At 41.5% G+C, this 72,089-nt stretch overlaps 3 protein-coding genes across 6 annotated transcripts in view; 1 reads left to right on the top strand and 2 right to left on the bottom strand.

Moving 5' to 3' along the window:
* The first annotated feature begins 11,040 nt into the window (after positions 1-11,040).
* On the top strand, positions 11,041-20,255 carry chrm1b (cholinergic receptor, muscarinic 1b). Of its 2 annotated transcripts, none has more exons than XM_017713913.2 (2): positions 11,041-11,190; positions 18,125-20,255. In XM_017713913.2, the coding sequence occupies exon 2, from the start codon at positions 18,248-18,250 to the stop codon at positions 19,742-19,744; it is 1,497 nt and encodes a 498-aa protein (XP_017569402.1). In that variant the 5' UTR covers positions 11,041-11,190; positions 18,125-18,247; the 3' UTR covers positions 19,745-20,255. The 2 variants fall into 2 exon arrangements, with proteins under 2 accessions (XP_017569402.1, XP_037389534.1); XM_037533637.1 differs by having other exon boundaries at positions 18,122-20,255.
* Positions 20,256-25,916: 5,661 nt separating this feature from the next.
* dpf2 (D4, zinc and double PHD fingers family 2) lies at positions 25,917-47,779 on the bottom strand. 3 transcript variants are annotated; one of them, XM_037533638.1, is made up of 12 exons: positions 47,704-47,779; positions 42,978-43,138; positions 41,841-41,948; positions 40,415-40,593; positions 39,784-39,876; positions 37,884-37,965; positions 36,162-36,203; positions 29,154-29,291; positions 28,422-28,553; positions 27,505-27,617; positions 27,091-27,172; positions 25,917-26,360 (listed from the first exon to the last, which is right to left on the bottom strand). In XM_037533638.1, the coding sequence occupies exons 1-12, from the start codon at positions 47,733-47,735 to the stop codon at positions 26,278-26,280; spliced, it is 1,245 nt and encodes a 414-aa protein (XP_037389535.1). In that variant the 5' UTR covers positions 47,736-47,779; the 3' UTR covers positions 25,917-26,277. The 3 variants fall into 3 exon arrangements, with proteins under 3 accessions (XP_037389535.1, XP_017569405.1, XP_017569404.1); XM_017713916.2 differs by lacking the exon at positions 36,162-36,203; XM_017713915.2 differs by lacking the exons at positions 36,162-36,203; positions 47,704-47,779 and adding an exon at positions 47,360-47,480.
* Positions 47,780-60,799: 13,020 nt separating this feature from the next.
* Positions 60,800-72,089, bottom strand: part of cdc42ep2 (CDC42 effector protein (Rho GTPase binding) 2) — a 13,990-nt gene continuing 2,700 nt past the window's right edge. The window contains exon 2 of the mRNA XM_017713917.2: positions 60,800-65,541. Coding sequence (XP_017569406.1) covers positions 64,420-65,136 — 717 coding nt within the window. The 5' untranslated portion in view covers positions 65,137-65,541 and the 3' untranslated portion in view covers positions 60,800-64,419. The remainder of the gene's footprint in view (positions 65,542-72,089) is intronic.

Here is a 72,089-nt window from a genome sequence, read left to right as displayed (position 1 = left end):
TATTCCAATTCTGATACCAGTGTAACATTAGTAACATTAGTGTAGAAGAAGAACACGCAGGAAATGTAGTGCTATGAACAAGTGCTCTTTTACTAACGCAACAGGAGTAGAGATCTGTCACTAACACTGCTCTGATTACCCTACAGCCCAGCACAGAATGACACATTCAACACTGCTGCACTTCTCCCTCTCACTGCTGAGACGGTGGTACCCGTGGTGCTCCGTGCTTGCCACTCTGCATGGCCATGACTCCAGCACGTCCATGGCCAAACTAGCTGGTAGCGGGACACTATGCTAATGTACTGGTTTTGCTGGTGACCACCCATGCTGGTCTAGGTTCTGTGTAGGGTATCAGTATATCTTACAATGCCAAGCCAAAGCAAGTTTTTGAGGTTACTTAACAATTCAAAACAGCAAGAGGGAAGTGTGTTGACTGAGGCCAGTATTTTGAATGATATCTGGGTGGAGCTATGCTTGCATTACTTGTTAGCTACATTAGCCTTATAGCTCCTATATAAAACTAAAGAAACAAACTTCAGACACCAAAGATATCTTAGTGTAGTCTGACTGACTACATTTGGGGTAATCTGGGGAGGGTTGCCAAAAAAAGGATGATAAAAAAAATAAATAAACCTTTCCCTTCCCTTTTTGAAATATAAGCTGAGGTAGGTACCATTTAGTCCATACAGACACCTTCTAAACCGCTTATCCCTCTGGGTCGCAGGAGCCAATTCCAGCAGCCATTGGGTGGAAGGCAGGATACACCCTGGACAGGTCAGCAGTGCATCGCACACTCACTGTCCAACTAGCCTGACTGCATGTCTTTGTGCTGTGCGAGGAAACTGGAGAACCCTGAGGAAACCCACACAGACACGGGAAGAACATGCAAACTCCACACAGAAAGGACCCTGGTCACCCGGCCGGGGAATCGAACCCAGGCCCTTCTTGCTGTGAGGCAACATTGCGCCACTGTGCCGCCCCTCCTTAGAGTCCATATATGGAAAAACTGATTTCAGCATAGTTGTGATGTTACAACAATGGAAATAAATGACTGACCATTCAGCTTAGCGTAGTCAACTCATTAAAATTTCTGTCTGCTTCATTATACCTGCTACAAAAACAGTAAGCAATAAAGGCTGGAAAACGTCAAGGAGAAATTTTGGCTACTTTTGGTACAAACCAAGATAACAAACACAGATTGAAACAATGTTTATTTGATCTTGGGGAAAAACAACGAATCAGTGTAGATCTCTCATGTTGAATTGATCTTGCAAATGATTTAGCCTTAAAAACTCAAGCCTGTTCAACACTGATATAATGTTGATTTAACAGCACTCGCTGAGGGTTGAATAGTTGTGATAACGTCTTAGTACTGGTCTTGATCTTAATATTGAAACAGTGGTCACTCAATAATTGTGCAAGAGCCAGTTCAATGTTTAGTTCAGTATTTGTAAAATTTAATAACAAGCTTACTTGTTTAGGCATTTAGCAGATACTCTAATCCCGCGGAATTCCCAGTGGTAGGTGAGCGTATTGTTGGAAACGTACCTGAGGAGTTTTATTCCCACGTGGCAGTGTTGCCTGGATGGGGGATTGAACCTCCAAATATTCTGTATATGTTTAACAATTTCTTGTGTTGAAAAACTAACCAAATACTTCTATTGGCTGATTTTTAACAGTGTCTGTAAATAAATGGTTCTGAATATATTTAAACATTTCAGGATGTCGCTCTTTGTAAGAACTAAAAACCAGGAGCCTCATTTTAAAGTGCTCTCTTCTTCTTCTTCTCAGTGCAGCTCCAGACTTGTTCTCTTTTCCTGTACCTTTCTGGAACCAGCTGAAAAAGTACTTGGCATTAGGACAGTAATTATTAGCCTTTTAGTTCCAAATTGATGTTTTTTTGCTGCCCCCACACTAAGTGTTGGTCAATACTGGCACACCTTAGTAGTGACAAAAAAAAATCTTTCAAAAGTGGAGCAAAGACTCAGGAACACATTTTCCCTTTTTCCATCTGACTTTTCCGGCTGTCTTGTAGTTTCCATATTCAAGGTTCCTCAACCACTGTGGCACAGTCAAGCACCTGCAAAGCACCCTCTGGCAGTCCTTGGGCCTTAGAGGGTCAGTGATGTCACATATGTCAAAATTGGTGAAAACCTGCGTTAAAAATAGAATCTACACCGTTTTCCAACTGTAAATAATAACACAAGACCTGCAGTAACAGCACACAAAGCGACTGGTATAAAAATGGGATGTGGAAGCTTAATTTGCCACCATTGTGCTTGATCTCTGGTATAAAACCAGCCTAATCTGCTGACAGTTTCTGTTCAGTCTTACATGCTGCTGAAACTTTCTGACTGCATCAGCATTAACATCAGCAATGCATTCAAACAGAAAAACAGAAGGCAGAACAAATGTTGGATATCAGGGAGAAATAGGCCACTGCTGTGCTCTCCTCACTGAGAATCCAATCAATGAAAACATATATTATGTAGCATGACGTTAAGATCAGGTTAAGATCCGATTTTTACCTTCATTTCAATTCCTTTTGAAACTTGGTTGGATTAAGATTGGTTGGTAGATCAGTATTGTTTTTATGAGCTACATATAAATTTCAACCCTATGTTTCCTTTGATTACATTCAGAAAAAAATCTTGATCTGGTCTCGGTCTTGACTGGGTCTCACCTCTTGGACACTATAGGCAACACCACAGATATTAGAGCTACAGCTTTAAACACTAAATAAACTGCTTAACACTTCTAATATATATATTTTGAGAAGAAAGTTTGTCCAGGTACTCCTATAGGGTCCAGGTAGTCCTATGAAACCCCTGAATGTCTCAAAATCAAAATTCAGGGGGTCCCTGAAAATAAACTCATTCTGATGTTATGCTGCCTGTTAGTCGGTTATATAGACACTCAAGTACAAATGAAGGGAAATATCATTGATTAGCTACTTCACCCCGGCGAGATTCAGTCTTTTACATTTTTAACTAACCAAATGTGTAGCACTCTTCTGCCTCAGGGGGGCGCTCTAGCACTTTGGTTCACCCAGTTGGTCCTTCATAGCCCAACAACTGTAACCAAGTCAGGCCTACCTCCAAAAAAAAAAAAAAAGTTACAATTTGACACAACGCATTTGTAAATTTGAAAACTTGCCTGATTTCCGAAGAGTTAACCAAATATGAGACCCCCGAATTTCTGGTGGGCATCTGTAATTTCTTGTGTTGAAAAGATGAGCTTGAGGTGGAAAAGGTTGAGAACTCTTGCCATAACCTACAAACTCAAACCTTTAGAAGATTTAAAACATTTGTCTCAACAAATCTTATGTATCATGTTTTTTTCAAGGGTTCTTTAGTAAAGAAAATGGTTCTATATAGCAAGCAGTTTATTTATACAGCACATTTTACAACAGGTGTTGTCGCAAAGCAGCTTTACAGAAAAATCCGGTTCCAAGCCCCCATGAGCGTCACCAGTGGCGACAGTGGCAAGGAAAAGCTCTAAGAGCAGGAGGGAGAAACCTTGAGAAGAACTAAGACTCAGAAGCGGAACCGACGCGTTGCATTGCGCATGGTGATGTAAGGCTTGGATGCAGCTGCTCGGCCATGGAAACCCATTCCATGAAGCTCTCTTGAGCTGATCTGAAGGCCACATGAAGTTTGGAGGTCTGTAGTGATTGACTCTGTAGAAAGTTGGTGACCTCTGCGCACTATGCCCCTCAGCATCTGCTGACCTCATTTTACGTGGCTAACCACTTCATGGCTGAGTTGCTGTCGCCCAATTGCTTCCACTTTGTTATAAATTTCCTTGTTGGTAAATTTCCTTTGGGATCAATAAAGTTTCCATCCATCCGTCCATCCATCCATCCATCCAATACCACTGACCGTTGACTGTGGAATATTTAGTAGTGAGGAAATTTCACGACTGGACTTGTTGCACAGGTGGCGTCCGATCATGTTACCACGCTGGAATTCACTGAGCTCCTGAGAGCGACCCATTCTTTCACTAATGTCTGTAGAAGCTGTCTGCAGGCCTAGGGGCTCGGCTTTATACACCTGGGGCCATGGAAGTGACTGGAACACCGGAATTCAATGGTTTGGATGGGGGAGTGAATACTTTTGGAAATATAATGTATATGGAACCCATAAAGGTTGAAGAGGTTCTACATAGAACCATCTACAGTGCAGAATCTGAAGAACCATTTCAAAATGCAACAAATCCTTTAATCATGCAAAGGGTTCTTCGATTGTTCAGAAAGTAGTTTTATATAGAACCATGGACACTCAAAAGAATGCACTGCGTGATTAAAGCATTACTTGCATGATGAAAAGGGTTCTATATGGCACCAGAAAGGTTACAAGTTGTTACAGGTTTGATGTCGTAACAATAGATGAACTCTTCTTGGTGCTATATGGAACCCATATAGGTTGAAAAGGTTCTATACAGAACCATCTACAGTGCAGAATCTGAAGAACCATTTCACCATGCAACAAATCCTTTAATCATGCAAAGGGTTCTTAGAGTGTTCAGAAAATGTTTCGAGACAGAACCATGAACACCCAAATATTCAATGCATCATGAAAGGGTTCTTCACCCTGATGGAAAATGTTCTGTAGATGGTTCTATATAGCACCAAAAATGGTTCTTCTTTCATTGCTCCAGTTTTGACATGGTAACAATAGCAGAACCCCTTTTGATGCTATATAGAACACTTTTCAAAAGCGTTCTGTACAGAACCATTACTGCAATCTGCAATATCTGAAGAACCATTTCCCATAGCAAAGAACCCTTTAATCGTGCGAAGGGCTCTTTGAGCATTCATGGGTCTATATAGAAGCAATTTCTGTACTAAAGAACCCTTGAAGAACCGTCTTTTTTAGTGTGTAGTTCACAAACATTAAGCGTAAATTCAAACATGCTGGACTTTAAGGGGAAAAGGGTGACTGTAGAAAAGGAATGTAGCACATTAAAATGCAGAATATGGGCCTTTTAGTGTTAGATGTGCTCATTGGTTCTCAGTGTCTGAGAGCGTAACAGACGCTGTACATGCTGTGCCAGCAGAGAAATCTGGGGGGAACAAACAGATCACAGACGTGACACTGAACAGAAACTCGCATGTGTTGATTGAGTTGATTCTGAGCAGAGTTTGCATGTGGAGAGTGACGGGGGGGCTGTGTGAGTGAAAGTGGGCAGCCGTGCCTCACTTTTGCTTGTATTAGCGTCTCATGGCTGCCAAGACGAAAGACAGGATCTGTGAACCCACAGGCATCTACGCAGCTGTAAAATCCTCCTTAATTCTCACACTAACCATCCCTCCATCTCCCGGCTCGGCCTCTTCCTCCTCCGCTCTCCATTACCAGAGAAAAGCCCACCATATTTCACCAACTCATAAACACTTCACTCAGGCCCCGCTGAGCCCTCCCGGCACTGTGTGGCCGTTTTTACGAGACGCGGCCCAGAAAACGGGTTTTATTGCTCAGCACTGTTCTTATTTGCTTCACTCCGGCACTCGGCATTAATACAAAGCAGTACTGAAGTCAGTAAGAATCTGAGATTATAACACGTTTTCCTTCTGTACTGTGACATATTACTGAGTGTGACAGCTGAGCATCTCTCGATGATAGGTGGGCGGAAAGGGTTTGAGATGATATTACTGGATATTTGCCCCACCCACTGGTGCACAGTGATGTTCTTGAAAACCTTGCTGTTCTTGAGCTGATCTGAAGGCCACATGAAGTTTGGAGGTCTGTAGTGATTGACTCTGCAGAAAGTTGGTGACTATGCCCCTCAGCATCCGCTGACCCCACTCTCATTTTACATGGCCTACAACTTCGTGGCCGAGTTTCTGTCGATCCCAATCGCTTCCACTTTGTTATATTACCTCTGACAGTTGACTGTGGAATATTTAGTAGTGAGGAAATTTCACGACTGGACTTGCTGCACAGGTGGCGTCACAGTATCACAGTACCATGCTGGAATTCACTGAGCTCCTGAGAGCGACCCACTCTTTCACTAATGTCTGTAGAAGCAGTCTGCAGGCCTAGGGGCTCGGCTTTATACACCTGTGGCCATGGAAGTGACTGAAACACCTGAATTCAATGATTTGGATGGGTGAGTGAATACTTTTGGCAAAATAGTGTATATACATACATATGTATATAAGCTCACGGGACAAAAAAAATTAGTCGCCTGTGACTGTAATACCTCCACGAACACAAATACCAGCTACTCTTCAATCTGGCCTGGACTGGATGGGTAAGATGGTGAGCAAAAGGCAAAACCTGGTTGTCTAGCACCCCAGAATATCACAGAGCTCCTCCAGCATGACCTTGCATACAGTCCTCATTGAAGGCTTCCTGAGGTCTACGATTAACATGACACCAAGCATCGTTCACATAAAACGATTCATCTGACCAGATAAAACATTTCCAGTCACAAACAGTCCAGTTTTTGTGCATCTTTGCCCACTGTAACCAGGCAACTCTAAGAGCAGAAGTGAGCATAGGCCTCTTGTGCCACTCTGCTTCATCTGCTCATGGTATGCAGCTCCCCGTGGAGCATTCTTTCAGAAGTTGTGCTGACCTCTAGAGGTAGTTCTTGCCTAAAAGTTAAGTGATTTTTATTTACAGGCCGCAAAAACACGCCGGCAGGCCCTGTCCATCAGTTTTGTCTTTTGGTCACAATTCTGATGAGAATTTCCTGTAGACTGGGTTTTTTGCCACGGCTGGTAGTCCATATGTCGTATGTCCATGCACTACTTCCTTCACTCTGTGGTCTCTGGCTCACCCAAATGCAATCACTCCTTTTTGCCAATGATTAATCTGCTTTGCAACCTATTTTCCATTTTCCACACATCGAAAGAGACATTCACTGCAATGTGCCACCTTTTCTCAATCTATGAATCACGCTGCAGGTATTTATAGCCCAATCATTCTTGGCAGGAGTCTGAAGATACTAGCACCTCAAACATGCAAGGTGACTAATTGTTTATACATAAAACGCTGCTGGTGGAACTATTTTGAACAAAATTTGAAAATACCAGCTAACCTCTACAATCTGTCAAAATGAAAAATTGAGTTCTATTAATTTTGATTCAAAGTTAAGAAAGTTTTTTTCCCTTTTTCCTATAGAGTTAACATTAGGGATTATATATCCATCCATCCATCCATCCATCCATTCTCTAAGCCGCTTCTCCGTCAGGGTGGCGGGGGGGTGCTGGAGCCCTGGACAGGTCGTCAGTCCATCGCAGGGCGGGATTATATATAATGTATGAAATTCCTCTTTAAAGTGAGCAAATAGTAGACTGTACTTACTTTCCTGAGAACTAGCAAATGTATGAGAGCATCTTCAATTTCAGGGTCTTCAGGATCTTATCTGATAAAAACACCACATGGTGAAACTGAACTCCGCTCTCCTGTGCTGTTTTCGTGTATTCCTCAAGCGCTGTAACACAGTAGTTAGCAAGCTGAGGAAATTAAAACAGACAGTGCAATAAAACTCTCCTCAATCACCCGTTTTAAGACTGTTACAGTGATATAAAAAGACAGGTGAGACTTTATAACACCTTTACGAGCCACAGCAGGTACATCCCAGGTGGCTAGCTATTGTTTGCCAAGCAAATACTCCAAAAGCTTTTATACTAATCATCAATACATAGGACAACACAGCACTAAAGGAAATTAGCTATGATTGGACGTCACTGGACGAAGACCAAACAAGATTCTAGATGATCCGAGATTAAAGAGCAGCGGGTAGAACAGCCATAAAACATCAACCACACAAAGATGTGAAAAACTTGTGGTAGTGCAGTTATAGAACTCCAGACGTCTGAATATCTGTCATTCCAGAAGGTTTTCAAATGGTTGGAAAACTCAAAGCACTAAGAGAAGAGTCTGATTCTTAGTTATGGATCTTTCCTAGAAGTGAGACTGAACAAACTGTCACTGTCTGAAGGCAGAGCTCTGAAGAAGAAATCCAGGCACTCTGAAGCTCCAGCAGTTTCAGCTTTCCTCTTGTTATACAGTACATAGCCACAGTGCACTCATCAAAATGAAGTCTTCACCCAATAAACATATTTTATACCACCGCGTAGTTTTGTTTTTAACATTAAGCACTTTTAACAAAAAAAATAGTGAAAGGCTTTTTATATATATTTTTATATTACGTCCACTTACATGTTCCTACATTTTTCTACACTTCACTGACCATTTTATCAGCTCTACTTACTGTATAGCTGCACTTTGTAGTTCTACAGTTACAGACTGTAGTCCATCTGTTTCTCTGATACTTTGTTAGCCCCTTTTTACCCTGTTCTTCAGTGGTCAGGACCCCCATGGACCCTCACAGAGCAGGTTCTGTTTGGGCGGTGGATCATTCTCAGCACTGCAGTAAGACTGACGTGCTGGTCTGAGTGGATCAGACACAGCAGTGCTGCTGAAGTTTTTAAACACCTCAGTGTCTCTGCTGGACTGAGAATAGTCCATCAACCAAAAATATCCAGCCAACAGCGTCCTGTGGGCAGCGTCATGCGGGCAGCGTCCTGTGGGCAGCGTCCTGTGACCACTGATAAAGGACTAGAGGATGACCAACACAAACTGTGCAGCAGCAGATGAGCTACCGTGTCTGACTTTACATTTACAAGGTGGACTGACAAGGTAGGAGTGTCTAATAGAGTGGACAGTGTTGTGTCTGATCCACTCGTACCAGCACAACATGCTAAGAATGATCCACCACCCAAATAGTATCTGCTCTGTGAGGGTCCATGGGGTCCTGACCACTGAAGAACAGGGTAAAAGGGGGCTAACAAAGTATCAGAGAAACAGATGGACTACTCTGTAACTGTAGAACTACAAAGTGCAGCTATACAGTAAGTGGAGCTGATAAAATGGACAATGTGGTCATGATGTTATGCCTGATTGTATATATATATATATATGTATGTATATGTATATGAATATATATATTGGATATATATACACGAAGTAATATATTGAATTGACCTAGGGGGGCCTCCTACATCACACCTGATGGCTGGGGGGAAAAATGGACACTCAGTAATCTACAACACATTTGCCTACTGTAGCCATATAAAAAGCTTTTAAAAAGCTTTTAGACCAGAGTTAGAGATGTTTGTTTAGTGCTAAATTATTTTAAAAGTTGTTGCTATGGCAATTCAATGTTAATATAGTGCCGATAATGACATGAAAGCACCCAATTAAAAAAAAAGATGACGTAACCACATAATTACCCAAGAAACCATCTGCATTCAACTATATCAAACATGAAGAGCACGTTTTACACAAACATCAGCGTAAAAGTCTGTTTACAACACATTGACACATTCTTGTTCAAGCCTTTAAAAATGATGGTTCCTCAAAGGTTCTTTAGCAAAGAAAATGGTTCTATATAGAAACATGAACACTCAAAGGACACTTTGCATGATTAAAGGGTTTTTCAGATTGCAGAGTGCTGTAGATGTTTCTGTATAGAACCTTTCTGAAAAGTGTACTATATAGCACCAAAAAGGGTTCTGCTATTGTTACAATGTCAAGACTTTACTAAAGAACCCTTGAATAACCATCTTTAAGTGTGTAGGTTGATGTCACATGACAGCAGCTCTGGGAAAACAGCACTTTGGAGAAACTTTGACTATTCCGAGATGGAATTACGAGTTGGACTGTGCGAGTGTTGACTGTTCAAATACAACTCCATTTCCAAAAAAGTTGGGTGGCTGTGCAGAATGTAAATAAAAGCAGGATGCAAATGACACACAAATCATGTAAAACATATTTTTAAAGGAAAAAAATAAAACTGTTTGCTGTAGTTTTGAAAGTGAAATGTTTCCCCATTATTGTTTGATATAAGATTTCAGCTACTCAACAGTTCCAGGGCTTATTTATTGTATTTTTCATTTCACAATGCGCCAAATGTTTTCAGTGGTAACAGGTCTGGACTGCAGGCAGAACATTTCAGCACCTGGACTCTTTCACAACAGAGCCATGCTGTTGTAATATGGGCAGAATGTGGTTTGACATGGTCTTGCTGAAATAATCAATTTCCCTGAAAAGGACATCGTCTGGAAGGCAGCATAGGTTGGCAAAACTTGTATATATCGTTCAGTGTTAATGGTGCCTTCACAGATGTGCACTGTGCATGTGCTCCATACCATGTGCACTAATGCACCCCTATACAATCATGATTACTGGATTTTGAACTGTGTACTGATAAAATGCTGAGTGGTCTTTAGCCCAGAGGATGCAATGTCCATGATTTCCAAAACAGATTTCAAATGTCGCTTCATCGGACCACAGGACACTTTTCTAATGAGCTCAGGCCCAGAGAAGGTGGCAGCATTTCTGGATCCTGTTTATATATGGTTTCCTGCAGCACTGCTGTGCCTGATCCACTCAGGCCAGCGCTACAACACTACACTAACACACATCCACGTCATTGTTACTGCAGTGCTGAGAATGATCTACCACCCAAATAGTACCTGCTCTTTGAGGGTCCTACCCACTGAAGAACAGGGTAAAAGGGGGCTAACAAAGTATCAGAGAAACAGATGGACTACAGTCTGTAATTGTAGAACTACAAAGCGCACCTATAGAGTAAGTGGAGCTGATGAAATGGACAATGAGCTTAGAAACGAGGAGTATGTGTCTATTGGTCAACTTCAGACTATCATTTTCATGTCTGGGCACAATTTGGTGTCTTTCCACCTTTGAGGGAGGAACCCGATCACTCACACTTTTCTGTTTGTGGCCATGCTCGAGTGCGCGGAGGGATACGCTGAGCGTCTGTACCTCATCACCAGCGCTCTGGGTTTAAACACTGTTATTTACCCGTCTTATGACAGGCACCTCTGTCCTCCGCTGTCTCAGTACAGAGCACTGCTGGTGTGAGAGGAGCAACATGTGTCGGCAAGTGACAGGTTTCATTTGATTTTTAATTCCTCCAGATAACAGGACCTACTGACGGCGTCATACTGAAACATTTCTGATGGTGGACATATGTGGCAACAACCGTTAACAGGTACAAGTTTTATAGAAAGCAGAAGATGCACAGTGGGGGCATTAATTCCATCAGGATTTCCATCAGCTAAATCCATTAGCTGAAATATATGGATACATGATGGACAAGGATATCTTACATATTCCCAAAAGGACTACAGCTTCATGATACGCTTCCAAAGAGGTACGTTTCTACAGCGAAGGTTTATTACTCCATTTTATTTTCCATTTTCATATAATGTGCAGAATTTGAATATGATCATTAAAACGCATCAAAAAGTAAACTGAAGTGGTAAACGAACCAGAATATATACGAACCTGAATATTCTACAAATATTCTATAGTATAAATATACTAGAAGAAACTAGACACTATAAAATACATACTGTGTACTAACAGTATAAAGACTCAAAGGCAGCTTGCTGGCACTAGTTTTATGTGTTTATAAGAAGTAGTTCTGAAGGACGGGAAAGTTGAGAGAAAAGTAAGTCAGTCATCAGTCATCATTATAAATAGTAGCACAGTCTTGGACAGAGTTTAGTTTGGTGTCATACCAAGTTTGGCTTCTCAAACTTTACAGCTGGGATGTTAATGATGTTTATAACTCAGTGACGTGACTCAACTTACTACTCACTCTTAAAAAGGGTCTTCAAGGGTTCTTTAATAAAGAAAATGGATCTACACAGAACCATGAACACTCAAAGAACCCTTTTTGAAAAAAAATATATACATATATATATATATATATATATATATATATATATATATATATATATATATATATATATATATATATATACATACACACACACACACACACACGTGTATGTGTACTAAATATACAGTACTGTACAAAACTCAGATCACACTTCAGTTACTTAAATTCCAAAATGGCCATTAAGTACAAGTAATTCATTTTTCAATGACTGGAAAAAGCAGAACACATCACAACACAACACATCAGTATTCTGTGTGTCCAACCTTACATTACAGCATCATTTCAAAGAACTCTGCAGGAATATTTGTTCCACACCTCTGAAGTTCAGTCTTAGAAGTTGACTGCATTTTCTGCTTCTCACAATTCAATAATCCCAAACACATTCAGTGGTGTTTATGTCTGGACTCTGGGGTGGTCAGGACAGCAGCTTCTGTTCTGTACATTTCCTTGTCTCAGTGCGGCTTCTCGACAGCTACACATGCTTTCACAGCGCCGAATTGTCACAGTGAAGGACGGCTGAGGATGTGTCCATATCTGAATCAAGAGTGGACCTTGATTTTCTCCTCTCTCTCCAAGATGAAAGCTCTAAGTGCTGCTTATCTGACGGGGACATTTTTGGTGGTCTACCAGGCTTTGCAGGTGGTTGATAGGAGTCCCATTTTTTGATCTCTCACTTTTCCAGTTCTTTTACTTTGACGTTCTCCTTCCTTATGCAAGTGTACTCATCTAATCTGCTCAGGAATGTTTTCTAAAGAAGAATAACTTGTACTTAATGACTGCTTTGAGTGGAAATTAAATAAATGAAGAGTGACTTTTGCACAAAACTGTATATTGGGTCTATGGGCAGAGTTTGGTGGTTCTAGATTGAGGTAGCTACATTCTCAAATATAAAGGTGCCAAATGGAACCAAAAAGGGTTCTTGGGAGCAACACCATAGAAGAACCACTTTTAAGCTACCCTTAACCTTTGATTGCTTGCCTTTTTAAGGAATGTGAGAATTGTAAAGAAGTATTAAGAACATTTTTTCATGTTAAAACTACACATTCAAGCCAAGAACCATTTAGTAAGCTTTACTTTTAAGAGTGTAGAAGGTGTGGAGTGTACACTAAAAGAGATGGTTCTTTAAGGATTCTTTAGAAAAGAACAGAACCATGTACAGTCAAAGAATCCTTCATGATTAAAGGGTTCTTTGCATCCTAAAAGGGTACGTCTTGATAGAGAATATGCTGTAGATGGTTTGTGTTTTTTAAAGGGTTCTATATAGCACCAAGAAAGGGTTCTGCAGAACAGAAGAACCGTTTTTGGTGCTATGTGGAACCTTTAGATAGAATGATCTATAGCACATTCTCCCATTCTCCATCAATTTGAAGAACCCTTTAATCAGGCAAAGTGTTCTTTGAGTGTATCTTTTTTTAAAGAGTGTAGTGGATTTGCAAATTCTGTAACATAGAAAAAGTTATAGAATAAAAATTAAAAGACCACCAAGTTGCCTGTCAAGACAATTTAATCTCAACTGTTTGGTTACAGTATCTAGAACAGAACTGCTTTGCTTAAAACAGAAAAAAACATGCTAATCCAAAAGCAAAAGCCTGTGTCCATTTGAAAATGTTTAGAATGGTACTAGCTCTACCACTGTTGTGACGAAAGAAGACAAATTACCATCATGGAATATCTCTCCAGACACTCCATTTCTGCTACATAAACTTAGGCTGGATTAACTCAACCAGTTCAGGTCACTTTGCACACCTCTGTACTGATCACAGAAGCAGAGGCCTGTTTCTTGTGGTCGGATTTGTCAGGTTCTACCCAGTTTCACACTGTAGAGCTGAGATTAATGCGTTTTTGTGAACTGAGCCAGTGCACTGATGTAATCTTTTTATTTTTTCCACCACACATGGATACACGAAAAAACACAGCTGTCTGTAATGTACCTCCACTGTACGTGGCCGAATAGACGTCACCGGCACCATGAAGCTGGTTTCCCACAAATGTGCACAGTTATTAAAAAGCAACTTATCTCAAAGCAAATGTCGTCAGGTAAATACACGTGTCTGGCTCTGTCTGAGTCAACAGGGATCCAGTACATCAAACAGAGAGGGTAAACGGGCGACGCTTCATATACTTAATGAGCTTCTCCAAACTCATTTGGGAGATGTTAAAAAACGGCAGGCAGAAAATAGTGGAAAGGGCACTCATCTGTACCTCTCGTTGAGAGAGTTAGGTAGTGAGCAACAGATAACACAGGTTGGCTTTATTGGGTGCCAAAGGCTTTACAGCGGGCAAGCGAACATGTCAATGTTAGTATCCATCGGAAAAACCTGTTACTACGTCAGACTTTTTCAAGCACCACAAGCTTCAGCTCATTTGTTTATGGACAAGTAAAACAAGAAGATTTGCTGCAGATTAACTGTGCCACAATTAAATCTGCTGCTAGTGTAGACTTTTTATGGGTTGACTGAATGAAGGTCTGGGATATGTTAGACAGCAAGCAAACAGTTGGTTCTCATCATGGACACGTTGGATGTGTAAGAAATGGGCAGGTGTGAAGACCTGAATGACTTTGACAAGGGTCAAATCATTATGGACAGACAACTGTCTCTGAAACATCAAAGCTTGTGGGGTGTTCCTGGTCTGCAGTGGTGGATAACCACCAACAGTGGTCCATGATGGTTAACGTGCATCACACCCAGCTGCATATGGGTTTGCATAGTCACAGACTGGTCAGAGTGCCCATGCTAATCCCTGTCCACTGCCAAATGTGCCTACAATGGGCACGCGAGCATTGGAAGAAGGCCACCTTCTGAATGGTTGCGTACATGTGCACTGATTACCCAGGGAGGTGATGGCACCAGGATGCAATTTAGGAAGAACAGAAGTGGAGGGAGTGTCTAGGTACTGTTTTGCTCAGAAGCCCTCTGCCCAGGCACCCATGTGGACATTATTTTATCATGTGCATATCAGGGAGTAGTGCACAGTGCATATCAAGAAATGGTAAAGGCAAAGGGATTCTCCAATGGCAGTGGCCTCCATCAGCAATATAATGCCTCATGCATGTTATGTTATATATATTATGTTATATGTTATATGTTATGATATAGGATCTGCCTCTTACGTCTTGGTGCCAGGCACCTTCTGATGTCTTATAGAGTCCATGCCTCAGCGAATCAGAGTTGGTTTAGTGGCAAGTGGAGGAACAACAGCACAATAGGCAGGTGGTCATAATGTTGGCTCATCGGTGTGTGTGTGGTGTATTAGGAGTTGCAAAGCTTTAGGCTTTTTAAAATCAACAGGTGATGAAAGTTGATTCAATGTCAATTAGTCCCTGATAACATCATGAATAAAGCAAGAGAAGCAAGTTTGCTTGTTGCAACTTTAAAAGGCCAACTTTTCATCTTTTGGCTGACGTAACAGATCTGGCGATTGAATGACATTGCTAGCTTTCAGGAAACCGGATATATTTTATATTTTTTGGCAGACGCTCTTATTCAGAGTGACTTACAACTTGATCATTTTACACAGGTAGGACAAGGTGGTGTTAGGAGTCTTGCCCAAGGACTTTTATTGGTATAGTGTAGGGTGCTTGCCCTGGTATGGGACTGAACCCCAATCTACAGTATAGAAGGCAAAGGTGTTAACCACTACACTATACCAACCACTATTGGAGATACAGACCCTGGAATCTTGCAAATTTGTATTTGATCCAAGGCACACTCTTGGTGGCCTTGCCATGATGCTGCAGAGCTCTGGAGAACCAGAGAAATTTAGAGTGCCTTAAATTTGCAAAAATAAGAAGAACCAACTTCAAAATTTACAGGATTAAAGGGTGTTATGCCCACTTTCCAATGAGACAAGACTTTTTACTTTGGGAAACCAGAGATAATGATAACTGATCTTTAAAGTACTGTAGATCAGCAGAGAAACAAACAAGCCAACAAAGCCAAGCCAGTAGAGAATGCCTTAGCCTTTCCAACAAGCCCTTGATCACATTGCTAGTATTCAGGGAACCAGACATAGAGACCCCAAAATCATCAGGCCCATCACCTGTCATCTTTCCCAAGGCGACCATGCTGTCACCTGATCAGCAACTAGTTGACATCAAGCTTAAAGCGTCAATGCCAAGCAGTTAAGTGGACTAGTGTGTATATTTGTGTGTATATATATCATTTAGCAAATGATAAAATTAACATAGTCATCCTTTGTATAATTGAACAGAACAGTAATGTAATTTTCTTATGTGGAAAGAGTAAGTACACCTACATACATACATATATACACAATACTGTGCGAAAGTTTTAGGCATCTAAGCAAATTTTTAAAGTTTACTTCAGCAGTGAGTTTATCACAATATACATTAGAATAAAGTCATATTCATAATTCAAATAAACATAAAATCAATAAAAAAGTAACAAGAATTTCTTGGGTCCATATTCTTCCTTGACACCTTCACAGCCACCGCAGAGACTTGTTAATATAATCAATTACATCTTGAGCTCAATTTACTGAAGCACTGATTGGTCAAACCAGGAGCTGCTTTTTAACTACATTAGTTAAATACTGGGCTTCCTCAGGGAGACGTTTGGAAATGGTTAAACAAACACACTAACATCAAGAAAATCACTATTTATTATTTATTAATTTAAATTTGAATTTATAGGGAGCAGTCGCAGGCTGAAGGTTAGGGAACCAGCCTTATGACCGGAATGTTCCGGTTTGAACCCCCTGGCTGACAGTCCATGACTGAAGTGCCCTTGAGCAAGGCACCTAACCCCTAATTTATATGATATATAATAAAAATAATCAGATATATACATAATCATTATTAATTAATATTCTACACATTTTGTTTATTCAAATATTAACACTTTTCTCAGCAAACAAACACAAACTACACAAATAAATAGATTTTGAAAATGTGTCTTGGGTGCCTCTACTTGAGTATGAGTACAGTAGAGAACAGTTTGGAGGAACTTGTCTTTGTTATTGGTGTGGTGCATCATCAAGCCTAGATCAAAAGAGCTCTCTGAGGTCTTTAGAAAAAGCTGAGAGACTATGAGTTTGGGAAGGGGGCTAAGAATATTTCCAAAATATTGGAAGTCAATCATTTCACTTCCTAGCAGATAGAAAACCTATGGGATCAGTGGAGTCGCCGTCTAGAGGCTCGTAACTCTGTACCCCAGAACCTCAGTGACCTGAGGGTCGCCCTTCAAGAAGAGCAGAATGCCATGCCTCAGCAGACAAGGAGTTGACTTGTGAACAGCATGAGACTTCGTTGTCAGGCTGTAATTTATGCTCAAGGGCACATGACAAGTTATTGAGACACTGACATTTTTTGTTGGGGTAACATTACCACTGTCACTGGCTTTTGTTTCAGTGAATTGTTTGAGATGAGGAAATCACTATTGGATGCTTCTACTTAAATGCCCTACTTTCATGATATAATATCACTGTAGCGTGAACTTATGTTTTCCATAAATTTCACCCGAAAGCCAAATATTCCTAACTTTTTGTCTCTGCGTGTGTGTGTATCTATCTATATCTATTGCATATATTCACACACACACACACACAGGGTGGGCCATTTATATGGATACACCCAAATAAAATGGGAATGGTTGGTGATATTAACTTCCTGTTTGTGGCACATTAGTTTATGGGAGGGGGGAAAACTTTTCAAGTTTTTTTCCATGGGAAGAGGGTCGTGTGACGCATCAAACTTACTGAGAGTTTCACAAGAAAAACAATGCTGTGCTTGGTTTTAACGTAACTGTATTCTTTCATTAGTTATTTACAAGTTTCTGACCACTTATAAAATGCGTTCAAAGGGGTCAGATCGGGAGACCTTGGGGGCCATTCAACTGGCCCATGACAACCAATCCACTTTCCAGGAAACTGCTCATATAGGAATGCTCGGACCTGACACCCATAATGTGGTGGTGCACCATCTTGCTGGAAAAACTCGGGTGAATGTGCCAGCTTCCAAAGTAGATTAGTCGTCGTGGGCCAGTTGAATGGCCCCCAAGGTCTCCCGATCTGACCCCCTTAGACTTTTATCTTTGGGGTCATCTGAAGGCAATTTTCTATGCTGTCTATTTTATTCCAACCTCACTGATTATATCATTTTTTCCCCACCACCCACTAGTCAAATGACATGTTTCTGGTTTGTTGATTTTAAATAAACAAGTTATCTAAATAAGTTATACTATCAGAGATCAAAATTAAATATTGCACTCTTCTGCAAATTTTTTTTATTTTTCAGTTTTTAATACAATCATATAAAGACCTCCACAGAAGTGTGTTCTCTATGTGGTCTTTACTTAGAAACAAAAAAAAAACCATTTAATATGGAGAAACACTGTTTCAGCCAAAACTTACCTGTCCCATTTGTTTCTTTTGTCAGAAGAATGGGAGAAGAATTCATACCAGGAAGGTGGTGATGCTAAGGACCTGCATCACTAAGCCCTTCAGTACTCCTGAATAATGAGCGTTCCCTTCAAGGACTTCATGTTGCGTCTTGGTTGGCAACATGAACACCACCTGCGAACCTCAGACATCCAACAAGACTGCGGATCCACTGGGCGGCCATCAGGTTTGGGAGGTGGTTTTGATTGTGCTCGTGACGGGTCCACTCTCCTTTATTACCATCGTAGGAAACCTCTTGGTGGTCATCTCCTTCCGGGTCAACAGCCAACTAAGAACCATCAGCAACTACTATCTGTTAAGTCTGGCAGTGGCTGACTTGATCTTAGGCACAGTGTCAATGAACCTCTACACAGCTTACATCATAAAGGGTCAGTGGATGTTGGGACCCAGAGCATGTGATCTGTGGCTAGCGCTCGACTACGTAGCTAGTAATGCATCCGTCATGAACCTTCTGGTCATTAGCTTTGACCGGTACTTTTCTGTAACACGGCCTTTGACATATCGAGTAAAACGAACACCTAAAAGAGCGGCAATGTTGATTACATTGGCATGGGCGGTGTCATTTGTACTGTGGGCACCTGCCATCTTGTCTTGGCCCCATGTACCCGAGAGACCACTGGACGAGCCCAAGGACTGCTCTATTCCCTTCCTGAAGCAGCCCCTCCCGACTTTTGGCACAGCCATCGCTGCTTTCTACCTTCCTGTTAGCATCATGATCATTCTATACTGGCGGATTTATTGGGAGATTGAGAATAGAGCAAAAGGACTTGCTAAGTTTGTGGGATCCGTTAGCAGTAGCGCGGGTAACTCCATTAAGGGAGACAAGCGGTCCACCTACCAGAACAGCACACAAAGCAGTCTCAACAGCTCCATGGAGAGAAATTCGGGAAAATGCCCAGGGGTCACCAGGAAACCATCGGTGGGGTGCTTTCCTGGGAGACAAAAGCAGCTTCCTCTGGTAACAGCAAATGCATCCATGTTGCCACCACCAGGAGAAAACAAGAATTATAAGGAGGCTTGCAGTAGCAGCAGTTGGAACATCGATGATGAGGACGACGCCCCAACCTCTTCATCAACTGAGGAAGAGCAGGAGCAAGATCTTAAAGGAACGGTGCCATCTGCATCAAACCCTGCAGTTATCAAGTTGAAGGACCTGCAAGGTAGATCAGAGTACCAGCAAGAAATTCCAGCCCTTGCCGTGCAACCCTTCAGTCAACCTCCTCTGAAGAAACCCAGAATGCTGGACCACAAGCAGCCCAAGACCAAAAGGCGAATAAACATGATCATTCGGGAAAAGAAAGCAGCACGGACGCTTAGCGCCATCCTGTTGGCTTTCATCTTGACATGGACGCCCTACAACATCATGGTCTTGGCTTCTCTTTCGCATTGCGTCCCTGCAAAGTTGTGGCAACTGGGATACTGGTTGTGCTACGTCAACAGCACAGTCAATCCCATGTGCTACGCTCTGTGCAACGACTCGTTCCGAGCTACCTTTAAAACACTGCTCCTTTGCCGCAGAAGGGATGCCAAAATGTGGGAAACAGGTAATCACAGCCGCCATGCCTCTACGAGGCAGAAAAAGACATGCAGCACCGTCTAACAAACTGTCGGTTATGCAATACTGGATATAAGAACTCCATGGAGAAGGTTCTGAAACCCAGTGGGGGTTCAAACAAGTTCATTCAAAAGAAAGGGCTAAAAACTGAGTGGATATTTTTTTCTTTCTGTATAAATTTGCTTAATCCATGCCTGTAAAATGATTCCCAACGGTTTGTATTACAATAATCTCCAGCCTGAACATAAGATGCCAGTGCACTGTGAAGAGCCTCTCTTGTTTTGACCTCTTGCCAGCTATAAATAACGTGGAACATTGGAATACTTTGGGTGTGTTTATTGAAGCGCTGCTATGTTCTGTTTTGGGGTCTTTAGCCAACTTGGGTCTTGCCTACAAGTTTGCTGTTTGAGTAAGTAGCAGTCGTGTGCCGTTTTAAACTTTGTCATCTACCGAGACAGAAAAAGATGATGACTATAATAACAGACGTTCTGCAGCCACTACACAGTTTCCTATACACGGCCCTTTGTCAGGACGTTATTCCACTGAGTAGATTCTTTCCATCAGTCGTATTACTTGGGCTGCTTTTCAGCTCCTTCCTTGGCATGAAGTCCACGGAGAATTACGATACTAAAATGTCTCTAAAACCATGTTTGCTTTCTAACAGCAGTGACCAAAATAGATTAACCAAATATTTTGTGAGCCTATGAGGTTCACGTCAATAACAAATTTAGGAGTTTTGATGTCTGTTTCACAACTCATGTTCAACTTAATTTTGGCTTCACAAAACTTAACGAATGCAACTGTGGTTAAGGTTTAGATGTGTGGGAAAGTGTGACGTTTGAAAAACGGCCAAAAATTTGAAACATGAGATGCTGAGCTTCCGAAGAAAATTATGCTATGCTTACATGTACAAAGCAAAGCCCTTATAACAGTAAAAAAGCAACAGTCACTACTGACACCGTGTTAGAGCTTACTTGAGTATTGACTGATTTATCTTCTTGAAATCTATGTAGTGTGAAGTGTACTTTTCTTGTCACTCGCACCACAAACAACACAAAGAAGAAAAAAAAAGTCATCACAACACTGTTCCTGATTGGTCAGAAGGTCAGCCACGGAACAGGTTAGGAGTGCAGCCTATGTTGCTATGGTGATGGGTGATGTAGCCCAGTAAGAAGTGATCCAACATCGTGAGACAGACCCCAATCAAGGATTTTCAGTGTTTGCTTTCCATGTTATTATGAACAAGAATTAGCAGAGATCTACAACCGCATGCGAATGCTTGGACACCTCAAATGATATGATTGATTTTTAATAAACCCTCTACAGAGAACATTTCTGCACATTTAAATACACAATTACTACTTATTTGCTTTATTATTTTGCTCTTTATTTGGGGGAAAAAATGTGGCCAATGCAAAAGTTATGGCGTATGTTTTTTTTTGTTGTTTTTTTTAACAGAAACCTCCTTCACCGAGTTTTGACTGAGTTCTGTTCAAATCCTCTTTCAACAAACATCAGACTCATCCGCTTGGGGAAGGGGTCCAAGACAACCCACGTTACAAACTGGTGTTTCACGCACTGCAATCGCACATTTGCAAATGGCAGGAGTGCAGCGATCCCCACCGGGGGGCCCCGAGGACCAGGTTGGGAACCGCTGCAGTAGACAGCGTGTTAATCCATTTTCATTTAGAAAACCTACAAAACATGTCGTTTGACTAGGGGTGCTCTAACTTTTGCACATGACTATGCTTCATATATGGAGAACCCAGATCTGCTTAAAGTGTTAAAGAAAATAACATCTGGCATTAACAGCTGTGTACTACCTTTGATAAAGAACCTAGAGACATATAAACATATAGCCTGTCTCAGCCTTAAAGGTATGCATGACAGAGACACAGTGAAATGCATACAGTATAAACATAAAATACTCCGTGCCAAATTGTTTTATTTTCCTGGGGAGGGGGGGGGGGGGGGGGGGGGATAAAAATAAAAAAAATAATCAGAACTTGTACCATAAAGCAAAACATTCCACCATGAATCAAAGTAAACCCCTAAAAATGTCTTAACAACAATCTAGCAAACATAATCGACAAAATATGCAAAAATGGAATATTTGAATGGCCACTTTTCTAGAAACAAAAGAAAACAAAAGAAAAAAGAAACCTTGAGTTACCTTTATTTACCTTGTTAATAATGGTTAGTTGGCTACTGATATTACAATCGCAGAGCTAAATTAAGCTACAAAACTTTTCCCAAAAGCGTGTCTGTGCCAGTATGTGAGTGCAACAAGAGGCGAGCATAAAAGCAGGTGTACAAGTGGTGATAGCAGGTAAACGTGCACACGGTTACGCAGTTATGATTGTAAAATGACACTAGGATACGGTCAAAGTGACGGGTGCTATAAGCAAGTACTCAAAGTACTGTCAGATTATGAAGTATCTGTCTAGTCAAAGAATACCAGAATCTAAGCACAGAGGATTTCAGATGCGCAGATCTGTTCGTTCTAAAGGCTGAGAAATTTTCAGTACATCAGCCCTGGACTGGAACAAACTTCTGACATACTACATACAACACGGCAAGGCTTTTCAACAGTCATCCAGGACTTCAGAATCAAAAGGTGAGCGACACCATTAATTCATTCAATTTTTCATACTGACTGATCAAATGTAGCCACAGTGTCACCTGAGCCACTGATTATTCCACATTACAATTAATTAGATTATTTGATCCTTGAGCAAAATTAATTTATAGTAAGCTAAAGCTAAATAAAAAAAAATTAATTATTGGAAACCACTAAAAAAAACTGAGGGAATTAAATAAAAAGTATATTTTACAGGCAATAATCTCTCAAAAGTCTTAAAGGATCACATTAATTTCTATTTTTATTTATTTATTTAATTTTTTTAAAAAGGAAAAAAAAAAAAACCTTAAAAGTAAGTTAGGTTTGTATATCGTCGCTGTCAGAACAAAACCACATATTTCCATTTCTGTTCTTTTTCCAGAATTTAAAATCATGCCAGATGGGGTTTACTTTGAGTAAATTTTATTAGGCCAATAGAAAAGCCCCAAAAACGAACTGGGGGGAAAAAGCCTTCTTACATTGACTTGCGTTAAAGGTGAGCAATGCTTTTACTTTGACCTGTAAAGTTATTGCTTCTGAGATATGAAGTTTTGTTCTGACAGTGAGGATACACACCGATCAGGCATAACATCATGACCACCTCCTTGTATCTACACTCCTTGTCTATTTTATCAGCTCCACTTACTGTATAGGTGCACTTTGTAGTTCTACAGTTACAGACTGTAGTCCATCTGTTTCTCTGATACTCTGTTACCCTGTTCTTCAGTGGTCAGGACCCCCATGGACCCTCACAGAGCAGGTACTATTTGGGTGGCGGATCATTCTCAACACTGCAGTAACATTGACGTGCTGGTCTGAGTGGATAAAACTGTGCAGCAGCAGATGAGCTCTCGTCTCTGACTTTACATCTACAAGGTGGACTGACCAGGAGTGTCTAATAGAGTGGACAGTGAGTGGACACAGTGTTTAAATACTCCAGTAACACTGCTGTGTCTGATCCACTTGTACCAGCACAACACACACTAACACACCACCACCACGTCAGTGTTACTGCAGTGCTGAGAATGATCCATCACCCAAATAGTACTTGCTCTGTGAGGGTCCATGGGGGTCCTGCCCACTGAAGAACAGGGTAACAGAGTATCAGAGAAACTGATGGACTACAGTCTGTAACTGTAGAACTACAAAGTGCAGCTATACAGTAAGTGGAGCTGATAAACTGGACAATGAGTGTAGAAACAAGGATCGGCATATGTATGGATTTTTACTATATGCTGACACTAGGGAAGGTTTTCGATTACTCAACAACCTCTAAAGCACTACGGATAATTGAGTCTAAATAGACAACCTGAGACTTAAATCCCACCTTGTTTGTTTTTTTTTTCCTTTAGGTGCAAGTTTGCAGCTACAGCCTGACTGAACTGCCTCAGAATCAATTTCCATCAACTGACCTGTCAATCAAATCATACAAAGTACATATAATATCTATCAAAGTCAGCAAATGGTTCAATTTAAAAAAACGAAGTTTATATAGGGTCTATATAACTCCCAGTGGGAAATGGATCGGCAGCTGTTTGACTTATCGTATGTAAATGGTCTACTCAAAACTCTTTATTAAAATGTACGACACCGAATGGGTCGTTTTACGGTTTTAAGCGGCAGGGGGTCATTAAAACACCTCTAAAATGGTGACAAAAGACAGTCAATTCATTCAATGATTGTTATCGAGTAATTATAACAACGTCTTCTTTATAAATTAGAACATCTTAATGCTGTTTCAAAATGTTAAAAACCCTGCACCTACAAAAAGAGACTCAACAAGTCTAGACACCTCTAATTTGGAACCTTTATAATGATTAGAACCCTTAAAGGAATACTTAAGCACTTTGATATTCATGAAACACAGAACCTGATCTACAGTACTGCATGAAAGACAGAGAGAGAATCCAGTCAAAACAGCCAAGTTAATCATCCGTATCAGAAAAAAGGCAGAAAACATTTAAGCCTCAAAAAATAAATACAGAACCTCGTCTTTCAGTATTTGGCGTGTCCAGTCTTCACCTTTTTCCCAGTTTCCATTCTTTTCGGAAGATTTCCTCTCAGCTCTTCAAAGAAATCTGCAGGGATATTTTTCCACACCCCCAAAGTTCAGTCTTATAAGTTGGTTGCATTTTCGGCTTCTCAAAATCCCAAATACATTCAGTGATGTTGAGGGCTGGACTCTGGGGTGTCCAGTCCATTGTTTTGAGAACACCAGAAGCTTCTTTGTTTGATGTGTCCATCTCCTTTTCTCAGTGAGGGATTCTTCACAGCTACACATCCTTTCAGCGCCAAGTCGTCTTCTCACAGCGGAAGGATGGACAGAAAAACCTGTGGATGTTTTCGGATCTGAAACAGCTTGATTTTTTCCCTCTTTCTCAAAGATAAAATCTTTTAGTGCTGTTTATCTGACAGGTCCAGTTATGGCATCTACCAGGTCCGTCAGGCGGCCGTTTAGGGTCCCATTTTCACTGTAGCTTTTAAGTTTTCTGAATTCCTGTTTTAAAGTGTTTTTTCACTTATTGTAACATTGGAACGTTCTCTTATTGTCTGAAAGAACTTCTACTTGCAGGTGTTTTGACTCTAAATTAAATTAAAGGGTCTCTGTCTTTCACACAGTAGTGTGTATCTGCTGCAGCTGAAGCATCTAACTAATTGCCATGGACAAAAGCTTCAGAGTAAAAAAATAAAAATAAAAGAATAAAAAAAAAAAAAACCAACTGAGTGTTTCAGCATCTGCTCACTGGCCTCTAATAAGTATGTTTCGAGTCAATGAGTTGGTTATTTTATTAAATACAGTGAAACATGATCGACGGTGATAACTGAAGGTTTGCTACAGATTCAGTAGACGGAGATTAGGTTGAGAATAAAAAAATGGCCAAAGTATTCCTTTAAGAAGCCCATACCTTTAGCTGAGGACTGTGGCAGGACTGGCTGTGTAACGAACCTTCCAGATAGAATCCGGTCAGTTAATTCAGAGATTTGATACAATGACCTCTTGACTTAGTTAAACAAAAAAAAAAAAAAAACGATGAAGGAGGCTCACTCCAAAAACGTTACCGTCCACATCCACTTCTCAATGAATCCTTCAACTATAAAGTACAGGTCACTTTTAAAACGACTGAATGCGGTGGAGCACACATGCGTTCATGGCATTTGCGAAAGATGCAAGACTTCGCATGAAGGAATAGCCTTAATACCGCTAAAATAATAACCAGCCACTTTTATCATTCCACGTTTTAAATACATCACACCTTTATACGCTATACAAATATATAAATATACAAAAAAAAAAAAAAAAAAAAAAAAAAAAAAAACCACGCTACCATTTCTCTTATTATGAACAAGCATTGGCATGCTGATTGGTTTCAACTATTACTGCCTGCTAGAAACACAACACTGTTATGAAGAATAGTCCGGATATGTTGTGTAAGCTGGCGTGGAGTTTGGCGAATACAAAGCTATTTCTTTGCTTATTGTTGACTGGCTGAGTGGTGGGAGGGTCTACTATGAGCGGGAACTCAAAAACAGAGTCATACATTCTCATAATCTTCAACCAAGGTGTGCTTAGACGACAGAGTAATTATGAAGAGTTGCTTGTTAGTCTGACAGCGCAAGTTGTGTGTTTATTAGTTATTAATAATCGTTTCGAGATTAATAGTTGAAAACAAAAAGCAGTGGGTAGTCTGAAACTTGGAACTGTGTAACAGTCATATTGGGATCAAACCTGCCAAGAGGTGAGAGGAAAGTACTGGAGAGAGGAAGGACCCTTTTCCTCGCTCCCTCTTTCTCTTTCCATTCATCCCTTCCTCTCTCCATAAGTACGGGGCTCGGTTAAGTATGCTTCCCTTTTTCGGGCCCCCAGCACCTCTAGTTCAACTCCCTTCCTTCACTCACTGAGTGGCCACTTTAATAGCTGGGAACCGAGAACAGAGGGTCAGTGCTTCCAGTGGGACCATCACGACGGGGGAGCATTCTGGTTCTGATATATGGACGCCTTCTCTTTCAGCAGGTCCAAACACAAATGACAGCTCCAACTTCCTGCAGAGCAAACAAAAGACATAGACTCGTTATCAGTGCATATGTATACGTATACACACTTTACATAACTGAATATCAGCGCTAAGCAAAGAGCTTGACATAATATACTTTTCCATAGCATTTAAATGAAATGCTAAAGTTTTAAGTCAGAACAGCATTTTGAAAACCTAAAGAAAACAAAAAGGTTTATGTTTGGAGTGGATATTAGCAAGACAGGACATGAAAAAGCAAATTTAACTAAAAAAATTTAGTTTTGAGCGCACTGCACTTTTTACCAGACATTTACATACAACACTTTACATACAACTCCTTTAAAACTTTAAACGGTCAATAAAAACAGGAATAAAAAGATTAAAAAGACTAAAGCTGCTTTAGAGAACACACCAAGTTTATAACAGCCCAAGCTTTTCACTGTTATCAAACAAAACTGCACTGCAATATGAATCAAGGTGATTATAGCAAGCGATGCTAAGGCTGCACAACCACACGGTTACTGCGACAGAAGCTTCGGAGATAAACAAAAAGTTAAGGAACACAATGACACGGGATCAAAATGCCTACTTTGGCACAACAGTGAAAAGTGGACAGCGAGGGAAGGAAAAAAGCTGAATTGCTTATTACCATCTTAATAATAATTGAATCATATGGTCATCATGATGTCCAAAACAGTGCATTTTATGCTCATATCTTGCAGCCCCATGTCTCACGACATAATTCTGCACATTATTACCTTCAGGGGGCTCAGACATGGGTGGGTTGAGGCAGTACATGTGATATCCTCTGTCGCAGTCATCACAGAACAGCAGCTGGTCCTGCGGAGAAGCCCATGTGATGAGTGTAAAATACTACATGATCCACAATACACCTGGATTAAGGCCAGAACTGATACGTGGTGTTATACGGTTTAATGAGCGAGTTTGCTGAAGACGTCTGCCCGTCATTTACACAGATATTTGACAGTTGTGAAAGTCTCTACTGTGTGGACGCAGAGTGGAATAGCTCAATGTGGTGGTGCACACTGGACTTACAATACAGCATTTAGTGCACCACTTTACCATTAAAGTCAAAGATGAAAGTCACAAGCAGAGAAATATGTTACATCAATGGCATGTGAGGTGTGCATGTACGAGTGCACCAAACGTACATCGTTCTCTGATGTGCCGCACATGTTGCAGCACTTGCACTCGATGCACTGCCAGCGGTACGTTTTCACTGCCGCCATCATCACTGGGGTGAACTGCAGACAAGAAGGATGACCTGCAGAATGGGAACGAAGGGTAAAGAAGAAAGAGAGGGGAACAAAGTGAGAGAGCAACAGTGAGCAAGTCAAAAATAAGGAACATTGTAGACAATGACTACGACGCCGCCGCACAACAGGAACAAAACAGTGTCAGTGTCAATCAGTAACACAGCATGGCTAAAGATTCATTCTAATTCATTTTGACCAAAACAATTTGCTTTTGTTGCACCACCTTCATTCATCTAAACAGATACAGAAATACTCATATGGAGCTGTGATTGGTCAATATGCACATAATACACGGTTATTTAAAAATTAAAAAAAAAATAGAAAAAATAAAATAAAATAAAAAGTGATGGGCTGGAAGGTTTGCATACTACAAACTTCTGCAATAAGAACTAACAATGTGTAGCCCTAATGGAAGTTTTGGGGTGAAACATTTCGATGTGAACAGTCATGTGCAAAAGTTTAGGTGTATCTGGTCAAAATACAAGTTTAGTTGATTTTCTAAGTAGTAAGTGAACACCCTTCTGCACAATTTAATGCACAATTACCATTTATTTGCTGATTAAATATACTGTGGGGGAAGAAAAGGAATAAATCACAAAATATAATCTGTGTAAAAGTTATGCCACATTTTGTATTCTGTTTATTTTGTCCCCCAATATGTGAAACTAAGCAATTAAATAGAAATTGAGACAAAAATTTACAGAAAATGCCATATTTAAGTTTGTTCCCTGTAGAGTGAAAATCTTGAAGCGAAGTGAAACTTGACTGGGGTTGCTCAAACTTTTGCATGAAACTACATGTGTATTTCATACCGGAGCGACCGCAATCGGAGCAGGACACCAGTTCTTCCGATTGGCCGGTTTTCTGGTTCATGTTGGAATCTCCCAAACAGAAATCACAGTAGTTGTTGGGCAGGGCCAAACCGTCTGGACCCTTTTTCGGGGCTGATGAACAAACAAAGAATATTCAATGTCTCATGTTAAACCAACACAACAATGCAAATCAGAGCAGTAACAACGGCTTTATTGGCATTTGAATTACTTTTCAACGTAACTCACAAAACCAACAACACAGTGGTTATTGTGAGACAGTGATAGTGCGATGCAGAGATGTGACACATTCGGCAGACACTCTTATCCAGAGCGACTCAGTTTTATGTTACAGATGTAGGTGAATGTCGCATTGGGAGTCTTGCCCAAGAACGCTTATTAGCACAGCATGATGTGTTGCTTCACCGTGATAAGGTCGTGCTTATATCGCTGTTGTCCGAACAAAACCTTGTATCTCCAAAATGTAAGTCAATGGAACCAGACTCCCCCACCCCCCAAGTCGTTTTGGCCCATTTCTTTTGGTCCATTTATCATGAAATTTACACACAATGTAAGGCCAAAGGCATTTTAACATTAAGTCAAAAACTGAGAAATAAATAAATAAATAAATAAATAAATAAACGAATGAATGGAGCTACGAGGTTTTGTTCCAATAGCAGCGATATTCGTATCTTTCAAATTTGCAAATCAACTTGATAATATTTAGCTACTCACTCTTAGGCTCCTCCGGCGGGGGTGGAGTCTGGGGCGGAAGCTCCGGCTCCTCTTTATCCTCTCCCTCCTCGTCGGCTAAGTGAGAGTGGGCGTAATGGTAGCTCAGTCCCGGCCGGTTCTTGTAGCGCTTTCCACATACTGCACACATAAACATGCAGGCATTCTATTTAATATCATCTTCACGCAAACTTTTGGTCTTATATGGCTCACTTTGTGATTTTGTTCACCTTTGTAAAAGTACCATCACACATTCACCCAGACACCTCACCCAGGCATCTCACAACCATCTCCAAGGCTACCATGCGCACCTGTAAATCTACAACTAGTCTTGATGGAATAAACCCCAAGCCTGAAGGATTGGGCATAAAATGAAAAGTTTGGTGAAAATCTTTTTCACCATGAATCAAGACAGGTCTGAAAGTTGCTTCTTCAGCTCTGCACTGGAACTACAAGGCTAATACAGCCAACTTGGAATGGAAGCTAATGTATACCATTTAGCATTGTGTTGTCAGTAAAAACATACAAATATACACCATACTGCCAAAAGTATTTCCTCGTCTGCTTTCACACACACACGAACAGTCTTACTCCTCAGGGTTTAATTTGATGTCGGCCCACCCTTTGCAGCTATAACAGCTTCAACTCTTCTGTCAAGGCTTTCCACAAGGGTTAGAAGTGTGTTTATGGGAATTTTTGCCCGTTCTTCCGGAAGCACATTTGTGAGGTCAGACACTGATGTTGGACGAGAAGGCCTGGCTCATAGTCTCCGCTCTAATTCATCGCAAAGGAGTTCTATCAGGTTGAGGTCAGGACTCTGTGCAGGTCAGTCAAGTTCTTCCACACCAAACTTGCTCATCCGTGTCTTTATGGACCTGCTTTGTGCACTGGTGCAGTCATGTTGGAACAGGAAGGGGCCGTCCCCAGACTGATCCCACAAAGTTGGGAGCATGAAATTGTCCAAAATCTCTTGGTGTTGAAGCATTAAGAGTTCCATTCACTGGAACTAAGGGGCCATCTATCATTTTACATGGCCTACCACTTTCATGGCTGAGTTGCTGTCGTTCCCAATCACTTCCACTTTGTTATAATTCCACTGACAGTTGACTGTGGAATATTTTGTAGTGAGTAAATTTCACGACTGGACTTGTTGCACAGGTGGCGTCCGATCACGGTACCACGCTGGAATTCACTGAGCTCCTGAGAGCGACCCATTCTTTCACTAATGTCTGTAGAAGCAGTCTGCAGGCCGAGGGGCTCGGCTTTATACACCTGTGGCCACGGAAGTGATTGGAACACCTGAATTCAATGATTTGGATGGGTGAGAATACTTTTGGCAATATAGTGTCTCACAGCTTTACATATATATAAAAAAAAAATTTAAATAGTAGCAGCCATTTCAAAGCCTCAATTTTACCCACACTTTTTCATGTTTATATTTATGAGAACGTCACACAGTGCCAAAAACCTTAAGCACGTCCAACATCGCTGGGGCAAAAGCTTCAAATACTTCTTAGCTGCTTTGGCCTCGAGTGTCAGAGCAAAACTTAAGAGGCAAACTACAAACATGTCTTGGCTGACTGACTACATCTGGGGTAAGAGGGGAAAACATGATTTTTCACAGAACTATTCCTTTAATGTGGTGCACAAAGACTTCAATCTTTACTCTCCCTCAGGGTTTTTTTTTTTCTGGGGGGTTGGGGGGCTGTCACATGGCTAGTTTGACTCACTAGTGTACAATTCAGAAGCCCACACAGCAGATTCTTAACCCCTCTTTTAGTCACTGCTTTGAACTGCCTTGCTCCACTGCACTCACTTTCATGTCAGGTATTCATTAATCCACTAAACAACAGCTCTTCCCTTACATGCCACTTTAAACTACTACTGTAGAACGCTGTAGATTCACACATTCGTTTATTTGTACACACTAACGTGTGTGTGTGTTATATAATTAGCATTTTTTTTCCTTCTAGCTGCTGTCAGAAGAAAACCTTGCATTTCCATTTTTGTCATTTTTCAGTTTTTGAAAATCTGACAATGCCCGTTCTTCACATTGTGTGCAAATTTCATGATGAATGGACCAGAAGAGATGGCACTAAATGACTAGGAAAGAAGTCTGGTTCCACTGACTTACATTAAGAGTATGTTTTTTTTCTTCTCCTGTAAAGTTACCATTTTGGAGACAAGGTTTTCTTTGGACAGCAGCTCCACACACACACACACAGGGAGTCAAAAGTCACAGGACAGGTTTTATTTTATTCTCGACTTTTATCTCTGGGGTCATCTCAAACAAGCTGTGTATGCTGAGAGATCCACAACAAACGCCCCCTTCAGCACCGCGTCGTGGAGGCTTGTGACTACATAAAAAATTAATAAAATAAAACGATGCCTTGTGACTTCTGACCCACCCTGTATATATGTAATGGCTTAATGAGTACCATATAACATTTAAGCGCATTAAAAAAAATGATGCAAAAAGCTTCCAGAAAGTATATCAGCTGGGCCAATAACTGCTCAGACATCCATCAAACATCAACATTACATTCGGTTTCATTTTAAAACACTACTCTAGTGTAAATATGTAGAATTCACCAGGCCTCACGTCAATTTCAAATGGATTTTCATCGATTTTTTTATTTACATTGTCAGTTCTATTAATTCTTTCCATTCCTCATTACTCAACTCTTCAAATCCTTTCATTAACTCACTCATTCGCTTACCACATAATTCATTCCACTCCAACTCTGATCTCATACAAACCTTCCTCCTCCCACACACATGCACTGTGTGACACATATTACCTCGTAGTCTACTGCACTGAAATAGCAGCATTTCTCTGACACCATCACAAAGCACTGCAAGTTGGCTTAAGTGTAGCTAAACCGGTAAATGTTAAAGCATAAAAAGAGCAAAACGTTAATTCTGAAACACAAACATCCATTCAATCAAACTAAACAATCCTTACGGCAAATCAAAACAAAAGCAGAGGCGCTATTTCACTCTACGCAGAGGACTGAGGAAGGGATGGGAGGGAGAACAGCGCAGACACACAAAAAGAAGGGATGAGCATCAGCGACGAGAGGCAGAGAGACAGAACTGGAAAAAAGCACATGAAGGATGATCTGCAGTGAAAGGGGAAATAGAAGAAGGGAGGGAGAAGAGAGAGAAAAGACGATGATGGAAGGTGGGAGGGTGGATTTCAGCAAAGCAGCTAATGGTAATTGTGAAAATGCTTATGTTGCTGGATGAAGAATGAAAGCAAGTCGGGGACGGTAAGAATCACGCAAATCAGCCGGAGTTAATTGGTCACCACTAGCTTACATTCTCCGTTTCCCACGTTGACACCGAGTTAATCATGCCGATCATTACAGGTAGACGGGCCATTAAATTCACAAGGTCAGCGGTCCACTCTGTATCTCTAAAGGAATGGCTCAGCAAAAAGATCCTCCACTTACTCTGCAGGCAGCCAAGATATGTTTTGTCTCTTTAGTGCTGGAGCTACGGGCTGATGTAGCTAACAAACGCTAGAACTCAGTAGTCACCAAAACTTTAATACATCCCAAAAACGTCCCTCAACCCATTCGAACCGTAGCCCTGGCTTCGTTAGAAGTGGGCAATATCAAATATATTGTGATAAAAAAACTTGGTCCTCAGCAAGATTATGATTATCATCCATATCATCCAGAAGTCTGGAGAGGCCATGAACTGTTGCTTTAATCGGTATATTATACCGGATTGTTATCTTGAGATAACGAGTTGATTATCTTGTGACCTCAAAATGAAGTTGTTCGAGACCACAAGATAACTTCTCAAAATAACAACTTTGTTATAATAAGGTCACAAAGGTAATTAACTCGTTATTTTAAGATAACTTTCCTTGATGGCACAAGATAATTATCTCAGTATCTCAAGATAACTTACCTTGATGTCACTAGATAGTTAACTTGTTATCTCAAGATAGCATGGTCACAAGATAATCCTCATTACCTCAAGTTAGCTTGAGATCACAGGATAATTAACTCATTATGTCAAGATAATCCAGAAATTTGAACAATCTCAGGGCCTCTCCTGACTTCCATAAAACAACGACCAAATGTGTTTTATTATAAAGCTTGAATTCAGAGCTCAGTGAATGCGGTGAAATGCTGAATCACCATCACGGTGGAGTTTTAACAGCGGTTACGTTTTCAAGCATGATGTCCGTATTTCAGAATATCATGACTCATCACGAACGCGTGTGTGTCAGATATTTCCACACTGATGTGGTTTAGCTCACCATCTGACTTACAGCGACATATAAAAAACAAAACTTCCCAGCAGGTCTGTGTCCTAAACCACATCACCAGGTCTGTGCGATCTTAATGAAGACCTGGATGTGGTTTGAGTGGGTTTGGGTGAAGTTTTGAAGATGTATTTACAGAACTGATTTGGGCGACTACTGACGTCTAGTGTTTATTAGCAACGTTTTAATTCAATTCAATTCAATTTTAAACCAAAGGAGCAAAATTTCAACACTGAATAGGTCTTGGCTCATTCATTATCTCTGGAGTAAGTGGACAATTGAGTAGATAGGAATTTTTGCAGAACCTCTTATGTAAATCACCATGCACAAACGAGCTGCACTTCATGCTAAATGTGGCTGCAACTGAATCCTTTCACATGACTTCTTATTTTTACTGAGCTAACTAGCTAACTAGCTTAGCCTTCTTTGGTTCATTTTACTTGGCGTCAATCATTCGAAACTCCGTTTGTGGGTTCTTTTATGGTTTTGTGCAAGACCGGAAGCAATCACACCCTACACTTCCTTTAACGCTGTTGGGAATGTCCACATTTATCTTAACGAACATTATAACGCATTATAGAGCATGTACGCATTTGCATAACAGGTCAGCAATAAAATCCATGTTAACATTTCTATATAATCCAATTGTTTCAGCCCCAACGTGGACCCTAATTAGCCTAAACACTCACAAAGTATTTAACTGTTTTACACACAACAGCAAGGACAGAGGAAGTGTGAGAAAGTAGGCAGTCTTGCGGGAACTGAAGCAGAGGTGGGGGCTGCCTCTGAAGAGACTGAGGAACCGGTTTTGAAATTGTGCTGACTCCGTTTCCTGCCTGAACGTGCCCACGGCCTCAAAGAATGTCAAACGGCTCTGAAGCAGCTGTGATTTCACTGCAGTTTTCAGACTCTCTTTAAAGGACTAGTAAAATAATAAAACATAAATAAAAAAGATTCATGTGAGCACATATTAAAGTAAGTTGCATATCAGTTTGATAGCAGTTTTAGAATAATTCACTGCAGTTACTGAATAATAAGTCTTAACCCTCTATTGCTCAATGTTGCTTCAGAGCAACAAACTCATTTTCCTCACTTTACATTAACATACATGTTTAAAGACGATGTCAGGGAGGAGTTTGAGTAAGCCAATAAAAAGCATGTATTTGGTCATACTATCTCCTAGTGGGTATCAGTATACATTTTTTTTGCTATGATATTTTGCAGAAATAAGTTTGCTGCCTATAAGCAACACCGTTGTAGAATGGATTAAGCCAGTCACAAGCCAGGTCTCACCACTTCAGGGGAAACGGCTCATCATTGCTTACCATTCTCACACAACGTTGCCTCAAGGCACCATAACTCCAAAATAACACCTACTTACGTTTTTGTAAATTTAATAATCAAGTCTAAAAAAAAAAACAAAATCTATTAAGGACCATTTTATGCAACCAAAGTGAATAGATTTTTTTAAATGTGTGCAGTAAAGGGTTAAGATTAATAACTCAGTAGTAACTCTGAGGTTCAAGGAGTTAAGTAACTATTGAATTGCTAAGAAGTGATGTGTATTGTGGGGCTGCATGATAAAATTTAAACCTCGCTTTTGCAATATATGTTTTGCCTCATACACAAATAACTAATGAGTGACAGAATGTATCAAATTACTTCATGCACAGGGCCAAAGTAATATAATTAGATCGACGAGAACAAAGTCAGAAGCCCAACAAGTGCCTAAGCAAGTGTTCCCCTTGCTCTTCAAACGTGGTGGAGTAACTGCAATATTCAGCTGGAAACCCCATCTGCGCATTCTATCCCAAACTAACGGCCTGAAAAATGCTTAAAACGTAATGAGCATTCTCACTTTGTGTTGCGTGTAAAACGCACAGCCTGTACAGGAAAAAAAAAAGGAAGCAGTGATTGCTATTGTCACAACAAATCTGCATCATCATAAGAAAATCTAATTAACTGTGTGTTTATTTCTTCAGATCTATATGGAAACCAATTTATACACAATTTTTTGTGTCTAAAACACTGATCAATCATTTTATAACCCACTTTATAACCGAATCACTTCATGAAACACTTAGAGCTAAAACTTTGTCTCCTCTGCAGACCAGTGTCTGCTCAGCTATGTCTAAACTTACTCCATGATGCGCATACAGGCGTTTACACAGATATTATTCTTCTATTAAACAGATTATTTACAGGATTACTCGGCTTGTTCAATCGGACAGAAATAGCATTCCAATTGGCCTCAATCAGTCTATTAGACTAGTCTATTCAGATTGAAGGGTTACATGGACGTATACTATTCCGATTAAACTAAGTCAGATTATTAATGGATTATCAGGCTGCATGTAAACGTGGCTACTGTGTCCTTATTCAGCTTCCTTACAGCACAGCCAGTTAGATGCACACCATTTAAACATAATTTATCGCTTCTTATATAATCAATCATTGTGATATGTCCATATCGTGCAGCCCTAGACAGAACACAGACCCAACTCTTGGTTCAGCGAGTAATACATTTCTATTTCTAGAGATTTCTATGCTATAATATGGTCTCCAAAATACGAATGCCTGGCAAGCTGTAGATGTATACAGACATAGTGAATGTAAAACAAAACAAGCACGTTCACAAAATAAAGGACAAAAATGAGGGGGGAAAAGAACAAGCAATGAGCAGAAAAAAGCGGAGGGGAGAAAAAAAGGGAAGAGAGAGAGAAATATACCTCGTTCAGAAGTTTTTGAAATATGCTTTTGTTTGAAAGTGTCTGAAAGAGAGAGAAAGAGACATAAAGAGAAAGAGAGAAAATAGAGAGAGAGAGAGAGAAAACAGACAGACTCAGACTGACACTAAGAATCAAGAAATTAGGAGAAATAAAATGATCGTCAAAAAAACAAAATGAACACAGAAAAAGAAAGTTATCACAGCATCATGACACATTTAAGGGAGACGTAGAGAGAAAACACTCTAAAAACAATGACCTACCTGAAACCAGCACACACAAAACTTTCACTGATTACTGTGATGAGAGACGAGTGAGTGGTGAACTGTGCAAAGTGGCAAACCAATCATTCAAAATTTGGTCTGTATCGCAATGAAGCTGATTTTTTTGTAAACAAATAGCATCTTGAGAACACCAGGGTCCACATTCGTCAAGAATGTGCTCAAAATAAAGTAGTTACAAAACCAGAATTTGGACTTCAACATCATTACCAAGTGTAGCATCATAATAACAACATCATCAAACTGATGACACTGGAGACGACAGCAGAAATGATACTAGAGCACAAATTAACATTTGCCTGAACATCTAATACCAATCAGGCTGAATTAGGGGTGGGCGACAGGACGACGTCTATCGTTATCATGATAAATTGTGTCCCCATAAACTCTGAGCACATCAAGGATATCCTCAGTACATACTTAAAAATTAAAGGTTCTTCAAGGGTTCTTTAGCAAAGATCATGGCTCTACACAGAACTATGAACACTCAAAGAACCCTTTTGCATAATTAGAGAGCTCTTTGCATCATTAAATGGTTTGTCAATGGAGAACGTGCTGTAGATGGTTCTATATAGAACCTTTTTGGTTCTAAATGGTTCCATACAGCAATAAAAAGGGCATAAATGCAGAAACTGGTCTGGTGCTACATAGAACCCTTTACAAGAAGGTCCTATATAAAACCATCTATAGCACATTCACCATCAATCTGAAAAACCATTTCAGCATGCACAGGCTTCCAGTGTTCATAGTTCTATATAGAAACATTTTCTTTAGTAAAGAACCCTTGAGGAACATTTTTAAGAGCAGTTCTAGAACAATGAACAACCGTCTCCTTACAAAAGAGCATAACTGAGGTGAAACTTTAAATACACATAACTGCACCCAGTTTTTAATAGATTTTTTTTATTTGGTATTTCAGGTCCTATTTTTCAAACCATCTGCAGTAAAATTTATATTTTCGCAATAACACTCACCCCTAGACTGACCCTAGACTGACCCTAGACTGACCCTAGACTGACCCTAGACTGAGCACGTCTACATAATTATAAAGCTTGAAAATTTTACTTAAATGAACTATCTAAATAAATTTAATAAATTTCAATTTTCCATTTGAGTCGAACCAGCAAATTGGTATATAACCTAAATGTACTGTTTACTGATATATTGTGCAACATTAATTCAAAGACTGATCAGATTTAGAAATATGTGCCTGGGCTTTTTCGTTATGAAGAAGTACAGAAACAGAGAAAAATGCAGAAAGGGTGGAGTCTGCCACACAAAGGGGGGAAAAAAATGGATATTTGAGTTGTTTCTACATTCTTTGAGAGACAAATAAAAAATTACCTTACTAAAAGAAAAATAAATAAACAAAACCGTACATACTGTAATAATCTTTGAGATAACTGCAACAATAAAACATCCCATAACTGTCTGTCTAACTCACTGTCGCAGGCGTACGGCTTGTCCCGATCCTCCAGGGCAGCCGCTGCATCCAACTTCTTGCGAGCACTGCTGACGCCCCGCCCCTACAGAGAGGAAGACCACCATTAGAGCCGACATGGTCAATGCCAGACATCAATCTTGCACCTTCAAGGTCATTATCGCAGCCAACACAATGACCTACAGCATACATTTAATACACATCACATTTTTAAGACACAATAAAGCACCACATCATATGTTATTACTATTATGCCACCCAGCCACGTTTTACTATTAATATTATTACTTAACTACGGCAGTATTTAAAAATTATGACAGTACTGTAAAACGATGACGTTAAATTTCTATTCCGCATCTAAATGGCCAAATTAACACATTCCACCCATTACATTTTAGAGGCGGTGCTGATAGATAAAGGGTAAAAATTAAAGCCAGGAAAAACTCAAAACTAAGTGCAACGGCTGAGCGCTTCACCACAGAACATGCTCAATCTCAGTTTTCACTCCACCACCAGTCACTCGACATGTGCTCTCAGATGTTGTCTAAATAGGGGTTATTCTAGCGTCATTTAGCTGGAATCAAGCCTGTGCTGTGGTATGCAGCGTGTCTGACCTGCTAACTAAGCTACTGTTAACTTAGCCAATGCATTAAAGTCCCAAACACCACAGAACAGGTTCGATTCTGGTTTCTGTCACTCCAACACCAGAAGCCACTTGTCTTCTGCTCTCTCAGACATGGTTTTAGCATCTAAACTTGTTTCAGCAGAGCAGCAGTTAGTCAGAATCAAACCTGTACTGTGGTATGTGGCATATATAAACTAGCATTAAGCTAGCCGATTTTCTGTCCTTTCCGGCCGACGCTCTTATCCAGACTAACAAATCGTCTACCCAGGCAGGGATTAAAACCCAGTCTACAGCGTAGAAGGCAGAGGTGTTACCCACCACACCACACCACACCATCCACAACACCTTTCTTTTCAACACCAGCTGCTCAAGTTCACTCTCCAAGGTTTTGAATCATCACTTAAACTAAAGTCTGTGCTTTAGTTATCCAGAACCAAACACATTCTGTGGTTAGCAGAACCGTTATCATGCTAGCTAAGCTTATGCTAACAGGTTGCCTTCTAGTTTGCAGCACTGTTTAACATCTCGATTGTGAGATACACACAGTCACATTTACTGATGGTTCACTTATTCAGTGATCGACTAAGCAAACTGAAGTTTTGAGTTTGAGCTTGGAGTCATCAGATTCATCCACTCAGGGAAGGGGTCCAAACCACAACCCACTCTTTGGCATGCAGTAGGACAATATTTAACATAATAACAAACAAGTTACATCATGTGTCACAAGAAGACTTTCTGAGCATATTATAGACATTGGCAGTACTTAAAGAACTTCCCATCTGCATGGTAGATTATAAAAGTGTCATTTGTCCTGTTTTACTGGATTAGTGCAGCACAGTACATGAAAAATTGAACCTAAATCAATGTATTCGTTGTTAGGCTTTTTTATTTGGCATTACTGTGTCTTTTTCAATTCATCAGATGTCAGAAAAAATATGTTGTGACTTGCTGAAAACTTCCTGAAGCATTTTCATACTAAATTTCTGCCATATCGCCCACCTCTAACATGTAATTACGCATTCACACCACATTACTCAATATACATTTCCTCCAGCTCCCCAAAATGTATACAGTGCAGCTTTAACATACTAGATAACTTACTAAATACATATTAGAAAAATCTCATAAATTTTGCACTTATTCTAAAATGATAAAAAAAAACACCACCTCAGTTCCATAATGAATGTAGCAATAGAAGTTTTGTACATTTTTAGCTTTTCTGATAACAGTTCTGAAAACAACTCTGCAGAAATGAGAGAAATCAGAGTTAAATCTCACCTTTCCCTTTCCTTTGCCACGTCTCTTTGGGGTATCTTCCTCATAGTCTTCATCATCCAGATCATCCAGGAAGTCATCGGGTTCCAAAATTCTCTACACATAAAATCAACGGGAGGGTTAACTCCTTTGTTTGTTTGTACATGGTACCCTCCTAACCTTAAACTACATATGTTAAGCTTCCCAACAAAATGCCATACAAGAACTAAATACACCATCCAGCAGATCCAATCGCAGCAGGGTTTAGCTTTTGAAACCCTCACATGCTTTTTTGTTATGCTTTTTTTTTTTTTTTTTTAAAGTAAAAATGTGAGAAACTGAAAAATCAGAAAGATAAAGATTTTAGGCTTCTAAATGTTAACTTCCCGGCTGCCATATCAAAGATTTTTGCCTAGGGATTTGATCACCACTAAAATATAAGCTGTTCTAGATATTAACTTTCACATAACATGATCCTTAATGTTATGCAGCATTCAGTCACTTTTAGAACTCCTTGCTAGATTTATAGTAATTTTTAATGCATGTCAAACAGCATTTCAAACAGCATTATTTACAACCCTTTTACACATTTATCCACAACCAAATTGTTTTATACTATTGAAAAAACAGATTTTAAACGTTGTTTGTGCGTTACCTTCCTAACTCTGGTAGCCGGGTTGAGTCCTCCACTAGAGAACTCCGTGTGCGGCTCCTCGTCAGCAGGGCGGACATCCAGCGCTGATCTTTTTTCCAGCGGGTCTCCCCTCAGCAGAGCTTCCAGACTGCTGCCATCACTGGAGGTCAGCATGTCCTTCTTCAGCCCCAGGTCCAACTCTACACAACACAAACAGATTAACAGATGCACTCACTGGATTCAAGTCCTTCTTCATATCCAGATTCAAGAGGACACTGTATGACTGAAAACTGAACAAATCCAGGTTTCAAGGCGACGGCCTGTGCTATTTAACAATGAAACAAGTCAATGGAGTAAAAAGGGGCACAGCTCACAGCTGCTTAAAGCTGCACTATGAAAGGTCTGGGGATTGGATTGGATTGAAATGTTATTACACACAATTCACTGAGAAACTTAACACGGGCTTTGCTTTTAACACAGACTGTGCTTCGGACTTCCATTAGCAGATGAATCTGATGGTTGAATTCTCTTTTATCTCACTCACATTGGGAACGCGGGAAGGAAGGACGCGTCTTTTGTGAATCCAAGAGAATAATCTACTATAGTCATCTTCATCAGTATAATGCACATGCACCGTATTTTACTACTACTTTCAATTTGAACAAAAATCATACATAGTGCTGCTTGCATCATTCACGTCATTCCACATCAACCACTTCAGCAAGAGGCCAAAACTTCCACAGGCCACAAGTTCACTGAATGGGACAAAATAATGGCTTAGGTTTGTTGAAGTTGGAAGAATACCCCACTGGTGTGAAAGGGGCCTGAAGTGGGAATTCCTCACCAAAAGCTTGTGCTGCATTCCCGAAAATATTTCGAGTCCTGAATCCAGTCTGCTCGTATATTCATCAGAGGAAACTACAGAATCAGGCAGCTCCTCAAGCACCAGAAGAGGAAACAGAAGAGAAAACAGCCAAAGCTAACCCCAAAAGACATTCCTCTATGTCTGCTGCCTCAAAAACAAAGTGGACCACGTCAGGCGCAACGGACTAGACAGCGGGAGGTGATTGAGGGTCCACTGCGTTTTCATTTCCATTGGAAACATGGCTGAAACATCCCTGGCTTAGGCATTCAGCTAAAGGGAATAACTTCAGAGTTGCCCACACTGTTTCTATATCACGTATTCTGTGCTAATTGGTGGCACACTGACATAATGGGTATATGGGACATAACTTGGAGGAAGAAAATCAAACAGTATTCCAGATGAAAAGGTAAGTGGCCCAATATCACATTTTGCTTTCCTTCTTCAGATCCAAATAATTGTATTATGGTGAGAACAGCAAAAACTTCTCATCCATCACAAACACATACACAAAAACGAGTTTGTCCTCATTTTACTTTTGTTAATACATGTAGGTTTCTGAAGCCCTCAGAAGCTGAGCAGTACCTGTCTTTAGAGACGGGAAAGCCAGTCGAGGGTCTTCAGGGGGATGAGCTCTCCTCTTCTTTCTCCAACGACGAGCTGGATACGTATACAACTGCCCCGGGGCGACACCTTCACACACAGCAAGACACATAAAGGGGATTAGTGTTGGGATATTTTTCCAACTCAGATTCTCAATTAAAAGGAAAATGCAACTTTAGTGCGTCTCATCAACATTAGCTTAAAAATTAAGTGTTAGAAGTTAGTCACCCAAATCTTTCTGTAAAGCTACATCCCCAAACCTTCTCTCAATCCACTCAAAATGAAACCAGGTTGCGGTTGTCAGTATGGTTTAAAAAAAGGTGGTGTTCTCAACCTTTTCCACCTCTGAGGTCATCTATTTACCACTAAAAAGCATGACAGCCCACAGGAAAAGCAAACCATTGCTTAAAATTTCCATTTTCCCCACACACAGTGTTATAGTAGATATACCTTACCTACTATTTTATGCATCAGTAAACAGAGAAGAGTAGATAAGGTGAATGTAAGCTTGTTTTATATCAGAAACCAGAACCAAAACTGTGGCAAATTATGTGAAATAATTCAACACAATTTTTTAAATTCACACTAGTCACTCATAAGTGGACAAGTGAAAGGTCAAGGGGGAGCATTTTGTTCCTATAGACAGAAGATGCAAAACGAGAAAGCTGCCTCGGCGCATCGTACCTACAGGGCGTGGGTCAACATTATTTACCATTTGAAACCATTTCATATTTCTTTTCTACTGTTAAGTAAATTATAATTTTTTAGTGCCATCAATACCCACCTTACATACCACTGCCATGCTCACTTTTAAAGCTCACGGTAAGTCATACTGTGTTGCAAACTACATCAGCAAGTCTGCACGACCCTAATGAAGACCTGGATGTGAGGGCTGAGAGAAGTTTTTATTAACAGGAAAGATCTGGGTGACGATTGATGTCTAATGCTTGTTAGCACCATCAGCCTCGTAGCACCAGTGCTAAAATAAAGAAGCAAAAGCTACGGCAAACATATCTTGTCTGACTGACTACACGCAGGGTACGAGGAATATTGCGCAAATTTGATTCATTTAATCTCTGACTGGGAAAGAGACCCTGTGCGCACGCGAGAGTGTAATACCTGGCCCTCTGTGCCTCTTCTCCATCCAGATATAGCAGTTGCTCTGGGCGACGCCTGTTTGAGAGTCCAGAAAAGGCATCCTCACGCTCCTCTCTGCACACAGGCGAGCGTTATAGTTATGGCACTGCTCCATGGCATCTCGGTAGTACTGCTCGCCCAGCCTGGACACACAGACAGACAGGCAGGGTGTAAACGTCTGAATTCACAATCAACCTAAACATTTTTTTTTTTTTTTGTAAAACGGTTCAATTCATGCCCTGCGATGGACTGGCGACCTGTCCAGGGCGTGTCCTGCCTTCTGCCCGACAACCGCTGGGATGAAAGGAGAAGCGGCTTAGAAAATGGAAAGATGGATGGGTTCAATTCATCGTAACACCTCATATTTCACCAGCTTTAATTCAGGTTTGTACTAAAATAACTGAATGTATCTTAGAAATCTACATATCTGAATATAGAAATGTGACTGGAGGAACTGTGTACACAGCAGTTTGAAAATAGCCTGATTTTCAGGCTGATGTTTGGGGTTTGCAGTTTGGGCAGGTCAAATAAACACATAAATCAAAATATCCACACCGCATTACCTGCTGTGGCCTGCTTAACCTTTTAACCGTCACCCCATTTTCGGCTAAAACACACACCTAAAGTAAAGGAGCTCAGTTCCCACATTCTTTGGGCCACAGTCTCATCTGAAAGGTAACACTCAAACTGTTCTCCAACCATCCATGACAGAGTAACAGAGGCTGAAATGGAGGAGTTTATTTCTGCCTGACTCTTAGATCTCCAAATTGATCTGTGACTCCTGTCGTGTCAATGAGAGCATGTTCTGGGTTATGATGTCTTTGTGGAGAGCGGCAAGGCTGTTAAGGAAATAACCCAAAAACTTGCTCTTCACTGCTCATGTTGCAGATCAGACCACAGTTACTGCTGTAAATAACAGATCATAAAATGGTTCGTGGGAATCATTTGTATAGTATGGTACTTAGTATGGACGTTCTAGGTATGGTTTAGTTATTTTTGTTATGGTTCGGAGATTCTTGGTGTTGGTTGGTAGTTCTGCGCACGGTTTGGAAGTTCTGCGCACGGTTTGGAAGTTCTGCGCACGGTTTGGAAGTTCTTGCTACAGGTTTAATAAATCACATTTACTACCTACAAATAGCTACTTGTTAAATTAAAATCTTAATATGAATCAAGTTAAATTAAAGTTAAATTAAACTAAAGTTAAATTAATCTAAACAGCTACCATCTGAAATAGTCTAAAGGACACTGTTACTGTGGTTTTGTGTTGTCTTTATTTTTAATAACCGACATAATCACGATGTAAAAAGCTTTAAAACTCATTTATTTTTGTTGAAGGAATCCGTTCTGTGCGGATGACTGAGTGCTGCTTAATCAGTTGAACAAGCTTGACAACTGTTAAGTAAAACAGTTCTACCTCGAGCAGCTACAGAACGTTCTAAAGCAGGACAGCATATCAGAGCTGATGCAGAGCACAGACTAACCTCACACATTAAAGAAACAGACTGTGTCACGAATCTAATCACTTTGGAGCATCTTCAAACCACAGACTGCCTGTTTTCAGACGTCAAAATCGTACAAACGCGATAGATGGAAACTATCGGCTTTGTATCATCAAAATAACTCAAGCCTGCTTTACAGCAGCCAACAGCTGTCTGGAGCTTCTCAAAGAACAATGGATCCCAGAGAGATAATCAACAAAGCAGAACGTCTCAGTAAGTTGGTGAAGTTAAGCTCAAGGTTGAGGATTTCTTCTCCTGTAGAACCAGACTTGACTTTGGACTTTTGGGTTAAATGTTATATTGGATTAAATCATGTCCTGCACAATCACCGGGACAGGTCTCCTTCAACACATGGACCCACACGTTGGAAACAGGACTAGACGGCATCGCTATTGGGATAGTTTACTTCACGGTATGCTTTTCTGAGTGCATCACGGGAACTTCCACCACTGTGCTTCTATGGCTCTGAACAACTGCATGAATCATAGAGAAGATTTAGACCAACAACCAGTACAGTAACTGCACAAACTGCATAGTACAACGTGGAACGAGCAGCTTCTTGTTCCTGCTTAAAATAGCTTAATTAAGGAAATGAGGCTTTTAAAAATCCTAGTTGTCACAGACGATTTAAATCTTACCGAAGAGGAACATAACGATGCCCATTAAACTGTGAAAAGCGTTGGGCTCCGTTTCCCCCATCGCCCACTCTCAGCTCAGCCAAGCAACTCATACCCAGAACAGTTTCAGTCGGTCACCCTAAATCGGCTTAGCTCTGGCTGGCTTTGAACCCCTCTGGGTGTGTGTTCGTGTTGTGTGCACAATAATACAGGCGAGGGCTTTAACTCGCCCACTTTTGTTTGCAAGCGCATGATCAGTGGCTGGAAGGCAAAGCGGCCATCCAGCCGAGTCATTGTGGCTGCCGGACAGCGGGAGGTGCCACTCCGTCGCCGGGCAACCGCAGAGAGCCCGAGGGAGGCCGGCGGCTCTCCGCAGACTGGGAGGACATGAAGAGGACGATGAGGTCAGAAAGGAATAGGGGGAACGTTAAGAAGCGGAACGTCTTTTTTTCCCCAGGTATGAAAGCATTCGGCTCCTTAAAGCGACAGTACAGCAAAATTAAGTTTACTACCAAAATGACCACCTTATTACAGGTACAGTCCGCTACCACACGTCTGAATAGGGAGCAGACATCATACAGCGTATGCCAGTTTACTGAGCTGACTGTGGTGCGATTTAGACATGCAAGGGGTTTAAGCTCCAAACCTAGCAGCTCCAACGCAGGGCTAAATAAGTAACTTCAGACACCAAACATGCCTTGGCTGGTTGACTGACTGACTGACGCGGAACAAATTTGATTTCCAACCAACTCCTATAGAGGCTGTAGCTAAAACCAGCCATCAGCATCACTGCACCAGCAGGAGTCCTGCTAACGAGAAGATTCATGGTCAGAACACGGTTACTTCTGAGGCCTCAGCGGGTTTGTGAGGCAGTGGAAGACTCGTGGAAGAAGGGCGGATTTCCTAGAGATGTCATTTCTCTCCCATTTTCCAAGTAAACAATGCAAACCTCATCAGAGCAAATAAAAGCCACGGCAGATGAATGAACGGCTAATCGTTCCGAGGCTGGAAGATAAGAAGCGATTACACACTTTGTGAACACACAGAGGAACCAGCCACTTCCTCCTGCTGCTTTCTCTCACTTCTCCACCTCAAAAAAGAGCTCATAGGAACTGGAGTCCAACATCAGAGCCAAATAAGAAGAACATCTGCGGGTTAGCTGCTTTTTTAGAGGCTCCAGAGACACAAGCATCTGACGCTAAAGCAGCAGCAGACTGCAGACAGGCACAGTGAGGGTCCAAACCTGGAACATCTACGACTAGTCTTAAGATTTAAAGAGGAATTCTGTCATTTTTTCCCCTAAATTTCTGTATAATTTAATTGCTGAGATGTAAACAAGTCACTCAGGATGGACTGATGAGACATAATTCACTGCAGTGGAAGTTACAGACTCATTTCTTCACAGTGGCGGTGATGGGAACCAGGGGGGCACCATGTCCGGCCTTAATATAACCATATTGTGTACTATCCAGAACAACCAGTGAAGCTACTCCGCTTCTATATCTAATTTTGATGGTGAAATAATGTTAAATCTGGGGGGGGAAAAAGCCCCTTCACAATTTTTAAACATTAAATAAGTTTTAAGACAAACTCTAACCTCAAAATCATCACAACACACAGCTACCAGGAACCACGCACTGTCATGTGATCCCGTCCTGTGAGGCAAGAAACGCTGCAGTCGTTTGGTTCCTACCACCACCACCGTGACCAATTCTGACTCGAGTTTCTCCACGACAGCACGTTTTGCAACTAAATCTTATTTACGTTGTTTATATCTTTATACCTTAATTACGCAGACGAATAGAACAGGGTGGGTTAGTTCCCCTTTAAAATGACTTCAAACAGTTTACAGACTCCACCAACCGACAACAACTATAACCTGAAGAGCTCATCTTTCTCATCTTATTCCTTTGAAGTATTTTTTGGGGCATTTTTTGTGTGAGCAGCAGCGAAAAGGTCCCCACAACGCCAAAATGTTCACGTTATGCACCCTTCTGAATACATTCGGTCCCCACAAAGTTGTAAATACAAACACACACACCGTAATTAATACCGCAGTGAGGCTGACAGCAGCTCAGCGTTACAGATAACGCCGAAAAACGGACTTATTAAAATATAAAATACAGTGGATTAAATTTAGCGAGGCTTCGTAAAGACACCCAGAGCTTCCCTCCCGCGGTGAACTCGGCGTTTCTCCCCGGACGAGGCACGAGGCTTGAAGTTGGCTTCCTATTCGCCAGATACTTACTCGAATTCACCGTTCCACCTTAAATGGGGCAGCAGCTGCATTCTGAGCCAGGCGCCAGAGTGGGGCTGCCGCTCCGTTTAAGGTGGAACGGGAGACTGGAATAAGAAGCCAAGTTGAGCTCCGCGGACGAGGCGAGTTTAACCCGGACACAGTCTCCGCTAACAGGCTAGCAGCAGCGCCTGCTAACGGCAGGAACAGCCCCGGCCCTCGCCGCAGCCTCCCCGCGCCGCTCCGCCGCCCGGTACCGCCCGCCAGAGCTTCTCTCCGCCGGTTCGCGCGCGCATGTCGCGCCCCGGACGCCGCGGCGGCGGCTGAAGGAGCGACAGCGGTCGGGTTTTACTCACAGCTTCACAACATTCTCCACCACCGCCGCCATCTTGGTTCGCCTACGCTCCTCTGAGTGGGCGGAGCCGGAAACAGCGCGCGGGTTCCGGTAACTATGGAGATCAGACCAGCGTTCTAATTAGGATAATGATGGTGAGGGTGATGATGGTTCTTCACCATCAGCATCATGACCATCATCATCTCCGTAATCACCATCAGGGGATGATTGTGGTGATGGTGAGAGTGATGATGGCTGTGATGATGATGGTGGTGATGATGGTGGTGATGGTGAGAGTGAGGGTGATGATCGCTGTGATGATGATGGTGGTGATGATTGTGGTGATGGTGAGAGTGAGGGTGATGGTAGTGATGATTGTGGTGATGGTGAGTGAGGGTGATGATTGTGATGATGGTGAGAGTGAGGGTGATGATGGCTGTGATGGTGATGGTAGTGATGATTGTGGTGATGGTGAGAGTGAGGGTGATGATCGCTGTGATGGTGATGATGGTGATGATTGTGGTGATGGTGAGAGTGAGGGTGATGATCGCTGTGATGGTGATGGTAGTGATGATTGTGGTGATGGTGAGTGAGGGTGATGATTGTGATGATGGTGAGAGTGAGGGTGATGATCGCTGTGATGGTGATGGTAGTGATGATTGTGGTGATGGTGAGAGTGAGGGTGATGATCGCTGTGATGGTGATGGTAGTGATGATTGTGGTGATGGTGAGTGAGGGTGATGATTGTGATGATGGTGAGAGTGAGGGTGATGATCGCTGTGATGATGATGATGATGATGATGATGATGATGGTGATGATTGTGGTGATGAAGAAGATGGTGATGATTGTGGTGATGGTGAGAGTGAGGGTGATGATCGCTGTGATGATGATGATGATGATGATGATGGTGATGATTGTGGTGATGGTGAGAGTGAGGGGGATCGCTGTGATGATGATGATGGTGATGATTGTGGTGATGGTGAGAGTGAGGGTGATGATCGCTGTGATGGTGATGGTAGTGATGATTGTGGTGATGGTGAGTGAGGGTGATGATTGTGATGATGGTGAGAGTGAGGGTGATGATCGCTGTGATGGTGATGATTGTGGTGATGAAGAAGATGGTGATGATTGTGGTGATGGTGAGAGTGAGGGTGATGATCGCTGTGATGATGATGATGATGGTGATGATTGTGGTGATGGTGAGAGTGAGGGTGATGATCGCTGTGATGGTGATGATGGTGATGATCGTGGTGATGGTGAGAGTGAGGGTGATGATTGCTGTGATGGTGATGAAGGTGATGATTGTGGTGATGGTGAGAGTGAGGGTGATCACTGTGATGATGATGATGGTGATTATTGTGGTAATGGTGAGAGTGAGGGTGATGATCGCTGTGATGATGACGGTGATGATTGTGGTGATGGTGAGAGTGAGGGTGATGATGACGGTGATGATTGTGGTGATGGCGAGGGTTAGGGTGATGATCGCTATGATGATGATGGTGGTGATGATTGTGATGATGGTGAGAGTGAGGGTGATCGCTGTGATGATGATGATGATGGTGATGATTGTGGTGATGGTGAGAGTGAGAGTGTTGATCGCTGTGATGATGGTGATGATTGTGGTGATGGTGAGAGTGAGGGTGATGATCGCTGTGATGATGGTGATGATGATGATGATTGTGGTGATGGTGAGAGTGAGGGTGATGATCGCTGTGATGATGGTGATGATGATGATGATTGTGGTGATGGTGAGGGTGAGGATTGCTGTGATGGTGATGGTAGTGATGATTGTGGTAATGGTGAGAGTGAGGGTGATGATCGCTGTGATGATGACAGTGATGATTGTGGTGATGGTGAGAGTGAGGGTGATGATCGCTGTGATGATGATGGTGATGATTGTGGTGATGGTGAGAGTGAGGGTGATGACTGCTGTGATGATGATGGTGATGATTGTGGTGATGGCAAGAGTGAGGGTGTTGATCGCTGTGATGATGATGATGATTGTGATGATGGTGAGAGTGAGGGTGATGATCGCTGTGATGACGGTGATGATTGTGGTGATGGTGAGAGTGAGGTCGATGATCACTGTGATGGTGATGATGGTGTTGATTGTGATGATGGTGAGAGTGAGGGTGATGATCGCTGTGATGGTAGTGATGATTGTGGTGATGGTGAGAGTGAGGGTGATGATCCAACACCATTAACATCATGACCATCCTTGTCGCCATAATCATCATAATCATTGGTACTGGTGCTGGTGATGATAATGAGGGTGATGAAGATGGTGGTGGTGATTAATATGATGATGATATGGTGATGAAGGTGATGTCAGTCATAACAAAAATCACAGTAGTGGTGATTATGACGATGATGGTGGTGAGGGTAAAGGTATGGTGATCATGATGGTGATAGCGGTGAAGATATAGGGTAGATGGCAATAGTGAAGATCATTGAGATGGTAATATGTTGATAGTGATAATGTAATGATGGTGAAGGTGGTGGTGATTATGGTGATAGTGAGAATGTTAGTGCAGATATATATTTAATCAATTTATTTATTTAATTATTTTGTAGTTATGGTAGTTGTGTTTCAATATTATCTCTCCATCTATCTCTCCCTCTCTCTCTGTATTCTCTTCATTGGCAGGTAAAAGGGCAATGCTGTAGAATGGCCACATGGTGGCAATGTAGGCGCATTTTTGCACCATGTTGAAAATCCTTCAATATAAACCGACGTCTGCTTTCTCTCTCTCTCTCTCTCACACACACACACACACACACACACACACACACACACACACACACACACACACTCATAATGTAAATTCAGGCCTGTTGTTTATTGGGCTCCTGTGTAAAGTGCAGTTTGGCTTTCTGGCATTTCTTTTTACAAAACCCCTTTAACTCTGCACAGTAAAACAGTTAAACAAGCTGTGGTCCAGTCTTTAGAATAATGGCCCACTGTAGCATTCAAGCTCAACCTTTCTCTAAATCTCTCCATCCATGCTTTCTCCCATAGCTTTCCCCCCCCCCCCCCCACTCTTTTTTTCATCTTCTTCAAAAAGCAACAGGTTGTGACTAGTGCCCACACACAGAGCTGCCCCCCCCACGCACACACACACACACACACACACACAAACTCTCTCTCTCTCTCTCTCTCTCTCATACACACACACACACACACACACACACACACAATCTCTCTCTCTCACACACACACACACCCACACACACACACTCGCACTCTCTCTCTCTCTCTCTCTCTCTCTCTCACACACACACACACACAATCTCTCTCTCTCACACACACACACACAATCTCTCTCTCTCTCTCACACACACACAATCTCTCTCTCTCTCTCACACACACACAATCTCTCTCTCTCTCTTTCACACACACACACACACACACACACCACACACACACAATATCTCTCTCTCTCTCTCTCTCTCTCTCTCTCTCTCTCTCTCTCTCTCTCACTCACACACACACACACACTACAGTTGGTCCCACATTTTTCAATAATATCAACCCAGATACATGCAGATACATGAATAAAGGACTCTGACTGCGCATGTATAAGGAAGCTTTCATACATCATACACCGAGATAAGAATGTGTGTGAAGTATGCAGACATAATACAAATGACATAATTGCCTCTGGTCACTGAGCCTTTTTTAGGGCAGTGTATCTGTGGTGTGTTGATGAATCTGCTCCCACGCACTCAGGCTGAAAAAATGCAGACAAAGTTCTTTTACATGAACACAATCCCCCCGATTAGCCACACAGCTACAGCTACGCCCTGCACTGCTTTGTAGTGACAGGGAGGCGTTTGAATTGCTGTAGACGAGACATTTCTCACATTATAATTGCAAATGCTGAAGCTTCTCTATATGTGCAAGTCAAACAGATTATAATCGGGAAGGTGCTTGGACCCCTAATCCATTTGGCTGTCCATGATAAACCTGTGTAATCTGAGTTATTGGAATAAAACTGGGTTTAAAATTGGAAACTGGAAATTTTGCTCTCAATGTACAGACGTGCACATTTAATATTTCATGTTTTATTCTAATATGTTGTCCTGACAAAGCAAAGCATTTGTCGTACAGTGACAAAGCAAAGTGTTTTTTGTACAGTGTTTGTTCAAACACAGTTTTTTCCCACAGGAAATTGATGGCAAAATGGCAAAATTCAAATGTAACTACCACAAGTGATATCAGAACCAATATGCCTCACACTGCCCCTCATAGACATTACATACAGATTCACATACATATTAGCAATAGCCTAGTAACACCATAGCAACCTCCTGGGATACCAAATCAATGGCCCACCTAGAAACAGCTTAGCAACCATCTGAAATACCACAGAACAGCCTCGCAACAGCTTAGCAACCACCTGTGTTAACATAGCAAAGCTCTAGCAACACCTTAACAATCCACTGGATACCACCGCAACAGCCTAGTAACATCTTAACAACCACTTGTGATACCATAGCAACACCTTAGTAACAAGCTGGGATACCAAATCAATAGCCCACCTAGAATCAGGGTTTGTCAAGCCAGTGTAACGTGTAGGAGCGATGATGAGGCGGATGTATGTGCTGAGATAAGCGAGATTTATTAGGGGCAAATCCATACTCATGGTCAAAACGGTCCAGGGTCAGAGAGCCAACACGGATAGATTGGGGAACAGACATGACGAAAAGAAACAGACTAAACACAACAGAGGCCGGAAGAAACAACACCAAACAATACATACAATGACCAAACAAAGACCAGCGAACCAACAGGACAAAATGCAGGGCTTAAATACAAGGAATAACGAGGGTTAACAAGACACAGATGGTTAACATTCAGGGACAGGGCTTGGAAACACGGCGGCAGGACCGGGAAGAAACAAAACAAGGAATCACACGGACAAAACCAAAACAAAACAAAAGCACACGTAGTACTGGGAGCGGCCAATTGTGACAGTCAGCTTCGTTCACAAATTTTCCCCTTTTAGTTTCATTTTTTCCAAAATGTTAATTTAATCAAATAAATAGAAACATATTTCAGTTTGTTCTCTGTAGCTTATTTTCTATAAATATTTATATATTTTTAGAAGCTCAAGAAATCATGTCAGTAGGTCAAACTTTTATCTGCTTTTTCTCTTCACTGGAAAATAAATTACTTGAACTTTCTGTCTGTTCTGACTGTAAATTATACATATATTAATATTAAGAAGGGACTGATTTTTGCACAGTACTGTATTTTGAAAAAGTCTAAACAATTTTTATGGATACACCGTATAAAAAACTGTATCTGGGAGCTATTTACACAGTATCATGATAATGTGTGATGGAATATAAAGAATAAAAACATTAAGCCGGAGTTTTTTCAGTTTTTATGTTTGGAAATAGCTCAAGAATTTTATTACTGTCATAGGAAATATAGCACATACTTCACTGAATGTTATAATATTTTTATAATTTATTGAGTTATATAATGTAAGTTATCATATTTAAAACGGATGTAGTTGATGTTGTTTACTGCGTGTTATGTAAAGTTGTCTTTACATAACACATTTATTCAGTTGTCTGAATAAATTGCGACATATAAATAAAGTTGATTTGACGCTGGTGCTCAAAACACTGGCCAGTAAACAGACAGCCGAGGCCTGATGAATGAGTTTGGCCTGATTCTCCACTATTGTGTTTGAAGGGTTTGTGAAGGTAGAGGCTGCAGTGCCAAAAGAAGGTTACGCAACAACTCTGATCACAACACTGCCGGTAAATGAATAAACAAAGCAGTGAAAGTACAATCTCTCTCTCTCTCCCCCCCCACCCCCCCCCCCCCGCTCTCTCTCTCTCTCTCTCTCTCTCTCTCTCTCTCCCTCTCTCTCTCTCTCTCTCTCTCTCCCTCTCTCTCTCTCTCTCTCTCTCTCTCCCTCCCTCTCTCTCCCTCTCCCTCTCCCTCTCTCTCCCTCTCCCTCTCCCTCTCCCTCTCCCTCTCTCTCTCTCCCTCTCCCTCTCCCTCTCCCTCTCCCTCTCCCTCTCCCTCTCTCTCTCTCTCTCTCTCTCTCTCTCTCTCTCTCCCTCTCTCTCTCTCTCTCTCTCTCTCTCTCTCCCTCTCTCTCTCTCTCTCTCTCTCTCCCTCTCTCTCTCTCTCTCTCTCTCTCTCTCTCTCTCTCTCTCTCTCCCTCTCTCTCTCTCTCTCTCCTTGTTCAGCAGTGGTTTTATTGGCATTTATACAACAGTTAGTTCCATTGGCCTGATCTGTTGAGAAGCGTTCTGTCTGTGCTGTTACTTGGTTATTTGCGACAGCAGCACAATTTTTTCACAGTAACTGTATCCTTCCACTGAGCACTGGTGGCAAAGAAACAACTAACTTTTACCCTGCAGCTAACCTTTACTAACTTTGGCCTACAAAAGAAAATAGAAATCAATAAGTTATTAACAAAGCTAACAGTTTTCAATACATTGACTCCATTCCAACTCCAGAATGTTCAGTCTGAGTGAGAATGATGTGCTTGTATACAGATTTTGTTTGTGTATATAGTTTTTGTATAATTATTGAAAAATTATGTTTTTTCCCAGTGGAAATGAACGGCAGGATTGTGTGCTCAATAGTTTGTGTACAACACTTATAGAGCAATAAAGTACAATCACAACATTCTAGCATCTGTATGGGATACCACAGGAACTGCCCAGCAACATCCTAGCAACCACCGGAGATACCATATCAACACCTTGGCCACCTTCTGGAATAGCATAGCAACCATGTAGCCACACCCAAGCAACAGCCTAGCAAAACTCTAGTAACCACCTGCAATACCTTATTAACACCATAGCAAGAGCTTAGCCACACTTTGGCAACCACTAAGGATACCATAGCAACAACTGCACAACACCTTAGAAACCACTTCAGATACCATAAAACCACATAGCAACACCCTAGCAACCACCTGGGATACCACAGCAACCACCTAGCAACACTTTAGCAAACTTAACCCCTGTGTGGTGTTCAACCAAACGGGCTGGAGGATCCACCACATTCTTGTTTTTTTTATATTAATACAGTCATAACAATTAAGGTTAAAATAACATCACGTGTCCAGCGTAGGGTTCATCTTTAGCAGCTGTAGTCAGTCAGCAGCCTGTCCATATTGTCCACCCTCACACACACACACACACACACACACTAACATCAGGCCATGTAGGAGGAGAACAGAGTGATGGACACAGTACCTCCACAGTTTTACTCCCCACGGATTCAGCCCAACACCATGTGTAGTATAAATGTGTGCGGGGTGAACAGTGTGAAGTTACTGAAAATGAGTTATTTATAGTTGTATGTTCTTCAGAGAAAATGAGCAAAGACCAAGAATCTGAGGCAGAAATAATAATAAATCACATAATTTTTAATTTTGTTAAAAATTGAAAATGGGTCCCACAGACCTGAACACCACAAAGGGTTCAGCTAATCAGTCGCTCTGCATTATTTTCTGGAAATGCACTTTTTCTTCTTCTGTTTGTTTTCTTATAGAATGTATTTCTAACTGAGTTATATTTGGGACGCTGTGTAAGAATCTCTCTCTCTCTCTCTCTCTCTGAAGGCTGTACTTCCTGCACATCCTGTCTCTGACGCATGTGGAAGATTAACTATATCTTTCATTTTTTTCCCTTTCTTCTTTATCCTCTTTTCTATCTGTTTTTCTTCTTGTTCTTCCTCACTGTCCATCTCTCCTTCACCCTCCCTCTTTCCCTGCCTTGATCCTTTAAGTTCTTTCACTGTTCTTCAAACTAAATCTCTCCCTCTCGCCCACCCTCCCCCCCTCTCTCGGCATCACGCCCCTCTCCCTCTCTCTGGTGTTCCCATGGTGCTGAGGGTCAGGGTTGAGGCTGCTGCTCTCCGTGTTAATAAAGACAGTTGGACACATTCCCAGGCCTGCACAGACAACAGAGAGGGACTACTGCGCTCGCGCTAACGCGCACACACACACACACACACACACACACACACAGAGGTACGGAGGATAGAGACAGACCTTAAAATACACAAAAAGCAGTAAATAAATAAAAAGGTACTGAAAAAGTTCTTCCTCTGTCATCAGAGGCTCTTCAGCACTGAACCCGTCTCCCGGCCTGCTGGTCAGTCCTTACGTTTGTTACCATTATGATCCATCTAGAGAACAAACAGCCTGATTTTCTCATTAAAGCCACAGCTGTTCTCCAAACCACGCCAACACCACGCAAACCAGAGAACAACAGGCCTGATTTAGCAATAATCATCTTTGTGGGTGTGGAGCAGTCTCGATATTCTGCTGAGGCAAAAGAAACGACATGTTCTAGACTCAAACTCAACACTTTGTGCTCTGGAATGTGGATCTGACCGTTCTACAATTCAGATTAGGTTCCACACTTGTAGTTCTAGAACACAGATTTTCAGTCCTAGAATTAAGTTTAAACGTTTGTGACCCGATTTCTGGTCCCGATTTAAGCCTAAGCGTTGACTAAATACAGTTTTTAATGGTGAAACAGCTTTACGTCGTCACTTAGACCAATTCAAGGTTTGTGTCCAAGAAATTAGCCCTTAGCTCTAGAACACGTTTTAGATTTTAGCTTAAACACTTTCATTTCCAGAAGGATTATAAGTTGAGAAAATCAGGGAAAAAATGTCAAGTAGGTTAAACATATCAAGTTTTATCATTTAGATGTAACTGAAATTATAAGACCAGTTTAGTCATGAACTGGAAGGAAACTCAAACTCAAAACTTTAATGGCAGATTTCCCAGACCCAGACTAAATCTAGGCCTAGACTAAACATTTTATTGAGAACTCAACACTTTTACACCATTGGCATGACAATTTAGTCGAATACTAGATGTCAAGAGTTCTAGAACAAAGTTTGGATGTTCTGCAGCTTAAAGTCAATACTTTCATTTCCAGAGTGCACATTGGGGCTTGTTTGAAGCAGCTGAGCTACTGTTTTCTATTCAGATGACAGTAGGATGATCCCTCCAGGCACTGAATGGTGTGGTAAACAGTGTAAACTCTTAAAAACGGAAATCCTTTAGACACTAAATCTGAAGGAGATTCATGGGAGAATCCAGAAAGGCCACAGAAAGTGCATTCAGTCAGCTTCAGAAAAAACAGTTATGGAACATAATAATGTTATCAATATTGAGGGTTTACGGTTTTGTTAAATCTACAATCTGGAGATTGTCATGACTTTAAATAGTTATTTAGTAACTATTATTATTATGATTATTAACTAATAATTAAAAACATGAAGGACCTCACACTAAAACACAAGCTTTTATGTGTTAATAATGTTGATAATCTTTTGTCAGTTTAAAGCGAAGCATGTAAGATTGAAAATGGAACATATTTCATTTTATATGAGTTAGTTCCATCCGAGATGTGGAAAGAAACAAAAATCAGTGCTACCAGGGCTAGCTAACCATTTTGTAACCAGTTTGAGAGCCCAAATTTTGTTAAATGGAGGATCATATTTATTACAAAGCACAAGAAAAAGTGAAGGAGGGTGAATCCTCGTCATCAAAGAAGCAAAAACATGACGTCCACCACAGGTTCTACTACATGCTTGGAAAGGGAGAGGTGAGGGAGGGGTATTCAGTTGGTCGCTGTCTGCAACTTCACCACTAGATGCCACTAAATCTTACACATGGCATCTTTGTGTTTAACTGTTGTGTTTTTTAGCTCAGAGTTTTGGACTCCAGTTCATTTAACTCTGTGCTCAACCCAGATGGGTCACACACATTATTATATGGAAGAAAGAGACGTGGGCAGATCATAGCTTTAGAAATGAACATTTATTCATCACTTATAACCACTCTATATCTCATTATTTACTGCAAATCATCTCGTCATGTACAGTTGGGGCTGATTTACACAGTAGCAGCAGCAAGAGAAGGTTTCTTTACAACCAGTTCAGAGTCCAGATGCCTCCAATAGATAAAAGCAGAGTTGAAGGAGTGTTGATAACAGGTAAATCAGTGGAACCACAAACACCAGCATAATTAACCACAGCGGTAAAGAGTTAAGTTTGTCTACATGAACACAGATTAAAATCTCTGTGTCTGGCCTTGATCACAGACGGAACAGCCTGTCATTCATTCGTTAGTGTTTAACTTTCTTACGGAGCAGATGTTATCGTCAGGAATGATTCTGAGAAAAAATCAATCACCGAAAAAAGTATTTGAAAGAACTAAGCACATTCGCAGGTTTAAAGCATCTTCAGAAATAAAAAGAAACCACGAAAAACTGAATCTGCAGAACTTCAGAGTGAAACTATAACAAGGTCCCCCAACCTACACCAGCCGTTTTAGCGCTGGGGGTCTTCACCTTCCCAGGGGGGGTCCGGTCATTGAGCCAGCTTTGCAGATTTATGACAACAGAACCTTGGCAACAGTCTCTACGGTAACACACACTCCACAGTTGCTATCACACCGGCTTAGGCCCCAGTGTCCTCTCTGCTGCGCAGAACATCTAATCACATTTTCCATTCACAAAGAGAAGAGCAGCCATGTGTGCGTTTCCGAAAAGGGACTGACGATAAACTTTCAAAATCTCAAATCTGAAAACAGTCCAAAGGGGGGGGGGGGCTGAGTACATGACAGCTGCAGACTTTCTCATTAGGATAGAGCGTCAAAGAGAAAGTAGGTAATTCTTTAACAAGTTGTAGTGGTAAAAAAAAAAGATTGCTCTTAAACAAAAAACCAAAAAACAAGAAAAAAAAGAAATAAGGGGGGCAGTCGTGGGCTGGACGTTAGGGAACCAGCTTTGCGACTAGAAGGTCAACAGTTTGATCCCCTGAGCTGACAGTATGTGACCGAAGTGCCCTTGAGCAGGGCACCTAACCCCCAACTGCTATCTGGGTGCCGTGGATAGGGCTGCCCACCGCTCCGGGCAAGTGTGCACACCGCCCCCCAGTGTGTGTGTGTTCACTAGCGTGTATGTGGTGTTTCACTGCATGGATGCGTTAGAATGCAGAGGTGAAATTTCCCCATTGTGGGACTGGATAAGGGTCACTTAATCTTAACGAGTAAAAGATGGTTGTAAAGCTTATACGGGTCAGCACGATTTCAAAGAACGTTGAGAGTTTTTAAAATGGCAAATATGAAGGAAAAGTTAAGATGAATTTACAATAAAACAGCATGGACAACACTCAACCGCTCAACTGGACAGCTGGCCGCCCATTATGGTGTCATAATACTGAGGTGTTTTCTATTAACGCCAATGCATTTTATCGCTGTCCAAAAAAAAAAGAAAAGCACCCAAAAAATATGAATCTCCAAAAAAAAGAGGGCAAAAACATTCTAAACTTTTGATACAAGTCAACATGAAGAGATTTCATCCCAAGTAATTTTGGATTTCAACTTCACGAAATGATTAAAACGATTCGCCAGATATGAGTTTTATAATGTCACGATGAAACTGTCATTTAACTCCCATTAAAAGTACCACATTTCTATGAAATGAGTGAGCCAGCGGCTGGTTTTGCATTACAGGATACATCAAGCCTGTGACTGAAGACAGTAGATAATTTAGCTTAGCATCATGGATAAAACTGTAGCTTAGCGTCATTAAACGAAAATCAAGACGTTCCAAATAAACATTTTGTCAACTGGCTCTTTCTTGTTACTTTACGAAGACAAAAAAAATACACGTTCTTCAGACGTACTAATTTAACCGAATGTCTAACAAAAATCGAAAGTTAGCAGCACCAATTAGCGCGATCTCAGCTGAACTCGGTCATTAGCAGCGTTAGCATTTTAGGACAAGCTATTTCTAACATTAATCCAGTCAGAACGCGTGAATTAGAGCTATGCTTCTCTACACAGTGTTCAGGGTCAAAAAGGCCGCTGTGGCCAACACACGCTTCAGATTTCATGTGTTAAAGCTTTTGATATTTCGGTGTAGTAACTAGGAGTTTTGCTGCCATCACACTCAACACTCAGCGTTGTGCTATACGGGCCCAATACTGACACAAATACCAGAAAAGAAAAGAAAGTTCAGCCTCAGTAGACCTCTGAAGTTCATTCGGCAGTCAGCCTCATCCCTGCGTTAGGAATTCCAGGTCTAAGCTGTTTTTCCTCTACAGCAAAAATGATCAGCCTGAAGTAAAATGTTCCCAACCTGACACGTTTTCTGTGTCCTTTAGTCGAAATACGACTAAACACGTCGCTACACACATGCTACAAAACAAGCTAACAGCCCTGAGCACTGAAATGGTGTCACATGAAAATAAGTTTAACTCGGTACTTTAACGCGGTTGTCACACCAACATCTACTCAAACTGGGCTGCTACTGTCCGAGCAACTTAGCTACCACGTTTAACAAAGCCTGCTGGTTTGTGTGGGTATTGTGGTGAAGGTGTCCTGCTTATGTCAGCTCAATGCGCAGCAGTGTTAGCTTGAATGTAGCATTAGTCATTTTTTGGCTCCTTAACAACCTCGTAATGCAATTACAAGGAAAAATGTATGTAAGACGGAACGTTCCAGGTTCCAGGTATTAGAGCTAGAGCTTCAGTTCGGAACATGGATGTGAAAACTGTAAAAAAACAAAAAAAAAACCTCTATCGTTATGCTAATTTCTGCTAGAGCCCCTATGGATTTCTAATAGAATGTTAGCACTAAGCTAACAGCGATTCACAATAACATTTTTTTGGCCAGTCTAGATTGATCACACATATTTAGAGGTTGTAAAAGACAGTTAATGTAAAGTTTATTTGAAGCTTCTAACCGACAGTTACATATTTTACCCTGCAGCAGTTCTACAGAGATGGTTTCAGTAAGGATTCCTGAGGCGACCCTTTACATTTCTGACCGAAACGCACTGGTCAGGCTCGTACTTGTACTCGAGATGTATCCAAACATATCTAGGACTTCCAGAAGAAATCGAAATGTGATTAGTAGATTCCACTGTTAGTTCCTAATCATGTTGGTGGTTAATCTGACGCATTAGGCCTTCTGTTCAGCTTCTGAAGTCCAGACCAGTGGAGGAGCTGGCTTGGCTGTACCTACCGAACTTCGGATTAGATCATTTTCTGTTGGGTGTTTTAAGAATTGGACCTTTTTATCTCCAAACAAACAATTAAATAAAGGACTATTACCATCATATTTGAGGAGTTTTAAATGCAGCATGATGAATATATTTAAAAAAATCAACAAAAATGACTGACATGGATTTTTTTTTTTATTTCACAGAAATCACAGGTGTTCTCTTAAGGCCCTGAGGATTCCCCATGGGGGTTGAAATGTTTTCGTTTTCCTCAGGACACAAAAGCAGCAATTTTTAAGAAGTGGCACTACAAAAGAAATCTGCCTAGAGCCGGAGCCCCAAACATTGGTGTGAGGCCAACTACAAAATTACACACCTCAGAGGTCTACGCTGGCTGAGAACTGCAAATTCTCAAAAACTGCAAAACAAAACATCCCCAAATTCAGGAAAATGAGGAAATTCACATGCAAAACAAAAGAATAAACGCCTGTGATAGTTGATACATGTGCCTGGGACATTCATTAACAAAGATATTTTAAGGAAGTACTGAAGGTGACCGGGAGCTTCACTGTGTGACAGACTCCCCTTGGGCTCCAGAACAAAGTTAGGAGCCTTTCTGATTAAAAACCACAACGAACCAATCACAGTTAGCACCAAGTGATGCTAATGTGCAGTCTGGGGCATTTTCAGTGCTGGCATGTAAGCGATGTTTGGTTAAACATTAGCAGTAAGGCATTAGCAGTAAGGTAGGCATCTCTAGTGGCACAGTCGGACCCCAGGCACCTGCAAATAAAGGGCAACCGGCCCGAATGGTCTTTTTCCTTTATAAGCCCCAGAGTTTACACTGTGACATCACCGTCCATTCACCTTCACAGTCAATTAAGCTGGCAATGATCAACCCTGGGTCGTACTGAATTACATTAAACGTCACATGACTTCACTTGTTACCCTGTTTGCTATACAAAAGTCTCTCAGGTCCATAAGGTTTGACCTCCTGTGCCTCAGTTAAGAAGGTAACACAAGCCTGATGTTCAGTAACCACACCTGCGTCTAAAAACAGCACTCATCTCAACACAAAAGAAGGATCAACTGTCACAGCCCTGGGGTGGGGGGGGGCCTTCCAGCAAAGGCAACACTTCGTTCCAAGGAAGACGCGGCCAGTTTCGTTTTCTTGCTCTCTGAGTGAGATGTTTTTCCTTTTTAGCGTCGTCATTGGACATGATGAAAGCTTCTCTGGTGAAAACGAGCATCAGGTCACAGGGAGGGGTGCACATTTCCCCCCCTTTACACAAACTGGCGCACCACCAAGGTGATGTCATTGCAACACGGAGAGAGAGGAGGTCGTTTTTCTTCTCCTGTAGTTAATCTCTCAACTAAAACCGATCCAGGCCGAGTAAACGTGCACAGTGTGCCTCTAATAGCCGTCCAAGCTGTGATGAAAAAGACTTTTTCACGCTATAAAAAAGCAAAAGAGCGTGTCCAGGTAGTGTAGGGGTCAGCAGCTGCGGCAAAAAAAAAGAGATAAAGACTAAGTAACCAGAAGGGAGTATAAACTCACACCCTTCGTGTGAATTGGGGCTGGATTAGATTGCCAAGATAACATATTATGATGATATTGCTTCATACAATTGTATGAAAAAACTAAAATGACATTTTGTTGGCTTTCTAAGTGAAAATCCATTAACACATCCTCAGGGAACAGCTCTGTAATGTGCTTCATGGACCCCTTTGTGGATGATGGAACTGATGACTGCAACAAGTTAAAGTGAGTATAAAGAGAACTCTGAATGATCTACTACTGACATCCTATCTTCATCAACATAACTTTGATTTTGCATTTTAGGCCTAAACATCGAGACGGACCTTCTTTCTGAGCCTGTGTGTATGAAGCTAACCCCCTAAAAGGCCCCCCAGCAGGCCCAAAGCTTCACTACACACTTCTAAAACCTAAGAATTGCTCAGCCAGTTTGCACTGAAGTGCCTGTAGTTACATAACAATAAGCCATAATATGTAATAATACTTAATATTACATAATATGTAATAAGCCTGAGATTTAAAGGGGTTAATATGTAAAGATGCGTATGAGGTTGCCTGAGAAATCTTCTCTGACTTTTATTTGATTATTTCAGGCCTTCCAGGGCAACTAACATAAGCGCACGCACTCGGTAATGCCACTTCTTACAATTTTAACCAGAAAATACTTGCATAGTGCAGCTTTAAATGGCAGGCAAACAGCACTTGTGCATTAAAATGAGCAGTGCTTTCTCTCTACAGGGTGTGCTCTTATATTTTCACTTAGAAAATCAACACAAGGCCCGTCATTTGAACAGGGGTAACCAAACTTTTGCATACAATTGTATACTGTGATATGTATCTGTGAAAGCTCGGTGTGATGTGGCTAAACACTTTATTTTCTCCCCAACTTATTTGTTGGATCGCGTGGATGCAGTGATTCATCCAGGCATCCAGAGAACATCTGTGATTCATCTTTATGCTCACAGCACACAGTAAAACAGAGCGACTGGTCTGAGGTACATTTACCCATTGTAATCTTCTGAGATACTGAGAAGGACAATACAAGCAATACTCTGTGCGGCCCTAAGGTCAGCTGTTTTTCCCTTTCCTGGCTAACAGTTCTCCGCCGCCCTGGACGCTCTCACGGTGAAGGAGAGCGACCAAACAGTGATGCAAACTCAGAGGTTACTGTTCGAGGCAGCCTCCACGCCATCCAGCAGTTGAATACGTAGATACGAAGAGAAAGTGGGAAGTTGGAAGTGTGTATGTGAGAGGGAAAGCAGTGTTTCATCAGTCTGTTCTCTCTCAGGTGCAGGTCTTTGGTCAGGTGGCCTACAGGAAGACCACTGTCCTCTACCAGCATTGCAAGGTCCAGAGAACGAGAGAATAGCCTTGGTTGCTCCTACTGTGGAGAAGAGTGTTTTCAAAGACAGTGTGGACCTGAAGGGTTACTATGAGGCCTGTCACGATATTTCAGCTGAAAATTAACAGCCACATAAACAACTACTTTTTGTTAATTGTATGCAACTTTTAACAATGGCAAGTGTCCGAATTACATGATTAGCTATCTTGCAAGCTGGCAATACTTAGTAGCTCCCAATTGACAACAGAAACAGTTCATGTTCAATTAAACAAACACTGCTCACTGCTACCCTTTAAAGATGTTACAGCACCAGTCAGAAGATTTATGCTGTTTTTTTCATTAAACACGTTATAATCACGTTTTTGGGGCTTTTTTTATTTACATGCATTTATCTAAATCCAACTAACGAAAATGAACAGCACTTAGTCTGTTTGTTGCAACAAAAACATGACCGTGAAAGCTGACAGCTGTGGAGCGACGTCAGCCTAAACAATTCGCTAATTATTTAATAATCGTGACAGGCCTTGTTACTATTCTATCCAGCACCCATGTGAGCCAGCAGAAGAAGGAGGATTACAAGTAGGGGGTATTCCATCTCTGTGGGGGCCCCGACCCCTCCAAGGAAGTGTGGGGGAGAGCCTCTTGTTGTTTTTCGATTATTTATACTTATTATTTTACCATTGTTCATTTAGTTATAACACTAATTACGTAGAAACAATGTTTTTTCAGTTCAGGATTCACTTGGAGGCCGTCAGCCCCACTGTTCTGCCAGCTGTGACGCCCACAATTACAACAATGTATCATAGATAGTGAGAATGTGAGGCATTTCACTGTCTCTCTTTCTCCCTCAGGTGTAGATCTCTTGTCGTCCGCTGGCTGTGAATCCTCCATTGATCCCTCCCACCCTTGGGCCATCCATGATCTGCAGGACCTCCTCCAGGATGGACGGCCCCAAGTCCAGGTGCAAAGAGAGGAGTGACCCTGCGTGAGAAAGAAAGGGGCGTTCCTCCTCTTCCTCGCCTTCTTTCCTCCCTCGTTTCTCCTCCCCCCTTGCGTCTGAATGAGGTTTGGGGTTCGGAGAAGCAGGACGTGATGCGTGCGGCGACTCCAGGTGCAGTCGTGGAGGTTTCGGAGGCGGGGCGAGAGACGCGGACGCCACTGCTGTTGTCGAGGGGTGAGAGCGGGAGGAGACCGTCGCGGCCGAGGTGGTCTGGGCAGGCAGGGTGAGCGCCTGCACTCCGCCGATGACTGGAAGTGACAAGGCGTTCTTCAGCAGAGGGGAGCTCTCGCTGGCCGGCGGGTGGCTGGTGCTCACGCTGGCTGTGCGGTTGAACTGGAATGCCCCCTGGTGACCTTGTTGCCCGGGCAACAGGTGAAACTTGCCCTGGAGGAAAGAGAGGTCGCCGAAGAGGTCATCGGCTCCTCCTCCGCTGCCAATGTGGATGGTGTGGCGGAAGTCTCCCAGCGGAGGGCTGATCATGTCGGACGACAGCAGGTCCCTCAGCTTCTCCTTCTTTCCTTTACGACTCCGCCGCTTCAGGTAGATCGGAGCCTTGGTGGACATGTCTGACACCTGCTGTCGCCCGGAGCAACACAGAGACAACTCCTGCAACAGCGTGGACAGAGAGGCAGAAAGAAAGAGAGAAAAAAGAGGGCAGAAAGAGAAGGGAACCGTACAGAACAGAACAAAGGACTGGGCAAAGGAGGAGAAGATAAGAAAAGATGCAAACAGAAGAGATGAAAACACAAGCGAACGAGAAGATGACTAAAGAAAGGAGAAGAGAAGAGATGCAAACAGAATAGGATGAAGCAGTCCAGCTGTTGAGAAGCCCTGAAGTGGAAAGCTCTAGTTCAGTATCTACACCAATGTCTCTGGAGTAAGAGTATTCCCACAATTTCCACTCAAAGGTAGCACACCAAGTATTCCCAATGGGAAGACATCCATGACTCCTGTGTCACTCCATGCCGCCTGGAGAGAGAGAGAAAGAAGCAAACGTTAGCAAGTACACTCTAATGGACAACAAACAGACTCTAATGTAAAGTATTCCTCACTGAGACGTTAGATTTCCTAAATAGTGTCCATGCGTCCATGTAGGACTTCCTCCCATAAACAGCTCTTCCGTTCAGTGCCTCGGATTATTTATATCTCCAATCTGTTCGTTTATTTGCACCTCAAACTGAGGAGCCAAAACTCTAAAGACGTAAACAGGCAACGGCACGGCGGTAAAGAGGGATAAGGCCCAGATCCCGGCTTATATAACAGAAGACGCTTTAGGGCGGATTTCATTAGCTATTCCACATGGCTGGAAAAAAGATAAAGACGAGTTTTAATAAGCAGAGGACAAGAGAAATAAATCAGTCATCTGGAGCTTTTTGCTTGATAATCAGTGCTTGTTGATGTTGGCAGAGGAGCCTCGGAGAAACGTCCGGGTGAGTGTCGTGTCTTTGTGGTTGATCAGTGAGCTGGACCAAACTGGAATCTCACTGGAGTTTAGGGCTCTGGCGATTACCTCTATTATCAATGAATCTATGGACTGTTATTCGAACAATCGACTACTTGACTATTCCTCTAAATGTCTAGACTCTGGACCCATCGTCTCCACTCTCACGGACTTTGAATCTATGTTTAATGATGTTCAATAAAGTGACATCACGGTTGAATCTGTGCCACCGCAAGTTTGCAAAGGTGTAAATGGTGTTAATAAGAGACGACTCACTTCTGTGGTTGATAGTTACATTAACATCTCCACAGGAATTGACTAATAACTTATATTGGAAGATGAGTCGATTGTCTAATTAAATATTGTTTGAACTCTGGAGCTGGAGTTTTCAAATGTGAAAAAAGTGATATGTACACTATAAAGTGCTTTGGTTTTCAAGTAAACAGTAGGAATGTAATAACACAATATGAATTGCATTGAATTGTATCACAGCACATCCTGTACTGTAATTAGCTTGTGGCCAGGGCTGGTTCATGAGGAGCCTGGCCACTTCCTATTTCCCCCGTTATATCAAAAATACGACTGCAAAACAGTAGAGGGCGCCCATGAGCAAGTCCTCAACAAATGGAAGCAAAGAGAGCCTAAAACCGAAAAAAGTGAAAATAGTTTCTAATCACTCGCCAAGAACATTTCTTTCATTTTAGAAAGTATAAAGACGTGTTTCACTAAATCTCCAAGGAAAACTCACCTGTATACCTGTATGTTTGGGTTTTGGGCAGCACAACACAAGCATTACTACTACTGAGTGCTGTTTGGCTGGCGAGTGCAAACTCGTGTTCAAAGGCTCTTAAAATATAAAACAACAAATGTTTTACGTTGTTCTGTGTCCAGGATATGAATGCATTCCTCTGTCTTAATATTGTTTAAGCATTTATAAACTATGACTTTGCACAAAAGCTCCATATACATTTTGGACTTGGGATCACCCTCCTGCCTTTCCTTGTGCCTAGAGTGCTACTTTAGGGGCTTTAGTTTTTAAATATGTGTGGAAAGGCTTTTATTATGCTAAATGCTCTAATAAACTACAAAAGGAAAAAATGAATATCTTCACGTGAGTCACATTTTGAGCCACTCCGTACTTTTGTTGTATTGAAAAATGCATCGTATCAACACCGCTGTATTACTGAGTCAAATTATGCATTTAGTGAGTCGTTGGTCTCTAGTAAACTGTCAAACTTTGTCCATAATCATCGACGACTGCTGCAGCCATACTGGAGAGAGAGAAAGATTTACTGCCTTCAATTAAAAGAGACACATGAATAATTAAAATGTGCCTGTGTTCTGGGTTTCGGAGGATGTTGCACATCAGGTTGTGTTTCCATGTGTGGCTCATGTGTAGTGTGTAGTGTGTATATGTGTGTGTGTGTGTGTGTGTGTGTGTGTTGGGGAAGCGAGTTTGACTTACATTCCGCCAGCATTAAGTCACGCATCTCCAGTTACATCAACCATGACAGTGAGTGTGTTTGTGTGCATGCAGAGGCTTTCTTCAATGTCAGCGAGTATGACTGACTTTAAAGGCTACAGTGTTTCCCACAAACACACACAAACGTACGGAGCCAAAACCAGACCGGAGAAACGAAAGGGTGCTTCCTCTGTGGAACAGTAACATTAGTCTTATATAAGCAGCATAACAGTAGTGTTAGTGGCGCTGCTGCGGTCAACGTGCTGCTGCAGCTAAATCCCTGCAGAGGAAACACACACACACACACACACACACACACACACACACACACACACACACACACAGGATGCAAGGAAGCTCTACTTCATCCGTTTATAAGGAGACACATGGGCAGCAGGATTTTCTTGTGTCTGATGCAATTATTTACATATTGCACATATTTACACATTTACATACATACATAAACATCACCCTATACACAAAAATAATGCTGAAAACATGCTCATTGACATGTGCCTCAGAAAAACCGCCAATCTTCTGACTGGTGTTTTAACTCCTCTAGAGGGCAGCGTTGAGTGCTGTTTGTTTATATGAGCTCCAGCTGACAGCCGTTACTAAGTATTCTGTTTATGTGTTTTTATATAGTGTCGCTGTCCTCACAAAAACAAGCATCTCCAAAACAGTGGCTTCACAGGAGAGGGCAAAATTCTCTTACCTTTCACTGCGAGTTTATTTAAAGAGATTTTGTTCCAAGCGATTTAGGGAATTTCTATTGGCCCATTCATCGTGAAATTCCCACACAACATAAAGAACAGCTGGTGTGTTGAAAAGATGTAGAAAAACGAAAACCGATAAAAAATGGAGATACATGGTTTTCTTCGGACAGCCGTGATATTTTGCTTCCTTTGTACTTTTTTGTATTCTTTGTTTAATTTTAAAGCTGTTGGGGATGTTAATCTCTGAAACAACTCAAAGCATCATGACATGTTAAACTGTAATTCAGGATGATTACAGAACTACGTATTTCCACTCAAAACGGCCAGTGAATGCGAGTAATTTTAGGAGGTATTTCTGATGAGATCAGATAGAGGATAATCCGCTTGCATGAAGAAGTAGGAAGTCGAAGAAAAGTAGCTGAAAAAGTTCAAGTATCAGAGAAAATTGGATTCTTAACAACCACACATAAAACCTGGTAGATATGGGTGTGTATTTTATATATATATATATATATATATATGCATGTATATTTAGTGACCCTTATTAGTCCCACAACTTTTCACCTCCACATTTAACCCCTCTGTGCAGTGAAACACCACATACACACTTGTGAGCACACACACACACTAGGGGCAGTGAGCACACTTGCCTGGAGCAATGGGCAGCCGTATCCATAGCACAGGGCTGGTTCTGTGACCTCCAGCCCATGACTTCCCCCAAATATATGAATATAAACCTTGCTTCTCCTTTACAGGACAAAGACAAACACTACTTTTCTTTTAATGTACGTCAATGGAACCAGGTTTTTTTCCCAAGCAATTCTGGGCTGATTGTTTTGGTCTACTCTTCATAAAACTTACACACACCGTAAAGGACCAGCACAACACACACTAACACACCACCACCACTTCAGTGTTACCACAGTGCTGAGAATGACCCACCACCCAAACAGTACCTGCTTTGTGAGGGTCCATGGGGGTCCTGCCCACTGAAGAACAGGGTAACAGAGTATCAGAGAAACAGATGGACTACAGTCTGTAACTGTAGAACTACAGAGACCAGCTATACAGTAAGTGGAGCTGATGAAGTGGACAACGAGTGTAGAAACAAGGAGGTGGTCATACTGTTATGCCTGATAGGTGTGTATATATATACACGCATGTAAAACAAACCTGTGGTCTAACTGTTACAGCATTGTGTCTGTGTGATGCTGTAGATACGCAGTATTTTGCTCTAACTGTCTAACGGTGGTCTAACCGCTGCAGTAGTGCGACTGCGCTGATAGAAGCTTTTCTCTGATGGTACAGAACCACACAGTGTGTGTGTGCAGTGACAGAATGACATTGTCTGAGAGAGAGACTGCAGTGTGCTGACTCACTGAACTGAGAAGATAATGGACAACGGATAAACAGAGAGGAAAAAAAGGGAACGGGAGAGAAACAATGTCACCCTTATTAGAAATGACTGCACATGCATCACTGTGGTTTGTGCTTTCTCTAAAAACTTTTATTAACAAGTTAACTTTCCGAGCTCTTCTGTTCGCCAGGACACAATGAGGAGCTTCAGAGCTTCGCCTCTTTTCTAACCAGCAGACAATAAACAGGAATGTCACTCATTCTGTGTCAAGGTCAGTCCAATCTAATCTACAGTGCAGAACCTGTACGACCAGTGATTTCACACACTGCAGGCATGATATGAGATCATATCTGACTGATCAGTTTCGGCACGCCAAGGGAATATTTCAAGAAATATGAGGGAAAAAATTGGCCGCTCTAGGGGACTTCTTTGCTTGCAACTCTGACCCTTGGTATGTTTGACAAGCCAGTCATAAGGTGGTGATTCATCTGTATTGATTTTGAAATGTCAAATGTAACAGTATTCAATAACATTCAACAATTTTTAACAATAAAAACAGCTTGTTGGGTTGTGTTGTTATTGTCTATGTTCCACTACTGTGTAAACAGTTGCTCCAGTCAGGTTTTTCAGTCAAATTTTCTGCAAAATTTCTGAATCATAAGTGCAATAAGCTGAGCGACTATGATAATGATGCTCCAGCTGAATTTTTTAAAGCATCAGTCCCCCCACCCCCCCCCTCGCCAGCCCCTGCCAGTCATAACAAAAAAGGTAACAGCCATAACAACATAAGTTTAAAGTTATATGAAATAAGCCTGATGAAATAAACTATAACAAGGTCTTTAACTCTACTGGCTTTTAAAAAAAACTTCAATTTAATTCTTAATGGTTAAGCTATTATTGATCAGCCTGCATAAATATTTACTTCAACAGACCAAAGTTTGTTGTGTTTACACATGAGGATCTGGATGTCCTGCAAAGCCGGAAATTTATTACACAATAATAAATATAAACAAATTGCTGTGATGTCCTATCTGAACAACTGCCTGACGGGTGCTTGGGCCCCTAAATTACCACAAAGGAACAACATCTATCCAAACAATCTGGCTTGGCTTAAGGAAACTCCCCTAATCCTCTACCTAATCAAAACATAACCGCACTACAGCTTCTAGCTGTGGGATCAGGTGTTGTGATCGGTCTTGTGCGGACCTGTCGTGTGGGCCTAAGCCTCGTCCCAGGAAAGGAAACTGATTCTGAACTGCATAAACACATTACTTCACGACATCCAGCTATCTTTGTTTACAAGAGCTGAGTCAGGAGAGACACATTTCTCACAGTCTAAACAATCGACCACAGTTACATTATCATCAGAGGGTTTATTCCAGTCAAGACAAAGTGTCGCCAGGTAGTCCTGAAAAAAGTGATGCACTGAATTTAACTTGCATCATTTCCACATTAACAAAATGCATTCCTGCAATTTTTCACTTGTCTGGATTTGTAGATGCTATCCTTCCACTCTTAAAAATAAAGGTGGCAAAAAGGTTCCTCGCATGCCGCAACAGAAACACCAGATTTCCCTAAAGTACCTTTCATTGGATGGTCCTGCACAGAACCATTGGCGTGAATGAGCTGAGTGAGTCTGAAGAACCTTTCTTAATGTTTAAAGAATGAAGGAAATCCCCATAAATTGGTATAGAGTCTGTACAAAATGTGGAGGTTCTTCAAACTCACATATCTCTTTGTAAAAATGGTTCTTTGGGGAAGCAAATGTGGTTGAAAAAGTGCTTGCAGCTCTATTTTTAAGAGTGTGCCTTAGAACTCTAAACATAACACTCTATTGCTCACTCTAGCCCTAGTCTCCTAAGCCAGGCTTCTGCCTATTGTCAGAGAATCTGCTGCATTTCATCGCCCAACATGGTTAAGAAGAGCCTACTTTGACAGGAATGGGCTGTTTGAATGACATGCAAAATAACCAATTACAGACAGGTTTAACCAAAGTGATACTCGAAAACAAGGAGGACTGGGCCTGAATCTGATATCCCATGAATAGTACTGTAGTGTTTGGCTCAAACACCACCCGAAAAGCAAGTTTTTTAGGTTGTTCTGGCTACTGCACTTGCACAGATCTCCACAACTGAGGGGAGATTTTTCCCCACTCGTGGCGTAACTGGTAAGCTGATTGGCTCTTTTTATCGAAGGGCGTGACTTTTAGAGCAAACGGTTAACAAAGTGGGGCTTCAAACAACACAAACCCACGTGCCAAAGAGGTAAGTGCCAGCAAACGTGAGGATATCTAAGCTACTAATGCCTTTAAAGAAAACTCTTTAATTACTTTTAAAGACAAGAATGCTTTTTTTTTTTTTTTTAAACCAGCCACTGTATCTTGCTCTGAAAGACTGAGTCACAATGTGTAAAGCAAGTGACGGCGTGTGGATGGAATGTGTCACAACTGACAAAATCTTGACCGGTTGTAGATAAAGTGTACATGTGGGTGAAGCGGCTGTAACCTGTAACCCTGACCTCAGCCCAACACCCAAACCCTAA

Source organism: Pygocentrus nattereri, chromosome 23 (genome assembly GCF_015220715.1).
Source record: "Pygocentrus nattereri isolate fPygNat1 chromosome 23, fPygNat1.pri, whole genome shotgun sequence".
In the NCBI taxonomy this organism is placed as follows: Eukaryota; Metazoa; Chordata; class Actinopteri; order Characiformes; family Serrasalmidae; genus Pygocentrus; species Pygocentrus nattereri.
Note: the sequence above shows the minus strand (reverse complement) of the source record. Positions and strands in the feature narration are given on the sequence as shown.

Excerpts from the sequence above, each read along its gene's own strand:
- dpf2 (XM_037533638.1), bottom strand. The coding sequence starts at position 47,735 with ATGGCGGCGGTGGTGGAGAATGTTGTGAAGCT. Across the intron at positions 36,204-37,883 it reads CAAGCCGTACGCCTGCGACA|ACACTTTCAAACAAAAGCAT; the intron begins GTGAGTTAGACA and ends TCTCTCTTTCAG. Across the intron at positions 27,618-28,421 it reads CTCCGATTGCGGTCGCTCCG|GTCATCCTTCTTGTCTGCAG; the intron begins GTATGAAATACA and ends CCCATTCTGCAG.
- chrm1b (XM_017713913.2), top strand. The coding sequence starts at position 18,248 with ATGAACACCACCTGCGAACCTCAGACATCCAACAAGACTGCGGATCCA.